Consider the following 72089-nt stretch of genomic DNA (forward strand, 5'->3'; position numbering starts at 1 on the left):
GTCGCGATTGAAGAGCACTAAAGAATTCCTCCGGTAACAGAAGGAAATCGAACCTACACCTCTACAAACGAGTGTCAAGCGGCAATATATCGTGCCTGCCGACTAAACTGCCACACATAGCATACAAAAAAGTACAAAATTTATAAACTACCGTCTGATTTAAAAATGTTAAAATTGGTTATAACTTCAATTTTTTTTTAATGCAATATTTAATGATATTCAACATATTCGTAAATACGCCAAGATTTAAAATTGGTTATGAGTTGATTTTTTCCCGAATACGATATTTAATGATATTCAATGTTTTACGTCAATATTCAACATATTCGTAAATACGAATTCAATCAATGTATTAAAATCTGTCACCAATTCAATAAATATTGAACAAATGAATTTTATTAAAGCAAACATTGAAACAAGCAGTACTATTTGAATTTACAAAGATTTAAAGAAATTATAATCTCACCTTAATTCTTATTTTCTTTGCAATATATTTCTTATCTTCCAATACACTTCAAATAGTTGTACTAAAATTGGTTAGAGTTACGGATCTTTATTACTTCTGACTCTAATACTTTAATTGTTTTTTTAGTTTCAGATCTTTAATTTTATTTTCATAACCTAATAACTTCAGTAAACTGAAAAATACCTGACATATTTTTAATGACTCCCAGAATGCATCAAAAAATTACGAGATTTGATCCACCTACCGGAAATTAAAATTTACTAAAAAACAATACACTGTTAAAATGGTAAAATACAAATAACATTAAAAGTGCGCTCAAATTACAAATACGCAATGATAGCTTTTATTAAAAGCACTCATTTTTTAGATTAATCTTAAAATATCCTCTATGTATTTCCAGGATACTGCCCTTATCCCGAGGAACTAGAATGTGATGGGAAAGTCGATATTCAATGCTACCTGGATCTCGACTGCCCAGGAGATGAGAGGTGTTGTGGAGATGGATGCGTAATGTCTTGCAAAGTTCCAGTAGTTAATCCTCCACCGCCTGTTCCCACCAAAAATTTTATTCTAGAGAGTCTAAAAAATGAAGATTACGAAGATTACCCGGTACAATGAAATAAGAAGCATTCAAAGCTAAATGCCTCTTTTCTTTTATTTAGAAATCGGGTTTTTTTTTTTGGTTTTTTTTAAGGAAACTTATTGATAAAGAATTTATTAAATATGATCTATAATTAGAAGAAAAATATATATTATAATATGGTTTTAAATTGGATCAAAGTGTATTTCCATGCTAATATTCTGGAATAATATATTCCACAGTATACAAATAACAATATTGTGAAAATAAGCATGTTAAATTGATATATTGACTATAACTCAATCGGCCTTCTGTAATTTATTTTTTACAGATGTAAAATACCGTTTGTTATATGTAATCCATTCTGCGCCTTCGCTGTAGCGAGGTGGATTGTGTTACTGCACATGCACCCCGTGTGGAAAAGGACTGGGTGGGATTTCGTCGCGTTCAGCAAGAACTCGCATTCAAATGGAAGGAACCTATGTAAACATTATGAACATCATGATCGTGTTTGTTGGTGTCGGCCTGGAACTGCAATGATTATTGCATATAATCCCTGAAGTTCAGGATTCTCATCTGTGAGACTTGCCTGTATTTTGAAGATAGTTACAAGTTTAATTTAATTTTATTATATATTTATATTTTTCACGAAATTGAAGCCTTATTTTATTTCTAAACCATCCATTTTCGAATGGTTCAGAAATAAAATAATAATAAAATCAATTTTTCACCATTTCTTATGAAGTATTGCATGCACGAACTACTTTTAAAAATTTTTATATGGCGGGTTGTTTCTCGGTGGTAAATTAGGGTTGCATTAGAACAAAAATTCTTAACTAGGGAGGTACGCCTCCATAGAGGGACTGGGTGGTTGGTCCACAAGAGATGTCTCCAATTGTTTTTTATTTTCTTGCTCACCCATTCATTTTCAAGTTGCTTGTAAAGCAGATTGTACTTTGAGCAGAAAAGGTCTTTTCAAAATTTAATTATTGACTAAAATGAGAAAACTTAACATAGCAGTAGCAGATCCATGAAACATACTCCGAGATATGCATGGAATGACACTAGAGAATAATATATCTCTTATATATATGGCATCACAGACCTAGCTTATATCTGCCATAGATACCAGAGAATAATAATATTATTATTTAACAGCTCCCAGGCGTTACCCATATCCGAATATGCGTTATGTTTGTAGAAGTGTGTGTTCACACAATGATTTGCACGTGGTGCGGCTGAAAAACTTGAACGGGAAGAACCTACTACCTGAGTAGTTAGCCGATTAAAGTTCCTCGATGACGCGAGGAACTTTAATGGGCTTTTTTGACTCCCTGGCTGAGTTAGTCGGTCTCAGGTGTAGATAATAAGGTTCCCCCCCAGAAACTGGGATTTTTCGTCCAGCAATCTACTGTTCACAAATTTAGAATGGAATAAATGGAGTTTCAAAGAAAGGAAGTCAAAAAGTTCTGGGTGTTTAGTAGGGTTTGGAGGATGATATACGCAACACATGAATTTGACAGAATGGGCTAAAAAAGATTGTAAGCCAGAGGAGATTGATATGAGGAAATTCCGGCTTAAGAAGTCTGACAAGGAATATCAAGTGGATATATGCACAATCCTCACCTTTAAAGGGAAAAGAATCGCAGAACGAAAAATTAAGGTGAATTGAGATGAGTGGTGGTTGAGATAACTGATAATTTAGATTCCATAAGAAAAAGTAAGTGTGGTAGGTTGGAGTTGGAAACAGACATCATTGAGATTGGAAGTATATTCCTAAAATGAAAGAGATTATATGAATTTGACTTTTCATTACGTATTCAGTAGTAAGGTAAGAGGGAGACTGTATGAAGTAATGAAATGTGTGGATATGGCACACACAGCAAAAATATACTCATGGCCTTGGGTGTATTTTTGATATAACATGGAAATAGATCTTGCATTTACTGTACACTGTTCGATCTCCCTCTGATCATTATCTGGCAAAGTAGAGGTAGGAACATTATACTACTGTACTAGATGATTCGAATGCGTACGAGAGAGCGAGCAATAGGTTGTCTGTGGACTATCTTAGTAGCCTGCTGCAAAACATAAATAATATTAGATGAACCCATCGTAATCTCAAAAAACATCAATCATACACAATGATAAAAGAGATGGGGGTTATTAGAATTTTGCTGTGCAGAATAAACACGAGTTTCAGCAATTGGTGACATCTACCAGCTGGTATTGCCTTGTGCAATAGAGGTCAGCCATTTCTCTGTGATATGAACGCCACACTTTTAGATATCTATGATCTTAGGGTTCAGTGCTGGGCCCCATTGTTGTTTCCTATATTTATTAATCATTGGTGAAGGCTCAAATTAATGTCTAAGTTTGCAGAACACAAAGGTTGGGAGGTTTAGCATTAGTAGAAGCATACAATGCAAGAAAGCAAGCTTATGCAGCATCATAAAAAAAAAAACCTCACACTTCACCCCTTCATTCGTTCCAACTGCCTGTCCAGCTCAGACTTAAATTTATTTAGGCTATCAACTTCCACAACAAAAGATAGAAGTCTGTTCCACTAATCAACCAAACGCTGGCTACTAATCAACCAACCGTAAACTTCCTCACATCCATTCTACAACTGTCTTTCCTCAATTTGAATCTACGCTCCCTCAGGTTCATAATCTCAGCAAGAGGAAGAATCCCATCAGCATTCAGCTTCCTCAACCCATTCAAGGCCATATACACCTCAATCAGATCACCTCGCAGGTGCCTACTCTCATGGCACAGCAATTTGCAGAACTTAAGCCTTTCTTGGTAAGAGTACCCCTCTGTTCCCCTCACTAATCTTTTTGCCCTTCTTTGTACTCGTTCTAGCAACTCTACATCCTTCCTAAAATGAGGCCTGCAGACCTGTACACAGTATTCTAGGTGTGGCCCGACCATTGCCTTGTATAACGGGATAATAACCTCCCTGTCCCTGCTAACAAAATTCCAATATATCATTGATAAGACTGCATGACCTGCCCTGGCAGCCCACCTGCACTGCTCAGCAAACTTCGTATTTCACTGCACAATTATCCCCAGGTCTTTTTCACTTTCCACTTCCGTGAGTGCAGTTCCACACAGTTGGTACGTTTATCTTCGGTTATTGCTACCCATATGCAGTACTTTGCATTTGTCAATGTTGCCACTTCTCAGCCCATTTGCCCAACTTACCTAGATCTAGTTGGAGTACAATATTGTCTTTACTGTCGTTTACAACCTTGCCAACCTTTGTTGGCAGGGTTGTTACACAAAACAACAATGGGCTCAGCACCGAACCCTGTGGAACTTCATTAATAACATTTGTCCACTAAGAGCAGCGTCCATTGATTACCACTCTCTGTCGTCTCCCACTCAACCATCTCTATCCATTGTAGCCACTTACCCTTAATGCCATACCTCTCAAATTTGTACAAGTCTTTCCTGAATCCAAGTATATATCAAAATTATTTTTCACATTCAGTTCCTTTGTGACTACATCATAGTATCCAATCAAATTGGTCAGACAAGACCTCCCTTTAACAAACCCATGCTGTGTCTTAACTATGATTGCATTTTTGTCTAGATGATCCTGCAATGCTTCTTTAACCAGACTCCATTATTATCCCCAGAGCAAAAGTTAAACTAACAGCTCTATAGTTACTTGTGTCACCTTTTGAGCCCCCATTGTGAATTGGTGATACATTTGCACACCTCCATTTCATGGGGACCGCCCCTGAGTCCAAGGAAGCTCTCATAATTATTGCTAAGGGTTTGTTTACTTCCTTTGCTGCCTCCTTTAATATAACTGGATAGATCCCATCCACCCCAGGTGCCTTTTTTTTATGTTTAACTTCAACAATTCTGTAAATTGCATGTTCTCTGGTCGATTTGCCTGTTTTGATGGACGAAAAACCCGTTACTGGGGATAAAACCTTGCTATCTACACCTGAGCCCGACTACCTCAGCGTACTACACTGACAGTGGTAGAGAATGAAAAGGAACCGGGGGTATTTTGTGCACACAGATATGAAGTTTTCTGAGCAATGCAGACAATCTGGAAGAGTAGCGCATGGTGTATTGTCAATGACACACGGGAATTTTTCTAGTTGGGATAAGATTATTAAAGCTGCTGGAACGAGTATAGAGAAGGGCAACAAGATTAGTGAATCGAACAAAGGGTTGCCCTTACGAAGAAAGGCTTGAAGTTTCGCAAATTACAGTATCTGGAGACTAGGTACCTGCAAGGTGACCCGAGGTGTATTCAAAGCCTTGAATGGTTTGCGCATGCGCAATGCTGATGGGATCTTTCCTCTTGCTCAGAATAATCGCCTGAGAGGATATAAATTCAAATTGAGAAAACACGGTTGTAGGATAGATGTGCGGAAGTTTGCTTTTAGCCAGTGGGTGGTTGATTGCTGGAATAAACTTCCACCTGTCGTTGTAGAAGCTGATAGCTTTATCAGATTCAAGACAGAACTATTCAGACATTTGGAGGCAGTGGATGGGTGAAATGAGAAGGGGGAATCTTTTTTTTGGCTGATGCTATATAAGCTTGCTTTCTCGCATCATGTACCTTTACTAATGCTAATTCCTCCGTGTATATTATCTGTAAACTGCATGTTCTGATGTCTTTATTTTTTTTGTGAGCTGGACGAAAACCGAATTTCCGGGAGGAAACCACGCTACCCTTTCCGGAGACCGATCAACGTAGCCACGTTGTGGGAAGAAGGGAGAGAGAGAGAGAAAAAAAAAAGCCCCATAAAATTCCTTTCGTCACCGACAGGGCTTGAACTCAGGGCTTTTTCACCCTGCATGGGGTAGCAGTTGGCAGGATTTCCAACTGTGCTACCGAGGACCACAATCCAAGGCTGCCAGTTTGTCTCATGGAGTTTTGTCAATTACATATAGGAACTTTGCTCACAGACATTAGGCGAGTATCCCATTTTTCAAGGCAATGGCTAGGGCTGCACCTTGAACACTGCATACAGGGATGGAGGCCTCAATTTAGGAAATATGTAGATCTGCTGGATGGGTGCAGAGTGTGAATGACATTGAAGGAAACGAAAGTGTAGTCTTACCAAGCAAGGCTTGTTTTACAAACTGCAGCATCTGGAGAGTAGCCACCCTGCAAGCTGTTAAATGGATTTGGAAAATAATGTGAATGGCAGAGGTTTGCCTTCAGCCAGTGGTGGTTGCATGTTGGAACAAACTTCCATCTGTTGTGAAAGTGGACAGTTTGAATAAATTCAAGAACCAGTCAAATTATTGGAGTGGGATGGACAGGTGATGTGGAAGTTTTTTTGGCTGATGCTTTATAAGCTTGCATCATATGCCACTACACATTCGTACACGTTTTTGTGAAAAGCACCAGATCCTCACCTGGGATTAACTCAGCCACATAAAATAAGTCCCTAAAAATTCTCGTTCGTCGTTAAAATTATTCGAATTGAAGCTTTTAGTGCTGCATGTGGGTTGATGATTATTAGGACTGTTCTACCTGTACAGAACTAGTTGGCAATGTCAGATTTTGGCTGTCTGTGGACCCTATCAAACGTTTAGATGGGCCCTAAAAATGCTGTGGGCCAAGCAACTGCATTCTTCCAGAAGCCACTACAGCCTTGAGAACTCTAGTGCAACCATTAAATGCACCTGTCAATATGCCTCGCCAGTGAATAGGGAACATGGAGAGGAATTGTTCTATCCTCTCAGTGAAGCACTCATCTCTACCCATATATTTTCATCATGAACAACTTTTTGGCATAAAATTTATAAAACGTCTTCCATTAGATGGTTTATTTTTTTTTAAAATCTCACATCAGATTAAGGGAAATTATAAAAAAGTAAAAAACTAAGATGTGATAAATCATTGACAGTTTCCAATCCAACTGAGATATTCCTGCATTCACTTTTCAGAGTAGGTCATGATTATGGCAGTTACTTCAAGGTTCACTGTAGAAGTCACTATTCTTGAAATGATATTGACAAGGGAATTAATAGGTAATAGACAGATGAAGGTTGGGTGGTTAAATGATGCAAGCCAAACTAAGCTTCTTTAGAAGTTGGTCTGGCTTCATGGTGACAGAAATGGCAGTTACATTTTAATATGCTGCCAAATGTAAGATTCAACATTTGGGAAATAAACCAAGGATAACTTCCAAACAAGTGTGGACAGTTTGGTTTTTGGTTTTTTTTTTTTAGGAGCATTAGCAACTAAGGCCATATTGCTCCGGGATATGCGGTGGTCATTCCCTGACCTTTCCGCATCCTCCGTATTTGGTGGTAGTGTGGACAGAGTTAAAGGGTGAACGTGAAGAGAAAGAGTTGGATGCAGTTATGCAGACATGGTTACCATGCAACTTAAGCAGGTAGTCAAATGGCACAGGCCACTTATATGCTTACTTTGTATCTATGGAAGAGGAGTTATTGCTCCACTTTACACTATCCTACAAAAATTTATAGGGCACCGAAAACATTAAAAATAACTAATGTCATGTTCGCTTACATTTGTAATGATTGTTTCAATGCATTACAGAACTTCCTATTAACTTCCAGTAGAAAGTTGGTGGTAACAGGTTCCACTCTCTCCCCCAACACAGTGAACCCCACTGTTGAAGAGGACTATCTTGGCCTTGTCATAATCCTGCATTCCAATTCATCCAAAAGATGTTCAGTAGGGTTGAGGTTTACCACTGCAATGCTATATTATTTTCTTCAGCTGCATTCAGCCATTTGTGATGGGCATTTTTGCACTGGAATGAGCCACTACAGTAGATACATTATACTGATGTATCCAGTCAGCAACCTTTAAGGGATGTCTGAAGCATCTATTGGAATGAAGTGGATCCTAGAGTTAAATCCCCTGTAGACATCCAAAGGGGAGGACATATCCCCCTCCTTAATTTGCGCATTTTTCTGTTAAAAAAGCAGTGGATTTCATGAAGTAATTGGTATTGCCTACAAAACACTAATCTAACCCCCACCCCACAAACAAAATATCTGGTTCAAACTATGGCAGCTTACAGTAAATCTAAATATTGTAATTTGTCAATATTTATATACAATATACACCGATGAGCCAAAACATTATGACCAGTGAGTTATGCAAATCAGAACTGCAGGTGAAAACGGCACGTGCACAAGTCGGAACAGTATAAAAAACACCTGATACTGAGCTCTGCTAATCAGTGTTACTCTTGTTCTTCAGATTGGAAAGGAAGCGGACTTAAGCGAGTTTGACAAGGGCCGAATTGTAATGGCCAGAGCATATCTGAAACTGCACGGCTGCTGGGGTGCTCATGGTCAGCTGTGGTTAGTACCTACTGACAGTGGTCTGAGGAGGGTAAACCCATGAATTGCTGGTGAGGTATTGGACAACCACGGCTGCTCGAGGTGAGCAAAGACTCTCCCGGATGGTACATGGCAACAGAAGGGCGACTGTGGCACAACTAGCTGGTAATTGGAATGCTGGTGACGGGAGTAATGTGTCACAACACACAGTACATCAAAGCCTGCCGAAAATGGTGCTGCCTAGCCACAGACCGCTTGAAGTGCCCATGCTAACCAGTTCACCGGCGACATAGCCTACAATGGGTATGCATCAAAACTGGACCTTGAGTGGTTGGAGGGTTGTCTGGTCCAATGAATCACGTTTGCTGTTGCTGTTTTTTGGTTTTTAGGAGCATTGGCAACTAAGGCTATATTGCTCTGGGATATGCGGTGGTCATTCCCTGACCTTTCCGCATCCTCCGTATTTGGTGGTGACAGGCTCGAACCCCAGTCTAATCAAGAAGCGTGTGCTACACACTACTGCTCCTTCCCACCTGGCTATGGAGGCGCCCTTTCCTGTTGCACAATGTGGACAGCCGGGTATGTGTGCATTGTTTACCTGGGGTAGTGATGGCGCCTGGATGCACTGTGGGACAAAAACAAGCTAGTGATGGGGGTGTCATGCTTTGGGCAATGTTCTGCTGGGATACCCTGGATCCAGTCATCCATGTCGGGCACTCTGATGTCTACACCTATCTAATCAGTGCTGACCAGGTACACCCTTTCATGGCAACGGTCTTCCCCTCTGGCAGTGTCTTCTTTCAGCCGGATAATGTGTCATGCCACAACCACTCGGATTGTTCAAAATTGATTTGCATAACATGAGGAAGACTTCTAGGTATCGCCCTGGCCTCCAAATTCTCCACACATCAACCCCACCGAGCACCTGTGGTTTGTGTTGGAACAGCAACTCCGATCTGCGGCATCTCAACCACAGACTTTACAGGAGTTAAAGGATCTGCTGATTACGTGTCGGTACCAGATACCACAAGACACTTTTAGAAATCTTGTAGTGTCCATGCCTCACTGGGTATGAGCTGTTTTGGCTAATCGGTATATGTATACCAGAAAGATTTTAAGAGTATAGTTTTGGTTTATATACAAAGTAACCAAGATGTCCCTCTAGTTTGCAATGGATACTGCAGACAAATGAATAAACATCTGACTTGTAATTTGTAGTAATCTCTCAAAGTTTTGCTGCTTACCTTAATTGTGCAAATCCTTGATGGCATGAAGACTAGCCAATAATCGATTTGCTTCCATATTTGTTGCACGATAGTAGTTTTTTTTTTTTTTTTTTTTTTTTTTTTTTTTGGTAGTTATTGGCGCATCGGCTTCTGTGGCCATAGTGCACCTCCCAAGGTTTTTTGCAGTACTTTGATCCAAGCCCGAGGCGGGATTCGAACCCGCAACCTTTGGGTTGCCAGGCAGGCGCTTTACCCACCCGGCTAGCCCGGTCGGCCACGATAGTAGTATATATCAGCACAATGGTATTTGTGATACAAGGGTCTTTAGGATAATCTTGGTGGCTAGTGTGACACACCATATTGTTAACACAAAGTTTGGAGAGTGGAATGGCCAAGAGATTGGCTCATCTCTACCAATCCATTTTCTCAGAAATTCGATGTCGAGATACTGAGCTCCAACTTTATGTAGCACTTATTTAGCACCTCAAATTCTGCAATTGCAACCACACGTTGCTCTACAAGAAGAAAGTACTCTCCTCACTGGGGGTCTAGCTTTTCTCCATATCCCAACAATAACTTTCCAGGCAGATGGACTGACAGAACTTGGTGATGCTGCTTTCCATATATAAACTCCCCTTAACTTAATTATATTAGTCAACAGAACTAATGACCTGAAGGTTAACTATGAATTCCATTGTGGCAATAGTTGCTGCTACATTTAAATGACCATAGCAGGAGATACGTTACTAGCCAAATACACTGTGCCATCCAGAAATGGTCCATCCAAGAGCAAACAGTGCCTGAGGTTCTATTGCTCCTCCTATTCCAATTTATAAAAAAATTGCTATAGAGAAAGGAAATATTTAGATTTTAAAAAATAATATTTAGCTGAAAAATTGACAAGAAACAAAACACACATTTCAAAAACCAAATATAATTTTTTTTTGAACCACTGACCTAGCCTGCTTACTAACAATTTCATTTTTAATTGAAAACACTGCCAGTGATCTGTCATTACAGGTAAGTTTTAATTAATTTCAATTTTGAGAAATTTCTTTCAGTATTGGCAACTATTATGTATAAGTTCAGTAAATACATAGTGCTATATATATTTGGGAAGGTATCATTCATATTTTATCATGGATGAACTGAAGAGCTTATCACAATACATCTTTCTCAGTAGGAAGAATAAAAAGATTTTAACTTTGTTTTGCTAAGCCCTGTGTTTGTCATGTCAAATACTAGCATTTGAAAATGTACAGCTTTCATACTGTCTACGGTAAAGGATGTCTATAATATATTAAGTGGTACTTGATTTCCCCATCAATTACTGCTTAATATATAACAATTTTTTACAAAAACTTGGTTTAAAGTGTAAATGTTCCCCAATCACTAAGCAGCTGTAGTAATTTACCCTGCTGCACCACCCTAAAGACATCCCTGGCACCACTGCAAGGTGCACCCACATTGAGGTGTACTAAGGTAAGCAATAAACTTTAAGAGATTTACTACAAATTGTAGTAAATCTATCAAAACAAGCCACATATCTATAGTTTCATTCATCCATTGAAATCTCTGGAGGAACTTTGTGCATGCCCTGTACAACAGATTAAAATGCAGAAAGCACCAAAAAATTATTTTACAGTCTTAAATAAAATCTATTAGCTTACAAAACCTGGTGGCAAGGAAGGTAGTAGTACTACTATCTTTCTTGCCACTAAGAAATTTAAGTCCTTTAAATATTTTTGTAACTACTAGAAATGACTTGGCCAAACCACAGTTTGACAACAACACGTTATTCATGATAAGTTTTCTGCAAGGCATTTTTATAGTCTTCTACAAGTCTTGGGGTTCACAGAAAAAAAAAAAAAAAAAAAAAAAAAAATTTTTCCCCTATTACTGTACTAGTCGTTAAGTGAAACAATATTGAAATGTTTCAAATTTAATAAATTGTTACAGTAGTTTGTTTTATTTTCAAGCAGTATAACTTTTGTTTAAAAAAACAAAAACAAAATAATAAATAAAACACTGAATGGAAAAATACCCACTTCTAAAAGATCCATAGACTGAATTTATGTTTTGTTATAACATATTTAAAAGAATCTGGCTTTTCTAAATATGAAAATTATTAACATATCCTGAGAGACTTAAATAAGAGTTCTGAGAATATATTTATCTTCATGCTCCTCTCTAGTTGATAAAAATTCAGAATTCATGTTGGGATTTTTTGAAATGAACACAATTGTATGATGCTTGAAGCTGATTTATATTCTTAGGAAGTTGGACAGATCTGCATTTTTATTATTATTATTTTTTTGCAGTTTTAAAAGAGGTAGCCTTTGATCCCCCCCCCCCCATTTTACATTTCACTCTGCACTATTTAATTTAGTAGTTTTTTTTGTTTGGTTTTTACATGAACTATACACTGCGTAAACCAAAATTACTATTTAAAAACTAGTTTTATATCTGCACATTATAATTCGCTATTGTTTGTCTTACTTTTTTAAATTAAAGGTTAGACAGACAGACAGACATTTTTAAAGTTTATGGCCACCTACTGTGTGAGTTGGTAATCACTGATATTCACTTCTCTTCTTAGACTTTCCAGAAGGTTAAATAATTGTTGGCACTTTTTTTTTTTTTTTTTACAGATTAAAGAAGTCTGACTAAATCAAGATGTTTCTTATCTAAATTTACCACTGTCTGGTTTTCTTCCTTTTTTTTTTTGGCTTTACAGCAGTAGGATGCATTCTTTTTCATCTTTGAATGGTATTAGTTTTGTGACTGACACTGCACTAAAAACAGTTTTAAAACAGCACAACAGCCACATGATATTAAATAGTATAACTTAATTTAATAAAATGCATGATATACCTAAATTTTTGGCAATACAGAATTTATAAAAAATCTTCAGATTAAACAGTTCAAGAAAGTGAATTTACTACAGCCTGTTCTTTCTTCGTTCCTTGCAAAATTGTTCAGTTACTTTCAAATCCCATCACTAATAGTCTTGATAACCACAAACAAATGTTTCTCGAACCATAACACAAAAAAAAAAAAAAAAAAAAAAAAAAAAAAAAAAAAAAATCATAGCCCTCATTTTTTTTTTTTTTTTAGAGAAATTGTTAAAAAAAAAAAAAAAAATTCCTCAAGATACAAAGTCAGACCAAAATATTTTACATGCAAAACATACATTTTATGAACAGGACCAACCTTTATGTCAGTATAGGTCAGATTTACAATTTTTCTTCCTCTTCTGCAATATCATAAGAATACAAATAAAATGAATCAAGAATAAGAGAAAAAAAAAAAAAAAAGCAATCCCCAAAATACAGTTCATCATACATGCTACTTACCCTTTCATTATCTTCTAATGTAAACCTTAAGTTTGAGATTAGAGGATACCAGTAATCAAAATTTATCTTGTCAACATGACAAATACTAACAATACAAGCCTATACATGTTTTACCAGAAAAACCACATGTCAAAATCATTCAACAAGTTCATTTTGGAGTGCAGCTCATACCATATTTCTGAAGAATATGCTATATGTTTGCAGCTAAATTCTTGATTCTAAATTGATGCATTCACTTTTTTTTTTTTAATCTTCCAAAGAATTAACTTATACAGTTTGCTTCAAAAACTTTTTATATTTATGCTTTTTTTTTTTCAGTGTATGTACAAATATCTTTGTTACTTTGAACATTTCTTAGAATACAAAGTTCAGTTCTGTATTCATTTTTAGATCATATAAATTTAGTGGCCACTTCTTGCAAAAGTTTTGATTCAGTTATGATAGTTTATATAATGTGGCTGAGTAAAAAATCTTAGCAAATTACAAACAAGCAAGTTAAGCTAAATAACACTTGGGTGTAAAAAAAAAAGAAAAAAAAAAAAGTGCTTTAGTATAAAAGTTTCAAAAACTAATTACACATAAAATAATTATACAAGCAAAGTGTAAAACAGTTTTGAAAGATCCCAAAAATGCATTACTTTTGCATTTTTATGCTTGGAGATGTGAAATCATGTAGATGTATGTAATTGGTGATGGATTCCAGTGCATGTGCTCTTAGCCATATACAATTTAACTTGGCACATCATGACCTAAGTCTCCAGTGTATCATTAAAAATCAAATCCAATCGCCAAAGTGATTATTATTTGTACTGTACATGACTAGACGTCATAATTTTTATAACGGAAAAACAAGCTTTCTGTGCACCTTGGAAAGTCTCAAAATTTGACATTTGACTTGAATTGCAACAAGGTTTTGGCACATGCAGTAAGAAAACAAATAGCTATGATAATGATGCATACACACTTTTCCAAGACTCCACAAACCAATACATGCATGAACTAATCATAAACTATGGATATCAATTCATGCTCTTTGCAGTTTTTGATTTAGAATGATGCACCTAAGATGAAAATCTCCACACACTAAGATGTGCAAGGCACCATGGCCTTTTGGTGGCTATGAAAAAGTTCCAAAACTAACTATATAAGTTGCATTTTGCTTGAGAGGTGAAAAATCTATAATGAGATGAAAAATAGGCTGCTTCTTAAGAAGGTATAATATTAAAATTATGTGATGTTGTCAAAACGGCTTGCTATCCCAAAAATGTAAAACATCTAGACTTACAGTTCACTTCCATTTATATAGATCTCTCAAGGACACTTGATTTGGCAGAATCCTATTATATACGTTAAACTGTTCTTAGATTTTAATGGATCTGGAATGCTTCTTGACTTAGATAGGTCATAAATGTTGTGTTATTCATCTTTAAGTGAGATGCATAGATTTTTTTCCCCCTTGGCTCTGCTTGTGTGTGTGTGTGTGTGTGTGTTGAGTGAGAGAGCATAAAGGATATAAAATTTCTGTGAATACTTATGACATGATATAAACTGTTTAAATGAGGGCTATGAGTGACTAATTTTCAACAAGGCCTTGAATATATTTTTTTTTTCATGGAATTCTTAATTTTAGTAAATCATTTGCTCTTTCTAATCATTGTAAGCAAAGAGTAAATTTTTACTCCTTTATACATGTACAACAAGAAGTTCAACTCTTACTTCTGAAATAGAAAGTGCAGAGAGGCTTACTTCTGATGAAATAAGGTCATGCTAATAGCGATTTTACAGAAAAGTAAAAAGTAGATTCCACAAAAAGTTTTTTGAAGACTAAATGAATTCCTGACAATCACTTTTCACTTAATATATCTTATTCATTTTGGATTATACAAATCCCTTGTGGGCTCTACATTCCAGATTGGTGTTTTTGAGCAAGTCTAGATTAGTTTCATTCTTTACCTCTTGCTTTTACTCAATCCAATTATAATAAGTGGAATAATGGTCACTGGTGTAGAGTTACTTTCATATTTTGAAAGAGAGAAAATAAGTTTTTTTTTTTATCTTAATTTGTAGATGAATTAAATAGGAAAGAAAAGTTCTCCTAAACTTGCACATCTGGACATCATTTTACTTTTTTCCAGCAAGAATATTTAGAAATCCTCTTCTATTCAGAGTTCTGCCACACTCAATTACATGCTGGAGATTAATCCTTTTACCTTCTATGCAGTTAAGCTAAAGCTTGGCTTTCTGCTCTCAAATCTGATTGGTGGATAAATTAGTATAATTTGTAAATACTGTTTCTATCTTCAGTTATAACACATCAAATATGTATATTTAATTGTTCTGAACATTTGCAAATTTATTTTGAAAAGAGGCCTTTTGACATTGCCGTTTCCTTGGAAGGTATCCTCATTAGTAAAGTTGAAACTGACAAAGACCTATGAGTTTTCTTTGACTCAATTTAAATTTTGCTCTTCATAATAATTCTCTTGACAAAATGCACAAAAACCATTTGGATTTTAAAACAATGTCTTTTACATGTCATCCCTCCTCAGTTAATTGCTGAACTTCACTGGACAATACTTTTAGCTGATTGTAAAACCAACCTATTCTACATGCTTCCCCAGTCTGGGAAGAAGTTGCCAAATCCAATTAAAAAAAACAACAGTTCCTCCTCAAATACTGGTTCTTCACACGTACAACATGTTATATTCCTCCTCAGTGAACTCTAATTCAAAAGTTGACTGTCCTGTATTCTGGAAGTAACTGGGAGGCAAATTCCCAGCAGATCATGTAAATTCAAGCCTGAACTAATTTCTCTACCCAATACACTTCATCGAATTGATGTGCATTTTCTGCCTTGCCTGTTCAGGTGTTAATTCTTTACACAGTGATCGTTTCTTTATTGCTTCTGATCAAATATTATTTCAAACTGACATGTAAAAAACATTGCCAAAATTTACTCTATGTAACCTAGTCAATAAACAGAATGATTTACACTATCTCCCAAAAGCAATCGTCAACTGGAAGATAGATTACTATATTACTCTTCTACATTTTTTTCTGTTTGATATTGACTCTTTCCTCTACAAATTGCTTGCAACAATATTTATCTTTAATCCAATTATGTTGTTGCTATAGTGGTTTGAATTTTATGTTGCTATATACAATATTATTGTATTTCCTTATTACTTTTTCTTTTTCTTTTATTGTTAATTTTAATGACATATGCCCTTCTTCCCTCTCAGCTGTTTTCAGGCATGTCATTTGTTACAAGTTATGGCATCCATACAGTTAAAATTGTGAAGAATTGCTGGGAATACCTGGTTTGTTTGTACTCCAACCCAATCTAACCTGTTCTAAAACTTACTTTTGTGGCTTGTATGTCACTGTACTCAGAATATTTGCAATAAATTGATTATCTGCCTGTATTAGAGCTTTGTTCTGTGAACCAAATTATTAAAATATAAAATACAGATGTAAAAATTAAATTTCAACACCACATTTACAACAATGAATAAGTATTTGTTGGCAAGAAATGTAATAAAGCATAAAACAAATTATAACATGCATTTACTTGCTGTATCATGCATGGTGTCAGTTTTATAAATAGTTCATATCATGTTCAGTTCATATCATGTTAATGCACAACAATGAACATGCATTAAAGACCATTTCAAAAACTATGCACTATATATTATATTCAAAAACTGTTGTTTTTTTTTTTTTTGAAGCTTAATATCAAGTGAGGGGGGAGAAGTGTCACATGAGTCTGGTAACTGGTATCTGTTGTAAGACAAGCACTTACTAGATTAATTCAAATCAAGTATAAAACTTGTGCGATTAAAACACACTTCACACACAAAAGTTCACAGCAAGACGTGTGCATGGAGGGGGGGGGGGAAGAAACAGATGTACAACATGTTAGTCATAACAAGACTTAACAAGCCAAAATTATTAAATTGAAATTAAACACTTCAATCATGTAAAATTATTGCTGTAATCAGAGCAAGCTTAACTTACAAGGAATTACTTTTAACTGTAGGTAAAGAAGTAAAAAGAAAATAAAATAACAAAAAATAAGAGATAAAGGGAACAACAGACAACTTCATTGGTAAGCATCTTACACCTCCTTCAGGTTCCCAAAGGGTTGCATTTCCAGTGAGCTGGTGAAAGGCACCCAAACATTTACCAATGCCACTATATGACCTAGGAAAGAGCAAACTAATGAAAGTATGAACCTAAATACTGTGGGCCTACTATCAATCATAAGAGAAAAAAAAAAAAGTAAGTTGACGCTGATCAGTGTCAAATCAACTAATCTCAATTGAACGCAAATATGCAAAATAAACCAAATCATACTAAAAGAATAGGAATGATAAAAGATTACTAATGACAGTATTTGCCATTTATTATTTGGTTACCATGTAGCTGTTTTTGGGTCCACTGAAATAAAGCTTTAAAATGGACATCTTTTCAACTTGAACACAATTAACCTGTGACTTCTGAAGAGCTATCAAAGATTCCCTCAAGCTGAAATAATTCTTTCAGGGAATACATAAATTAGTGAACAATGGGATGCATGCTGAAATGCTAGAGGTGACATTTAAAATTTTTTAAAAAAAAATTTAAACATGTTTTAATTGAGCATTCCCCCATAGTATTCCAACCATTTGCACACTGAGACTGCCATAATAGTAATGTATAATGGCATTAACTATAACCTTTGTAATAACTAAGACATGAAAATAAAGTGTTAAATTTGATGTCTTTCTGATGTTTGCAAGCCTAATTAGATCATACTGTACCAGTTCCTACAATATTATAAACTATATTTTTTTCATTCTTGATTTTATTGTGTATTATGTACAAGTGTCTTTAACAGGTTGATATACATGTGCAACTGAAAAACCCTACTTCCTTTGCCTGAGATTGGCTATCTAAAAATCAAGATTAAAGAGTCCTTTAAAAATTTCTCCAGTCTTCAATGGGATTCAAATCAAGACCTCTCCAAAACAAGTGGTAAACCCACTATACTGTCATGGAGAACTTTTAGTCTGTAAGAGCTACTACAGGCCTATATGTTTACAGTTATCAGTGAAGATTTGATATGAAAAATAAAATCTCTATTAAAAAGATACAGAGGACATGTTCTGAGAAATATGACACTAAGAATTACAAACAATAATAAAAACTGAGCTAACAAATTGAGAAAAGTTACACATTAAAAGATGGAATATGGTATTGCATCAGAATGTAATGCCCATTAAATTAATGTTCTGAAATGCATCAAGTGAAGGGCATTATTTGTGTTATGCAGGAGTAGGAATTGTTTAATAAAGAATCCTGAGGATTTCTATTATTAATTATTTATTAACTGCCTATGTTTTGGACATTCAACTAGGGCATTAATACTTCAGTCAGTCCCAGTTAGTAGGCTGTTCCCTAGATTCTTCTAGCCTTAGAAGGGAGCAAGGAGTCTCTCAAAAATTTTCAGGTGTTAATAATCCATCCCCTCTCCATCAAACCAGTTTTAGTATTAAGAACTAAAAAAAGTCTTAGTTCTTAATAATAAAAATCCTCACGATTCTCCACACAAGTCCCGTGTTTTCTTTTAAACCATTAAATTAATCTGTTTAACATTTTTCTTGTTGATTACCTTCGAACTTCGAGGTGTGGTAAGTTCATTTGTTTTAACATGTTACTAAAAAATCACCGTTCAGTCTGTGTACAGACAAAGAATTCTCACTCAGCCACATTACTTCAGTCTTTAGCACAAAACTAAGTTAGCTTCACAGCCAGCTTTCATTCACAAGTAATCTCTCTAATATATATATATATATATCCAATATATAAATACCTGATTTGCCAAATTTACCTAAAATACAAATTTACCTAATTTGTTACTAATGGTGTTGTGTAAAATTAGCTCTATGGATAACTGCAGTATAAAGTCAGACAAGCAATATTTAAACCAGCAAGACTAACAATGTTCCTTTATTTAATATACTAAAGAAAAAAAAAAAGTTTTCACAACAAATTCCAAAAATCATGATCCACATAAAGCATTAACTATTTGATGCATAACTGACAAGCAGCAGACATTTGGACGAGCGTTTACTTAGTGTGAAAAATCAGAACTGGCTCTTTTTACAGTAAGATGTCTGGAAAGACTATTTATGAGCACATGGAACTACTGAAAAGAGCACTTGTAAATTATGATATATGCAGTCACAAACTGTAAGTAATTCAACTTCACCAACAAGTACTTTTTGTATTCATACATCATCTGCAAATATGAATTAACTCTGCAATTAGAATAGACTAAGTGATAGGTGGACAAACTGAATATGTCTGTGGTTAATCAAATGATCATCACTCATCTCAAAAATAAAGTTCATTAATATGGAAAAAAGTCAATAATTGACTTAATTATTAAGTATAAGGACAACACATACCCAACCTGTGCTAATAAAATCTAATGAAAAAGGTAAAACATACAGAAAACAAATCAGACATTCTAAGATCAAGCAGACACACAATATTATTCTTGACTGTTTTCCATCTATTCCAGTTTAATTTCAGTGACTGATTCATGTCCTAAGGAATTCAATGATGTAATATGATGGTAGCTATAACTATTTCAATATGTGCATAAAATGTCAGGTGTTAACCACCAAAATTAGCACCTAGTTATTCATACAAGGGAGACAGAGCAGACGTTACTTAGCTTTTTCACAATGAAATGTAAAACCAATAAAATTTATTCTGAATGTAAACACTTATGAAATACTTACAATGATTGTATATATGTGATTACATTTCAAAATCTGTAACCTATTGTATGTTTTTTTTTTTTTTTTTTTAAATTTTGTTGGTGGTGAGGTAGGAGGCAAACAAAATTTATATTTTCCACAAATTCAATTCTGAGAAACAGCAAACCAGATTAGTAAGTGGACAATTCATACGTATTAGAAATGCTTGACAAAATTTGCTAATGGGATGCTGGTTTTGCATCAAATAAATGAATTGGTAATTATCAATAAGTAAATACTAACACATTTAGAAAAAAAAAAAAAAAAAAAACAATTATACCATTAATTAAATCATATGAATTAGAAAAAAAAAAATAGAATTAGGCCATTAAATCATATGGGGGTTAGAAAAAAGAAATCAGGACATTAATTAAATCACAAGAAGTACTAATCACAGGTGTAGTACAGTGAAGCTAAAAGAAAAGGATTTTGTACTTATTTGAGTTAAAAGGGATGTGAAGTTTTCTATACAAGAAATTATTGGCCATTTTTGTATAAAACAGAATTTAAATTACAACCCTTTTATACTGAAAATACAGCAATATGAAGGAACTATTATACAATCTTCTTTCTCTTTGTTTAAAGGATGTAGAAGTGACGATCTAAATTTCTATGAATGATACTCAATTTATGCATGCAGCTACCCTAGCATATTCCAATGTCATTCCTGTATTGGCTTCAAATGCATTTGAAGGGTATTCTTTCTCATCCTCTAGAAGGAAATAATTTTAAATTGTCTTAATTTATTAATAACACTTATGAGAGATCAAAAACATTTTCTGTGACATGCTCAGATATATAAGAAACAAAACTGACACCATATATAAAGTATCACTAAATGCTTGGTTTCGACCTACAGTGACTGAAATCTTAAAACATACACAAATGAGTTTCAGAGGAAGGCAAATTTAATTGGCCAGATGAAAATATGACAGCTAGTTCATTAAAATGGCAAGCTCATATTACATTATTATAATAATGATCCACTTCACAAGTCAGTCATCACTATTATGGGAAAATAAAAAAAGAAAGAAAAGAAAAAAAAAGCCACTGATAACTAAACACCAGTGATTACACCAATGATAATTTGTGAATAATGATACTCCTTTCAGGTAGAGGGGGGGACAAGAGAAAAAAAAATACTTAAAAATGTTAGAGTCAGGCTTTCTGCGTTTTAAATGAAACCTGCAAAGGTTTCCCAGCATATTCAAAGCCATTTAGAGTTTCCACTGCACACAACGCATCATCAAAACTAGACATGGTTACAAAACCATAGCCTTTACTTTGTCCAGTTCCTTGATCTCTTACAATATTAACCTTTTGTAATGCTCCATATTGAGAAAACAGCTGCCAAAGAGCATTTTCATCCGTGTCAGAACCAATGTTGTACACAAAAAGTGTGGGTCCATTTCCAGAAACGCTTAGTCCACCTCCATATGAATAAGCCCCAGTCATAGGGTTAAAGCGATTACGATTCTGCGGGTTTCCTTGTCGAAGTGGGCCCCCACCATAGCCCCCATGAAATGGTGGGGGAGGTGGAGGTGGTGTATAATAAGTAGGGGATGGCTGTCGCATCTTTTTTGAATTGTCTTCAGCAAACTTAATGGATAAAGGTTCGTTTGAACCAGGAAGGGTTTGACCATTATACTTCTCAATGGCTTGTTCTGCATTCTCTCTTAAATCAAATAGAATAAACCCAATACCTTTGCTTTGCCCAGTTTCATCCATTAAGACTCTACTCTGAATGATTCCCCCAAACTCTGCAAAAAGTGACTCAAGCTCATCTTGATTCATTGTTTTTGGCAATCCCTTGATGTACAAGTTGGCATTTTTGATGTTTTCGCTACTTGGTCGTGCATATGCAACTTTGATCTTCTTATTTTGCAGCTGAAATCCATTAAGAGTGCTAATAGCTCTGGCTGCATCATCAGTTGATACATAGTCAACAAAACCAAATCCATAACTATAACCAGTTGGCTTGTTTCTAACAATCTTGCAAGATCGGATAGGACCTATACTTAAGAAAATACTCTTAAACTCCCCATCTGTCAGTGACTGTGGAAGATAGTTAATGATGAGATTGGTTCTGGGTTCCAGACAATCATTCTCCATTCTTAATCTTCTGAAATTATAGGAAGCTTTTTCTATTATTCAGAAATTGCAGGTTCAACTATTTACTGTAAATAATTCTGTAAAAAATAAAAAAAAACTATGTATCAAACATGTAAATTAGGTACATCCAACTTAAATTACTCAAAAATTAAAACTTAAAACTGTTTAATGCATAATTTCAAACATTATGATTTATGAAATGCTGCATTAATAAAATAATCAACTTGCAAATAGATCTGTAACTTTAATTATAAGCAACTTGCACTTTGCAAAAAAAAATAACTTTGTGGTCACTGAGGTAGAACTGTTCTACCTTTTCTAGAAAACTCCTGATTCTTTTCTTATTCAAAAGCAAAAGGACCTCCTCAGACTACAGTGAAGTCTTCAGAATTTGAGGCCTATGCATTAAGGGTCCAAAGGAATCCTTTTTTTGAAGAATTAATAAGAAGAATTAATAAAAAAAAAAAAAAAGACAACTGCTTTGGGTGTACAAGGAGCCGTGGTCCTGTGCTATAAGTTCGAACAGTACAATGAATAAGGCATTTATAGTCAGTTGCCTCTCTTATAATTTGATTAAATGATTCCTTCTTTACCCCATGGAATATATATACTGTTAACTACAATGATGAACAAATAAAGTAAACAATCACAAAAAACCAAGATTTTTTTTAAATTCAGTGAGATATATAATAAATGAAAAATTTGTACAGATATGATTTATCATTACCAGTAAATGCATAACACAAGAAAAACTTTGGATCAGTAATAACAGGTGTGATGTTACATCACAGAATTCAATAGGATTTAAGTTAGACAACCTTGCTTGTTCCATTGTTCTGACCTTTTTTTATCCCAAAACACACATCTCTAAAATATATACATTATACTTCCCTCAGAAACCTGGGAATAAATTATAGAAAACCTATAATCCACTCACAGGTCCACCACTATTACAGGATTTCTGAACTAAATTCAAGCCAATTTAAAAAGATAAATAAATAATTAATTTTTTTGCAGTTTGTTCACCAAACCCTACAATCTTCAAAAGCACTAGTTGCAAAGTACACAAGATCATCCCAACAAGCTTTGGTGGGATGATCTTTTTTAATATACAGGAATTTTGTTAGCAGGGATAAGGAGGTGATTATCCTATTGTATAAGGCAATGGTCAGGCCACATCTTGAGTACTGCATACAAGTCTGGAGGCTTCATTTTAGGAAGGATATAGAGCTGCTGGTACAAGTACAGAAAAGGGCAACAAGACTGGTAAGGGGAACAAAGGAGTGCTCTTACCAAAAAAAAAAGGCTTCAGTTTTGCAAACTGCATTGTCTGGAGACTAGGCATTAGCATTAGTAGAGGTATATGATGCAAGAAAGCAAGCTTATGCAGCATCAACAAAAAAAAAAAACAAAAAAACCTCCCATTTCACCCCTCCATTCGTTTGAAATACCTGTCCAGCCGAGCCTTAAATTTACTTAGGCTATCAACTTCCACAAGGGATGGAAGTCTGTTCCACCAACCAACTATCCACTGGCTAAAGGCAAATTTCCACACATCTATCCTACATCTGTCTTTCCTCAATTTGAATTTATGCCCTTTCAGGTGATTATTCTGAGCAAGAGGAAGAATCCCATCAGCATTGAGCATGCTCAAACCATTCAAGACTTTATACACCTCTATCAGGTATATAAAGTTGTTGTGTAGAAAGCCCTCTCAGGTGTATAAAGTTCCAGTGCAAAGTACTGGATCCCAGAAGTGAGGCAAGTCCAAGTGAATAGAAAGAATGATGTTCTATTCACTTTTCTACTTACTTCCCTCCATACACAGTTTTGTCATATGACAATGTCTACTAAACACATGACCATTCATTCCTATTGCTTTTCCACTTCAGTACTTATGTATGTTTAGTGATTCTGCCGGAGTTGGGGGGGGGAGAAGGCTAAGATAATACTGTAAAATTCATGAAACTGTATGGAGAATACAAATGTTTATGGAATGTAGTATCAAAACAAACATACCCAAGATGTGGCTTTATTAAGAAACAAAGCAGAACCATCACATACAGATCTCAATATTCTTTTCCTAGCTCTCAGTTTTTCTACCCCTACTCATCATTTCAAGAATATCTAAAGATTCATTGCATCATAATGCACTTTTTAAAACAGAGAGTATCCATTTTCTCACACTCACTTGCTAATTAACACAAAATACACTGGCTGCATGAACACTCACTGGAATGACTACTTTATACAATTAAACTAGAAGTGTAATTTGCATTTTTACATTAAAAACGTTTTTTTTTTTAACTGTCTTCTTAAAAATGTGGCTAGTAGCTCACTCCAGCAACTTGCCTGTCTACTAAATCCATATAGTAGTAATGGCAAATGATGCAAGAAAGCAAGCTTATATAATATCAGCAAAAAAAAAAAAAAATCTATACAGTTCACCTATCTGTACCCTCCGAGAATTTGTCTATTTCTTCCTTCAATTTATTCAACCTATCCACTTCCACAACAGATGGAAGCCTGTTCCAACAATCAACAACCCACTGGCTGAAGGCAAACTTCTGCACATCTTTTTTTTTTTTTTTTTTTTTCCTATGAAAACCCCAAACACAAAAGGTATCAAAACCTATAGTACTTAGTACCGTGCACGGGTTGAAGGAGAAGTAGGGGGGGAGGGGGATGCCGCAATAATCCTTCCTCAACTTGAACTCAGCAAGTGGAAGAATGCCATTAATGTTCATCTTACACAATCCATTCAAGGCTTTAAACACATCAAACAAATCTCCCCACAAGTGCCTAGTCTTGATACACTGCAATTTTTCAGAACTGAAACCTTTCTAGGTAAGAGCACCCATTCCAGCAGATCTACATCCTTCCTAAAGTGAGGACCACAGACCTGTATGCAGTACTCAAGATGTGGACTGACACACAGCCTTATACAAAGGGATAATCACCTCTTTATCTCTGCTAGCAAAGTTTCTGTATATCATTGAAAAAACTGCATTAGCTGTCCTGGCAGCATGCCTGACTGCACAGTTACTCCCCCCCCCACCAGAGGTCTTTTTCATTCACCACTACCCTGAATGTAGTACCACACAGCTGATAAGTTACCGAGGTTATTGCTACCCATGTAACAGTTGAATTTTAACATTTGTCAATATTAAAATTAAACTGTCATTTCTTAGCCCATCAACCCAATTTCCCCAGATCTTGTTGCAGTAGCTCACCCTGATGACTGTAGTTAACCACCCTGCCAACCTTTATATCATCTGTAAACTTGGACATTAAGCCTGATATACCTTCATCAATATCAGTGATAAATATTGAAAACAACAATGGGCACAGCACTGAAACCTAAGGAACTCCATTAATAACATTAGTACATGAAGAGCAGCACCCACTGATAACTACTGTCTTCTTCCACTTAAACATACCTTTATCCATAGCAATAACTTCCCCTTAATGCCACATTGCTCCACTTTGTACAACAGTATTTTATGTGCAATAGTATCAAAAGCCTTCCTGAAATCCAAGTCTATGATGTCAAAATTATTTTTGCATATAGTTCCTTGGTCACTGCATCATAGTAGCCTATCAGATTGGTTAGACAAGACTGCCCCTTAACAAATCCATGCTGTGATTGCAGTATAATTGCATACCTATATAGATGGTTCTGCATTACTTCTTTAACTAGTGATTCCATTATTTTCCCAAGGAACAGACATTAAGCTAAAAGGTTGGTAATTTACTTATGTCACCTTTTGATCCCCCTTCATGAATTGGGGGATACATTTGCACATCTCCAGTTCACAGGGACCTCCCCTGAATCCAAGGATGCTCTCATAATTATGGATAAGGGTTTTCTTACCTCCTTTGCTGCCACTCTTAATATAATTGGATAGATTTCATCCAAGTGCCTTTTTTACACCCATCTTCAACAATTTCTCCCCCACTTTCCTTTCAATTATCACACAGTCATTTAACTCCTCGTTAGAATTTGATAAACTTCTGGCATTCCCTTCCCTAAAGAATTCCTCATGGGTGAATGTACAGCAGCAAACAAAAAAACTGCATCACTTGTGAATTTTGCAAATAATGTGTTTTGTGCTGCATCGTGGGTTGCAGAAATGTTCAAAATGCATTTCACAGATGGGATATATATCTCTGTGAATGAAATCCAATAAAAAGTCTCCACCTGATATACCCAATTGCCATAAATATCTTCCCAAAGGGTAAAATGCATAATTAACGGAAATATGAGAAATCGTGCAAATGGCAATCATGACAACCAAACATACATTTTATTGCATTTACGTGTACAAACTGAAATGACAAAGTTAACATAATAGTATTATGTACTGTAAATCAGCATAATAAGTCCTCAATATTTTGTTGTTCCTCCTCAAGCTGCAATTACAGCCTTGCAACGATCTGGCATAGGGTTAATCAAGTTTTGGATATAAGGTTGCCCAATTTCGTGGTACCACACCCATACAATGCTCTCCTGCAGCGGAATCTTACTTGTTGGCTTCTTCCGAGAAATTTTAGACAACATTATGTACCAGCAATTTTCAATAGGGTTCAAATGTGGTCTATTGCCGGGCCAGTCCAACCTGTAATGCCAGCATTTCTGAGGTGTGACTGCACCTTAAGGGAGAAAAACGAGGGAAAACATTGGTGTAAGTATGTTTTAAGCCTTGTGAGACAAGAAGACAAACATCATTAAATCTAAATAGCATAAAACTTACCAATTTTGCAGTGTGGCAAGGTGTTGAGTCCTGTTGAAAAATGCAGTTTTGGAAGTCTATGTGGTGATCCCTAATAACGGGTTTCAGACACTCCTTCAAGATAGTGTACGTTTCGGCATTCACTGTTCCGTTAATAAACTTAATTTGCCTCACCCCTTTGCTTGTTATACATCCCCAGACTATTTGACCGGTGTGGAACTTTACAGTGGGTGTTATGCAGTCAGGATAGTATTTCTCCAATTTTCGTCTTCTGACATATTGCGTCCCATCTTAGTCGTGCAGGTTGAATTTCGATTTGTCAGAAAAGATGGTATCCCATTGTTCTCTTGTTCATGAAACATGCATTTTAGCCCAAGCAAGTCATTCTTCCTCATTTGTTGGGTCAACAAAGACTGCTTCTTCTTGGGCCGATAGGCATGCAGACCACATTCCAAAAGCAGTCTTTGGATGGTTTGTGCACTTGTTTCAACACCAGAGGCCATCTCAAAGTCCAGTTTTAGATCAAGAGCACTAGCATGGTGATTGAAGGCATAGCTGTTTCAAATATCAATTTCACGCTTTAATTTCAGCACTTCGGATACTGCTGACTGGTGGCAGCCTATTTTATCAGTGATAGCACACGTAGAAAGCCCTCCCTGGGTCATAGCAACAGCTACACCTTTTTTTTTCTTGGTGTCAACTGAACATATGGAGCCATGTTTACACCTCTGCAAAACAGGATACTTAATGGTGTGTATACCCTTCCAATGCCACATTTATAGAAATGGCTATGCAATTACTGTCTGATGCAATACCTTTGCTTTGTGACAAACAAAATGACTGTAGATGCAAAATACCTATTCAATTTGTTTGCAACCCTAGCAGGGTCATCAACAGTTATTAACCCATAGATATCAAGTGGCCCATTGTGATTCAACTCCTTCCTTCTACTGTTAATATAAACATAGAAATCTTTGCTGTTTTTCTTTGCATTCTTTGTCAGAGACTTCTCATAATCTGCCTTACCTTGCCTAACCTCCTTTATGACTTGATTACACTAATTAATAACTACCACAGGCTTCTGTATCACCTGATAATTTATATATATATATCTCTTGCACTTTTCTTCTCAGCCATGGGTCTCAATAGTTCATCTGACATCCATTTAGGCCTAAGCCTTGAACAGTATTTCTTCATTGGTATGAAAAGCCTAGTAGCTCCTTTGATTGCTTCCCACATATCATCAGTTGGTCTAACCAAACAGAATTTAAAAACTGGCTGAGACCACTGTACAAAAACCACACCCTTTACCCTCAACAGTAGTCATGTCCTTAATTAAATTCCACATTAGTATACTACAATAGCTGTCACCCAGTGAGTCCTTTACCTGCAGATAACCAGATCAAGAGTACTGCTTCCTCTTTTTACATATCTAACATGCTGCTACTGTAGAAAACAGTCATCCAAGAAATCCACAAGTGTTGCTAGTGTGCAAGTGAAAAACCGACAAATTTCAGTCCACATCTGGAAAGTTAAAATCTCCCATTATGAGACTGATTTACTGGTCAACTCTATTTCTCTGTATAGCTGTTCGGTATACTCATCAATCATTAGGCCTATAACACACTCCTAATCTCAATTTTGTTTTCCTAGTGCTTATATCGCACCAGAGTGATTCAACGTTACACTCGTCAACCGTGTCAACTGTATGCACTGCCTCAGATTTAATATGCTTCTTAACTAAGAGCATAACCCCTCCTGCATAACTCCTGTCCTTCCTGTATACATTGTACTACCCATTTTCAAATTCAGCATCACTTATATCTGAGCGACACCATGTTTCCACTATTCCTACAATGTTTACATTTGATGACTTAATCATTACTTCAACTTCATCAAATTTATTTACAATGCACCTAGCATTAGTGTACATGCAAGTATACCCGTACATGTTCTTACTCTTAGTTACCTTAACAGTCCATGTATTTATTTGTTTCATGGTGACTCACAGCAGGACCTAAATTCCCAGACACCTCTTTTCTGACTGTCTGCATGTACCAATAGTAGCGGTGCAAGAATTAATCTCACCTCTGCCTGCAGCTCTAGTTGAGCTATTAGTCTGTGTATCCTCCCCAAGCTAGTATTTTTCCGACACACCTATAACTGCCTCGACAGCATCAGCAAATATTCTTGCCCCCTTTTCTATTCAAGTGTATCCTATCCCTGTAAAAAGTCTCTCCTGTTAACAAGCAGACCACACCAAGAAAAATTCTACCCCATTGAGCCTTGCACAATCTCTTCAGGGCCAAATGATTGATAAGGCTCTCAACATATACTCCCTCCTATCGTGTCTGGGCAGAAATGCAGACACTTTCAAATTCAATCCTAACTCGAGACTGTTTCCCAACATTGCCCTGTACTTGTTATGTAAGTCCCCATATCTCCTACTCTTAATATCATTAACGCAAACGTGTACAACAATATAACCTTTTGTGCCCTTAAAAGGTATCTGCACTAAAACACCATCAACTTTTGCTTGTGGCAGACATACCCTGGTCCTATGCAAAATACATTTTCCGTTTTTCTGACAATAGTCACCGACAATAACCATCTTCTGTGGGACCTGTGCATTCTGCCTTGGAAATTGCCACTGTGTTGTCTGATGCACAAGTCTGAACTCTGGCATTGTATGGGCAGCTGACAGCTTGATTGGCCCCATTTTAATTCCTTCAACAGCATCCACCCTATTCTTTAAACACCCACCAGAATGCTGATTCGGCATATAATTTCTTCACACTTGTGCACCTAGCACACACAAAGACATTCCTCTTGGCTGGATCATGTTCTGTTCCAGAAAGATCTACAAATTTTTCACAAGTTGTACATTTTGTTAGGCCATGATACGTTGGAGAATCTCCCCCTTTGGTTGTCCCCTGAGTCACAGCACTCCCACTACTTTGTGCCTGTTGCTTTACTGCTCTAGTGTGGGACATGATTTCTGTTTAAATGCCACTTAATTGATTAATGACAATGCTACACTAAGCTAATAGATTCCTAAATGTTACCTTTTCCTAATTGCTAATAGATTCCTAACTTGATATTATACCTCATGCTATCAAGTTCAAGATATATACTGTTATGACTGCAGTGTTAAATTTGTTATAGCCTTATAAAAAGTAAAATGTAAACAAGGCTTAATCTTGGATTTACATTGTTTCTTCTCTGACTATTAAATATTAACAGATCTATGCAGTGGTAAAATAAGACCCTGGGCTACCTTCTAATTAGCCTATTCCAATGTATGGCCTATCTGAGAATGTCTCACAGATATCTGGCATATCTGAGAGAATGTCTGTGACAACCTCAAGTAAAACCTCCTCCTGCTGACAGAACTATCAAGGCTTACACAAGGTGGATATTTGTGGTGAGCAAAGGGTGCAGTGCATTGTAGAGGCTTAACGGCAGGTCACTGTGACAGTTGACATCACAGTACAATATGGGGAATGCAACAATATCCTAAATGACACTGCACTGCACACTCAGATGTATGGGGTTCCATAGTAGACGACCCAAGAGATAGTCTCTCCTCAATGCTGATCATCATTGATGGTGAATGCTGTGGTATCAACAAGCTGGTTTGACACTGGAGGACTGGAAATGAGTGTGATGGTCGGAGTCCAAATACCTGGTGCAACTCGCCTTCATATGTGGCATCTGTTCGTGGACCCATCATGCACAGTACCCACTATCCTGGCTGGTGGCAGTGGCTGCTTAATATAAAGCATGTTTTGCAAGAACTAGGGATCCTTGGTGCATATGGACCAATGTTTCACTGGTGAGGTCTACAGGCAGCTCTTAGGAGATCATGTGCACCCATCCATGTTGCAGTTATTAACAAGACAACAATGGGATCTTCCAAGGCGATATTGCACTATGTCATTGGGTGGGCCTGCACTGTGCATGAGTGGTTTGAGTGGTCTGTGTTCCTCAAACACAGTGAAGATATCACCATTCTTGATTGGCCTTCTAAATTCGTATAACCTCAATCCAAATGAACACCTGTGGGATGTTTTGGAATGGAAAGAGAGACATATTGATACAACCATAATCTATTCCAACACTGTGGTAAGCCTTGCAGGCAGTATGGGCTGAAGATCCCCATATGTCTTCAGCAACAGCAGCTGTTATCCTTGCAAATGGTGACCCAACATGGTAATAGGTTGGTAGTCTTAATTCAGTGATCACCCAGTGTATATTCTAGTCAAGAGGACCTAATTTCAGTGAAGTCTGGTCAGTCTATGCAGCCAAATCCACTGCCTGCACCTTCGCAATGGTGGGACTGTTAGAACCCTGGATATAATCCCCATCTGCAAGTCCCGAAATATGACACCTAGCTTACTGGAAGTCTGGAGTGACAAGCGGGGGTTGAGGTGTGGTGCCCAAACCACACAGAGGAATGCTACCCCTTTGTGTTAGTACCAGGCAATACTACCACTTTGCTTATTGGAGGCTTGAAGTAGTGGAACCCATATTTAGTCTCCAGCACAAAGCTCTGGCAACCCCACGTCCCTTCCATCATGTAGTATGATTGATGCCATTTTAAGTTATGATGGACATCACATAGATCCAATCTAACTTACTCATCACTGTTCACAGGCCAGCCACTAGATAGTCCACCAGACTGAAACTATTGGTAACTCTAGTAGGCTTCCAAATCAGCTAGTGTATAATCTCGCTGCTTGTTAGTTTGTTATTTAGGAGTAGTAGCAACTAAGGCCATATTACTCTGGGAATATGCAGTGGTCATTCCCGACCTTTCCGCATCCTCTGTATTTGGTGGTGATGGGATTGAACCCCGGTCTAATCAAGAAGCGTGTGTTACGCACTGCTGCTCCTTCCCACTTGGCTACGGAGGTGGCATATAATCTCGCTGCATTGACTCTGCCAGATAGTAATTGGAGGTAGTCTGAGTAGTGTGTACATGGGAGGAGGGCATTGTCAAGTCCACATTGTTAGTGCTAGCAGAGGTATATGATGCACGAGAGAAAACTTATACATCAGCAAAAAAAAAAAAAAAAAAAAAAAAAACCCACTCCCCATTTCACCCATCCATTCACTTCACTTCTTCCTTAAATTTATTTAAGCTATCAACTTCCTCAACAACAGATAGAAGTTTGTTCCAGCAATCAACTACCCACTGGCTAAAGGCAAATTTCCACACATCTATTTGGCAACTGTCTTTCCTCAATTTGAGTTTATCTGAGCAAGAGGAAGAATCTCATCACCATTGAGCCAGCTCAATCCATTCAAGGCCTTATTGACCTCAATCAGATCACCTTACAGATACCTAGTCTCCAGAAAATGCAATTTGCTGACCTTAAGCCTTATTTTGTAAGAGCAGCCCTTTGTTCCCCTCACCAGCTTTATTATCCAGAGGAAGGACATACAGCTGCTGGAATGAGTACAGAGAAGGGCAATGAGACTGGTGAATGGAACAAAGGGTTGCTTTTATGAAGAAAGGCTTAAGTTCTGCAAATTGTAGAACTGGGGAGACGAGGCACCTAAGAGGTGATTTGATTGAGGCATATAAGGCCTTGAATGGTTTGAGCAAGCTCAATGCTGATGGGATTCTTCCTGTTCCCATGATTAATCGCCCAAGGGGACATAAATTCAAATTGAGGAAAACAGTTATAGAACAGATGTTCGGAAATTTGCCTTTAGCCAGCAGGTGGTTGATTGCTGGAAAAAACTTCCATTTGTTGTTGTGGAAGTTGACAACTTAAATCAATTCAAGGCAGGACTAGACAAACGTTTGGAGTGAACAGATGGGTGAAATGGGAAAGTTTTTTTTTTTTTTTTTTTTGATTGATTCTATATAAGCTTGCTTTCTTGAAACACATGCCTCTGCTAATGCACTACATCCTTCCTAAAATTATGCCTCCACACCTGTCCACAGTACTCAAGGTGTGGCCTGACCATTGCCTTATACAAGTGGATAATCACTTTATCACTGCTAGCAAAATTCCTATATATCACTGACAAGACCCCATGAGCTACTCTTGCAGCAAATCTGCACTGCTCAGAAAATTTCATATCTGACTACACAATTACCTCCAGGTATTTTTTATTCTCCACTACATTAGTGTAGTATGACACCCATATGCAGTACTTTGCATTTGTCAATGTTAAACTTCAGTTGCCGCCTCTCAGCCCATCTGCTCAACTTTTCTCGATCCTGTTGCAGTAGCATACCATCCTCGCTGTCATTGACAACCCTACCAACCTTCATATAGTCTGCAAACTTGGACATTAAGCCTGATATACTTTCAGCAATATCATTGATAAATACAGAAAACAATAATGGGCCCAACACAGACCCCTGGGGAACTCCACTAATAACATTCCATAGCCAGGTGGGTAGGAGCAGCAGTGCGTTAGACCAGGGTTCGAGCTCGTGACCACCAAATACGGAGGATAGAGAAAGGTCAGGGAATGACCATATCCCGCATATCCCGGGAGCAATATGGCCTTAGTTGCTAATGCTCCTAAAAACCAAAACAACAACTAATAACATTAATCCACTGATTACCACCTGGTCTTCTCCCACTCAACAATCCTTTTATCCATTGTAGCAAGTTGCACTTAATGCCATACTGCTCCAACTTGTACAATAGTCTTCCATGTGCAACAGTATCGAAAGCTTTCCTAAAATACAAGTAGATGATAATATCAAAATTATTTATTGCATCCAGTTCCTTTGTGTACAGAAATAATAACCAATCAAATTGGCCAGAGAAGAATTCCCCTTAACAAACACATGCCGTGTCTGAACTATAACTGAAGTCTTGTCTAGTGACTCCATTATTTTCCCCACAACAGAAGTTAAACTAACAGGTCTCTAATTCTGCGTGTCACCGTTTGATCCCCTTTGTGAACTGGGGATACATTTGCACATCTTCAGTCTGTGGAGACCTCCCTGAGTTTGTGGATGCCCTCATAATCATGACTAGGAGCCTGCCTATTTCCTTTGCTGCCTCCTTTAATATAACTGGATAAATCCCATCCACCCCAGGTGCCTTCCTTATGTTTAATTTCAACAATTTCTCCTCCACTTTGCTCCCAGTTATTGCAAAATCATTTAACTGCCTGTTACAGTTTGATAGGCTTCTGTCATTCACTCCCCTACAGAATTCCTCATGTCTGAATGTAGATGCAAAATACTCATTCAGTTACCTGAGCAGAATCATCAACAATCAAACCATCGATATCAAGTGGACCAATCTGATTCATCCCCTTCCTTCTAGAGTTTACACAAGTAAAGAAGTCTTTACTGTTTTTCTTTGCATCCTTTGCCAAAGATTTCTTGTAATCTGCCTCTGCTTGCCTAACGTCCTTTGTGACTTGATTACAGACTGTCTTATATCTACCATAAGCATCTGTGTCCCCTGATAATTTATAAGGGTCCCATGCATTTTTCTTCTCTGTCACAAATCTCATTAGTTCATTTGACACCCATTTAGGCCTAAACCTTGAACAGTATTTCTTAGTTGGTATGAAAAGCTTAGTAGCTTCCAAGATTAATTCCTTGAATGCTTCGCATTTAGAATTTGCTGTTGGTAACATCAGTTGGTCTCACTGTATAGAATTTAAAACATCTGAGAACACTGTAGTCACCTTTGCAAAAGCAAAAATCCTTCCATTTACCCCTTTGCATAAATCCCACATCAGTGCACTGTAATCACTGTCACCTAGTGGTTCCTTTATCTGCAGATTCTTGATGCATGAATAATCACTGCTGATAATCACATCAAGAGTATTACTCCCTCTCGAACATGCTGCTGTAGAAAACAATCATCCAATAAATCCACAAAAGTCTTGATATTGTGTGAGTGGCCAACCCACAAGTTCCAGCCTATATCTGGGAAGTTAAAATCCCCAATTATAAGACATTCTGATTTATTGGTCCACACTAATTCTCAGTACAATTACAGTTATTGTTATTTGGTTTTTAGGAGCATTAGCAACTAAGACCATATTGCTCCGGGGATATGCGGTGGTCATTTTCTGACCTTTCCGTATCCTCCGTATTTGGTGGGCATGGTCTTGAACCCCGGTCTAATTAAGAAGCGTGTGCTACGCACTGCTGCTCCTGCCCACATGGCTACGGAGGTGCCATTACAATTACAGAAGAATTATCAACAGTTACAGAAAATTGTTAGAAAATTGCATGAGCGGTATTAACTTCATTCCCAAATTTTAAAAAAATAATTTAAAAAAAAAAAAAAGGGCATCTGTCAACACCATGCAACTCATGAGAGGTTAAAAAAAACTTAAAAGATTTATACAAGTTTTTCTTTGCTGCAAGTATAAACACACTGATATATACTTCCGCTATCTGTCTTTATTTTCAGAAACAGTCCTAGCCAATGGATAGTAGCATTAGAGGATGGCTTAGTCATTGCTTGCTTTTATTCTGTATGCTCTAATTTTACTTTTTAGAGCAACCTTTTTTTCACCCACAATTTTAGTTAATCATTCTATTTCAATTTATTATATTGTAAATGTAGTTGTGCACCTTACAATGTCATTCTTGCACACTGTAGCAAAGATAGACTATCTTTGTAGTGGCACCTCTGTAGCCAGGTGGGCAGGAGCAGCAGTGCGTAGCACACGCTTCTTAATTAGACCGGGGTTCAAGCCCGTGACCACCAAATACGGAGGATGCAGAAAGGTCCGGGAATGACCACCGCATATGCCTGGAGCAATATGGCCTTAATTGCTAATGCTCCTAAAAACCAAATAACAACAACATATCTTTGTAGCAACATATTTTTATATCCTTTAGGATGACCTGAACAGGCTGGAAGAATGGTCTGAAAAGTGACGATGTTTTAATGCAGCAAAATGAAAGGTCTTACACTGGGGAACAGCAACCCCAAAATAAATTATACTTCGTAGGATTGAATTAAAAACAGTGGAGGAAGAAAGGGATCTAGGAGTTATAATACGGGCAGATATGAAGTTTTCTGAGCAGTGTAAACAGGCAACCAGGAAAGCCCATTGTGTCCTATGGTGACTTATTGAACATTATCCTATAGAGGTATGGAGGTCATAGTCCTACTTTATAAGGAAATTGTAAAACCACACATGTTCAAGTATGGAGACTTCATCTGAAAAAATAGAACTTCTTGAGAGAATCCAAAGATGGGCAGCTCGTATGGTAAGATCAGCAAAAGGGCAACCATATGAGGAAAGGCTCTGTGTAACGTGGGCTACAGAGCTTGGCAACCACACACTCCAGAGGTAACCTGATTGAGGTTTATAAGGTTCTGAGAGGGGTTAATAAAAAAAATAAATAAAAACCTACTTGAATGAAGGCAGAATTTTCACTCTTATGGAGAATTCCAGAACTCGGGAGCATAAATTCAAATTATAGGGAAGAGGTTTAGACTAGACTGTACGAAGTTTTCTTTTAGCCAGCGTCGTTGATTATCGGAACAGGTTGCCTCACAGGTAGTTGAGGCTGACAATTTGAACAAATTCAAGTCAACTGGATAGTTACCTGTGTGAGGAGTGAAGCAAATAATTTGTATTTTCTTATCTACTTGGGTTTATTTTTTTTCAGCCAGTGCAGCAAAACCATGTGGCTTTACACTATATAGCTATAATTCTACTTGACTTTTGTGTATTAATTTTCTTGTAGTTAATAACAAGTAAGGCTTAGCATTTTTATAGTAGCAAGAGACAAAAAATAAAGTAAACTACACAAAGAACTACTCTTTACCCTCAGATCTAATAGGAGTGCTGAAAACTTAGAAAGTAATCCACAGAATATGAAATAAGATAAGTTTAATATTTGTATTCCGGTATTCCCAGGTCATTATTCTTTGTCCAAGCTATCCATCTAGATCTACAAGATTAACATTACATGTTATGTTAATATACAAGACACTCTTAGAATTGTCTATGTATTGGCAATACATTGGCACTTCTCCAATCCAAAGGACTCCCCCCCCCCCCCCAATGTACAAAGATGCCATCATAATTAACCTCAATGGTTCAATACACTCCCTGGCAGTCTCCCTCAAAACTACCGAGTACATGCCATCAACTCTGGGAGCTTTACTTGTCTTTATGCAAGTTTTGCAAATAATCACCTGTAATTACGAAATCACTAATTTCATACGGCTCAGCCTCATGCACATAGGTAAAGACCAAAGCAAAGTACCTATTTAATTCATCAGCAACATCAGCTGGGATATCCAAGACTTTCCCACACCCAGTGCACAAAGGTCAGATCTGATTAGCTTTCTTCTTCATTGTATTCACATACATGTGAAGAGGGCATTGAGTGTCATAAGTGAACACAGTAAAATACAAGCTCTAAGGAATACAAGTTTTTGCCATTTTATTTACTTGATTGTCATATTATATCGTATTTTATAAATAGCTTTATAGATCTAGTTACACTTGTTGTTTTAATTTTATATAGAGATTTTGTAGGTTACTACTCAATAAACTTAAAACTGTTGTTTCGTTTGAATCTTGCCATCACTGTTATAGTACAGAGTGAATGGTAGGGAATTCAAATTTTTTACTTGTGGTAAATAGATAGCTCTAACATAAAACTAGATAGCATAGTATGTATTACTGCATTTAGAAACACATTAGATAGTGTAGTATCGATAAATGATTAATTAAATTGATTAATCTTATTAATTTTCACTGTATTCTATCATGCCCCAGAATAGAGCATCAAAGCAACAAGAACAAAGTGGCAGTAGTGCTGTGGCTTGGAGCAGAACCAATGGAAGGGGGGGGGGGTTCTCCAATGCTTCACAGCCTCAAAAAATGTGCGACTTGTGAAATGTTTGCAGAACTTTGGAACAGGACATGATCTAGCCAAGGAGGATGTCTTTGTGTTTGCTAGGTGCAGGGAGTGTCAAAAATTAGGCACCAACTCAACGTTCTGATGGGCACCTATACGAGTTTAAAGAGTTGGGTAGATACCCTTGAAAGTATTAAAGTGGGGATCCATCAAGCTCTCAGCTGCCCGACTCAACGCCAGAGCTCCCTCTTGGGCACCAGGCTACACAGCGGCAAAATGTGCTTGTCTCACAGGAGATAGTTATTGTCGGTGACTCCACTGCCAGGGAGACAGGTAATATATTGTGCAAAAGGATAGGTGGAATAGGACCAGGGTATGTCTGCCAGGGGCAAAAGTTAATGATGTTGTAGAGCAGATATCTTTTAAGGGCACAAAAGGTAATATTGTTGTAAATGTTGGCACTAATGACACTAAGAGTAGGAGAGCTGCAGACTTACTTAACAAGTACAGGTCAATGTTGAAAAAAAAAATTCGTGAGTTAGGGCTAAAATTGAGTGTCTGCAATTCTGCCCAGATAAGAGAGGTGGGAGTACACGTTGAGAGCCTTTTCAATCAATTCGGCCCTGGAGAGATTGTGCAAGGCTCATGGTGTAGAATTTTTCTCAGTGTGGTCTGTGCTTGTTAACAGGAAAGACTGCTTCTACAGGGATGGGTTACACTTAAATAGAAGAGGTGCAAGTGTTTGTTGATGCTACAGAGGCAGTGTTAGGAGGATCGGAAAACTGCTAGCCTGGGAGGGTTCACACAGAGTAAAAGATTAACATTAGCTGCAGGCAGAGGTGAAAATGATTCCTGTAATGTTTCTATTAGAATGGATGGTGGGGTACTGGGGTTTTCAGGGACTGGTGAGAGTCATCATGGAACAAATAAATACACGGGCTGTGTTAGGGTATCTAAGAGTTAAAACAGGTGCATGTTTACTTGAATGTACACCAATGCTAGGAGTATAGTAAATAAATTTAATGAATTTGAAGTGCTGGCCAAGACATCAAAGGCAGATACTGTTGGAAGATCACAGATGTGGTGTCACACAGATATAAGCATTGCAGATTTGGAATTTAGGGAGAAATGTACAGAAAGGATAGACAGGATAGGAAGGGTTATGCTGTTAGTTAAGAAACACAAAATCTAAGGAACTGCATCCAGTTGACATATATGGTCAGTGCAATGTTCGGAGTCAGTCTGGTGTGATAATAAGCACTGGAACAACAAAAATGAAAGTAGGGTGTGTTATAAGCCTAATTACTCCGATGACTACAATGAACAATTGTACAGAGAAACAGAAGAGTCAGTAAATCAGATTGTCTTATAATGGGGGATTTTAACTTCCCAGATGTTGACTGGAACTTGTGGTTGGGAACTCTCACACCAGCAAGACTGTGGATTTATTGAATGATTATTTCTACAGTAACACATTAGAGAGGCAACCAAAGAGAGTGATACTCCTGATCTGGTTATCAGCAGTGATTATTTGTGCATTAAGAATTTGCAGATAAAGGAACCACTACATGGGTAGTGATCGCAGCATACTGATGTGGGATTTACTTAAAGATATAACTACCATCAGGGGTAAAGGGAAGGGTTTCTGCTTTTGTAAAGGTGACTACACTGGTCTCAACTGATGATGTTACCAACAGCAAATCCTAAATGGGAAGCATTCAAGGAATTAATTGTGGAAGCAACTAGGTTTCTCATACCGATTAAGAAACACTGTTCAAGGTTTAGGCCCAAATGGATGCCAGATGAACTAATGAGACTTGTGGCAGAGAAGAAAAATGCATATAAATTATCAGGTGATGCAGAAGCCTATGGTAGATATAAGCTAGTGTGTAATTAAGTCACAAAGGAGGTTAGACAAGCAAAGGCAGATTACAAGAAATCTTTGGCAGAGGATGCTAAGAAAAACAGCAAGAACATCTTTAGTTATATAAACTCCACCTCATGGATCGGTCCATTTGATGTCAATGGTTCAACTATTGATGATCTTGCTCAGTTTGCTGACAATCTAAACAAGTATTTGGAATCAACAATCACAGATGAGGAGTTATTAAGAGAGGAGAATGCCAGAAGTTTATCAAACTGTAACAGGGTATGTCGAAGTTTGTAGATGGTACAAAGGTTAGCAGGGTTGCTAAGGACAGTAATGGCAGTGTGCTACTGTATCAGGATCTAGAAAATTGGGGCAGATGGGCTGAGAAGTGGCAACTGAAGTTTAACATTGAGAAATGCAAAGTACTGCATATGGGTAGAAGTAACCCCAGAGAAACGAACCAGCTGTGTGGTGCTACACTTAGGGTGGTAGGAAATGAAAAAGAACTGGGAGTAATTGTGCAGATAGATATGAAATTTTCTGAGCACTGCAGACGAGCTGCCAGAGTAGGTTATGAGGTATTGTCAATAATATACAGGAATTTTCTTGGTAGATAAAAGGAGGTAATTATCCCTTTGTATAAAGGCAATGGTCAGGCCATGCCTGAGTACTGCATACAGGTCTGGAGACCTCATTTTAGGAAGGATGTCGAGTTCTTGATCGGGTATAGTAAAGGGCAACAAGATTGGTGAGGGAAACAAAGGGGTGGTCTTTCCAAAAAAGACCAAAGTTCTGCAAATTGCAGCACCTGTGAGATGATCTGATTGAGGTACATAAGGCCTTGAATGGGTTGAGCAGGCTCAATTCTGATGATATTCTTCCTCTTGATCAAATTACAAACCTGAGGTGCATAAATTTAAATTGAGGAAAGACAGTTATAGAATAGATGTGTGGAAATTTGCCTTTAGCCAGAGGGTGGTTAATTGCTGGAATAGAACTTCCACCTGTCGTTGTGGAAGTTTATAGATTAAATAAATTCAAGGAGGAACTGGACAAACATTTAGAGAGAATGGATGTGCAGAACGTGTTTTTTTTTTTTTTTTTTTTTGGCTATATAAGCTTGCTTTCTTGCATCACATGTCTCTACTACTACTACATCAAAAAATTCATTGTCCCCATTCTTTGCTTTCTTAGCCAATACTTTCTCATATGCAGCCTCTGCCTCCCTGACTTATTTGAGGTAGTAAAAAAAAGTAAAGTAAAGTGCAGCCATTATCAACCCACTGCAGGGTGGAAGCCTCCTCAACAATTCATGCTGAGGGAAATGGACCATAATCTGCCACGCTGGTCCAGTGCGGGTTGGCAGATCGACCGTATTCAGCAGGCAGGGGCTTGAACCCCGGTCTACTCAAAGAGCGTGTGCTACTGCACTCCCGCTCCTGCCCACTCGGCTACGGAGGCCGTCCTTTTTTGAGGTAGTATTACAGATCAACATGTACCCATTGTAGGCCTCGGTACTTTTCATCGCTCTGTAATTACCCCATGCTATCCTTTTCTGCTCATCTCCGCAGTTATCCATTTGAGCATACTCCTCCTGCAATATTTTCTTGGTATGTATGCATTCATGGCTTCTGTGATGTTTGCTTTAAAATTATTCCATGATTCAAATGTATTCACCCTTCCTCGGCACTCCGCTCAATTCATACATACCATGTAGTGCTTTAAACTATCAAAGTCCCCTCTTCTGAAGTTAAAACCCATGCTTTCACCTACTGCAACATCTTTCTTCTTCCAAATGAAGATTGCATGATCACTTCCTGACAGTGGTTCCTATACTTTAAGCCCAATGATGTCACCTTATTTGTTAATAATGATAAAGTCGAGAATATTTTCATCCCTAGTACGTTCTTTAATATCTTGGATTTCTCTGTTGTATCAACAATTATCCTCTATGTAAGTTTTTTTTATATAATTTAATTTTGTTCCTACACTCTTTTCTATAGCTGCCCTCACTCTCTCCATCCATGTGCTTCTAGGTCTTCCTTTCATTTTCGTTCTAGTGGGTGTCCATTCCTTTGCTTTTTTAGGTAATCTCTCTGTCTTCCCCCATTCTCATAACATGTCCATACCATTCTAATCTTTTTTTGTTCTATTTTGTTGATGTTTTTTTGAGCATCCATTGCTTTTCTTATGTCTTCATTCCTAACTCTTTCTAGTTTAGGTCTTCGGGCTGATCTCCAAAAATCCATCTCGACAGCTAACAATTTCTTCCTTTCCCTTATAGTCCAAATTTCAGATCCATATAGTAAGATACTCTGAAAAATTGCATTATATAGTAATCGTTTGGTTTTTGGGAGTATGTTATTGCTCCATAATATTGGATTCAACATTTCCAAGACCTTTCTTCCCTCATTAATTCTTCTAATCTCATCTTCAGAAGAACCATCCATCTGCACAACAGCTCCTAGATATTTAAAATGCTTCACATTCTTTATCTCTGCTCCATTTACACTCAAAATGTCCCCTGTTGAATTCATATATTCCATCTTATTAAAATTTATTGTCAAACCCCATTCTCTACATTGTTCCAATAGCTTTCTGCATATATAGTCAGCATCCTCTGCATCCTGCACAATCAGTACCTGGTCATCTGAGAACAAAAGGTCTGAAAGGTAGATGTCCTGAGCCACACATAATCACACTGGTCTGCATCTTTGGGATCAAGCCTCCAGAGTCACTTCCAGGTACAATTGAATAACATGGAGGATAAACAGTGCCCTTGTAACAAGCCTTTTGATGTTTTGAATTTCCTTGATATTTCTGACACAATTTTAATGCAGCAAGTGTTATTTTTGTATATTTTTCTAATTACGTCAATCAGTGGTTGTCGTATTGATATTTTTTCCATGGCACTCCACATCTTTCTTGGGACACTGTCATAAGTCTTTTCCAATTCAATAAACACTAATCCTATATTCTGTCCAGTAGCTTGGCATTTTTCCAGAATCTCCTTGTGCTTTCTCTAACATGCTGGTACAAATAATAATCTAGTTTATTTAAAAAAGTTTTACCCCATAGTGAGTTACCCTCCCACTTATTCCAAACAATCTGGGACAGATTAAAGTCACCCACAATAAGACATTCATGCTTGCTTGCCCATTCTCTAGTCACATTCACGAAGACTCGTTACATTCTTCTCCCTCATTTGAAACATTGCTACCCTCAGAATATTTAACCCCGGGGGCTCACATCTGGTGAGTATGGGCTTGGCACACCCAGGGTCCTGAGCTGGATATCATCATTCTTCTCTTTCTTGGTGATTCCCTTCTACTTTTGACTCTCTCTCTCTCTCTCTCTCTCTCTCACTCTCTCACTTTCAGGGTTACTCGGGAACTTTTTTTTTTTTTTTTCCTGGTGCAGCATAAGCCTCAGGCTTCCTTGCATCATATGGATATTAATAATAATAATAATAATAATAATAATAATATCGGCTGTTGCAGCAACTAACAAGAATTCTTGAGCTGAGTGCAAGCAATACTTTGACCCTATTATCAAATAAAGGCAGATCTAAATTATCCCTCTCTCTAACTAGCACTTTCCCTGAATCCCCTGCCAGAATCACTGAGAGTACCCTCAATGATACTGGCAAAAAATCCTTGCACCACCTTTGTTCAAATGAATACCATCTCTACAAAATAGATTCCTTCTACCTACAAATGTGGACCATGCTGATAAAAAATTCTCCCCATAGAGCTTTGCAGATTCCCTCAAGTTTTGAGTTAATCCACAAGGCTTTCACAGCATATAATCCCTCCTATTGGGGTGTCTAGTCAGAATTACAGACATGTACACATTCTGACCTAACTTGCAATGAGGAATTTTTTTTTTTTTTTTTTTTTTTTATGAAAACCCCAAACACGAAAGGTATCAAAACCTATAGTACTTAGTACCGTGCATGGGTTGAAGGAGAAGTATGGGGGAAGGGGGATGCCGGAAACTTTGCTCTAGAGACTAAACATGGGTTTCATTTGAATAGTTTCAAAACTAGTCACAACAATGCCTTCAGTTTTCACTGAATAAATGGATTCACCTACTGTGTGATATTATTCATTTGAAAATGAAATTATTTACTTTAGGTCGACTCATGGACAAACAATTATTCCTAAGCCCAAGCTCTGTCAGTAGTGACAATGTAGTTCAATGGCAGAAAAACATTTTCAGGCTATTTTTGATACCTGCATTGAAATAGTATTCTCACTTCTGTACTTGAAAGTAGTCATTTTACTTTACTTGGAAGTTTGTAATCTGTAATCAACTTGTAATATTTGTGAACCAAATAGAACACAAAATGCCGTGTAGATTGTTAGAAAGGTAAAATTAAGGTTCCAGTCTAATGTTCCAGTTTATTTAATCAGTAAATACCTTTCCTGATGAGACAGTTTTTATTTATATCTTGCACTTGTAACAAGTTGTTCAATTGTTCTGTCAAAAGTATCATGGAATAGTTAAATAATAATAATAAAAAAAAAAAAAAAAAAAAAACACAAGTGAAACTTTTATTCAATACACTGATTCCACTATTTTCATTGTGCTTATAATATCCTGATTTACAATGTAATTCATTTGTAAACATGATTTCATATTTAAAAATTACTCTTAAGTTCTGGTTATATCATAAACTTGACACTTTTTGAATGTGTCATATTGAAAACAAGGACATTCGAAAATGGTTTTGATAATGTATAAAAAATTAAGCCGAATAAAAATTGCACAGTAAATTAATCTCTCGTTTTGCCATTTTTTTTGTCACTGCATTCTTCAGTGTCCAGGGACACCACTAGGATGGATAGGAAATAACTCCCGGAGCAACTGAGTACAAATACTAAGCATCTTATTTTATACACAGCAGAATCTCATAATATACAGTAGAATTAATCAGTCCAAACTAGATTTTAAACTGGCTAAGAGTATAGAAATGGAAACCTAGCGGTAGGAGGGCAAGAGGAAGACCACGGAAAAGATGGATAGATAATGTAGAAGAGGACTTAAAGATCATGAGAATAAGAAGTTGGAGAAGTTTGACTTCTAGGAGGGATTAATGGTGGAACATTGTTGAGAAAGCCCTGGGTTATAATGCCAGAAGAAGAATGAGAGTAGAAAACTTGCTGCTTGTTCTAAATGCTATTGGCCATAACTTGTCCATCTATACTCACACCTATGGTAAAACCTGATGGTTCTACTGGCTCCTCAGCTAAGATAAAACAGACTTGCCAGCATCCTACTTTTCTTCTAACTCTTGTATTGATAATCTTAGTAAACTACCTCCTTCCATTCCCAATACACTCTACTTAATGCCTCCTGTGGCCTTCCATCAAAAGGAAGTTAGAAGAATTTTGAAGATTATCAATACAAGAGTTAGAAGAAAAGTAGGATGCCAGCATCCTACTTTTCTTCTAACTCTTGTATTGATAATCTTGGTAAACTACCTCCTTCCATTCCCAATACACTCTACTTAATGCCTCCTGTGGCCTTCCATCAAAAGGAAGTTAGAAGAATTTTGAACAATTTTGACACCAAAAAAGCTCCAAATCCTGATGGTATTTCTCCACCTGTTCTCAAAACTTGTGCTCCTGAGATGTTTCCTTTACACACTTTTTTATTCCACCTGTGTATTACCTTCTGTTTGGAAATTTGCTCATATCCAGCCAGTTCCTAAAAAAGGCAACAAATCCTTCCCATCCAATTATCACCCCAATGCACTTGCCCTACTCTTTCCAATGTAATGGAAAATCCATTAATTGTTAACTCCTAAACTATCTTGAAGCTATCCATCTGATTAATGATTGCCAATATGGAATCTGTCAGTGTTGATCCACTGGTGATACACTTGCTTATGTTACCCAGTCTACAGAAAAATTCAACGGATAAGTTTGGCAAAACTCAAGCAGTTGCTCTTAACATTCTAAGGCTTCTGAATGTGCATGGAATAAAAGTCTTGTAAAGAAACTTTTATCCAATAGATTTCCACCTGTTTTTTGCTACTGGATATAGTTTTCTCTCTGACTGCTTGCTGTGGGTGATAGTCCTCTGTCTTCCAACTTTTCCATCAATGCTGGTATTCTCCAAGGTTCAGTTCTTTCTCCCACTCTTTTCTTCTTATATATTAATCACCTTCCACTAAATGGAAATCCTACTCATAGTATTGCTGATACCAGTACATACATTCCACCTTCCAGTTTGAGAAACCTTGCCATACAAAAACAGCTTCAAGTTCTTGAATATCCATGAAAAATTTCTTAAATGCAGGTCTACAGGTAATTCTCCGATAGGGCAAAGATAACTTCGTTAAATTTCAATCCTTCTAACACAGTCCCATCAAAATGGATTCTTCTACTCCTATACTATCTTTGATGACACTCAGATTTCTAGACAAGATAACATATCTCTAAGGATTACCCTAACTTCTAATCTCCCTTGGCATAAGCACATCACACATACTGCTTCCTCTGCATCTAAAAAACTGGGTGTTCCCTCTTTCAGCATCACTTTTCTTCTAAATAATTACTCACTCTGTACAAATCTCCAATCTGGTCTACCATGGAATATTGTTCCCACAGCTGAGGGCAGTGCCCCAAACCTCTCTTGGGCTTGTAGACTATTCAAAAGAGGGCAGACAGGCTAATTAATGACCCATCTCTTACAAAATCTCTCCATTCTCTGTCTCATAAACATCTGTTTCTACTGCATGCCTTTTCTGCAGAAAGTTTCATGGGCACTGCTCTCTTCAACTTCTGTTTTCTGGAACAATCTTCCTTCACATTATTTCTGGAAAATTACAATCTACCAAAATTCAAGTCTACAGTCAAGAAGTATCTTCTTTTGCCTTCTCAACTTTCAAACCCACACATTTACTATAGATTCTATCTTTCATGTTTGGTGTTTTCATTAAAAAAAAAATATATCACTCACCAATCTGGGCAAAAGGGGTGGAGGGATACTCTGGCAATAATAATACTCAAAGGTCTTGTTATATTGTCATTCCATAATACCATTCTTTTTGCTCTTGGAGTGTATAAATATTTTTCTAATTCTTTATCAGAATTAGCAAATTTAAAGTTAAGGCAACTTCTACCACTGTGTAATTTAAGTTTTTCTTTCTTTCTTCTTTTTGATCACTTCCTGCTTCACCTACAGATTTTCCCCCTTGAAAAAATATCGCTAATTTATCTTCTAGCCACTTTCTTACATCCCCAAAATTAATATTCTTTTGACCACTGTTGTTCAACACACTTCTTTATCATTGATTTCATCTAAATAAATAAGCAGATTTTCATATTAATTTTTTTCCACACACACTACATCCAACTCTTATTTTGGTTGTAAACAGCACATTTTACACATAATTTTTAATATTGGCCAAGACTTTTCTCTTTCTGCCAGAACTGTCAAAAAAGTAAAATATAATAAAATGCAAAAAAAAAAAAAAAAAAAACAACTTTTCCTCAATGTTTCCTTTCAATAAAATGTTTATAACTGAGTATGACTCTCAATCCATAAATTGTATGAGGACTGTGGGACAAGCAAGGGCACTTCATACTTCATTATGGCTTGAAAAAAATTTTATCAGGATGTGCAGGGGCACTTTCTGACAATAAAAACAATGTTCACATTTCCACGTAACTTTTTTTTCTTTCTAAATGATTTTACTTCTTTTACAGAATTTTCAGTGTGAACTCATTCTGCAGAGTGGCTATTTTTGTCCTATATTTCTTAATTTTTCTGCACCTAGTTAGCACACAAAAAAGGCTATATATAACCTGTTAATAACTACAAGAAAATCAAATTAGGCGCTTCCGTAGCCGGGAGCAGCAGTGCCTAGCACACGCTTCTTGATTAGACCAGGGTTTGAGCCCGTGACCACCAATACGGAGGATGTGGAAAGGTCAGGGAATGACAACTGCATATCCCTGGAGCAATATGGCCTTAGTTGCTAATGCTCCTAAAAACCAAATAACAAAATAAAAAAAATAAATTTGTACATATGAGTGAACGTAGGTAAATGAAGCCCATGGTAAGGTCATCTTTGTTATGTGGGACAGAACAATGGACATTAAGAAAATGAGGAGATAAAGTTAATGAAAACATAATAGCTGAGATGAAAATCCAGAGATGGCTGGTGGTGATTTCACTGAGAATAAAAGATGAGAGGAAATTAAAAAGGAGTTAAGTGTTGATAGCACATTAATCAAGATGCCTTAAATGGCAGTTGAGTGAGTACAGTATTCCACCACTGCTTTAGACATGTCGGGGTATGGGTCCTGTTTATGAATGAAGGAGGTTCCAAAAGCTTCTTCAACTGAAGCCAAGTTAGCCAATCTCAGCTGGTGGTTGAAGAGCTCCCCTACGAGGTATTCCAAGGGCTTTTAGCCAACACACCATGCAAATCAATCTGAGAACATGTACAGCCACAGGAGAGGTAACATTATGGCAGGCAGCATGGAGAAAAGAAGGATGAAACTCAATAAGAAGAGTATTTGGATTGAAGATGGAAAGGAGTACAGGTATGTGGCAGAGGTCCCAGATGGGGATATAGTGCCTCATGATAAAAATCACATGGACTTTTTCTTACTACTAAACAAATGTTTAAAGTGCAATGATTCTCTGACACTCTGCTGCTTTAGCCTCTCCCCCTTCAAAAATTCCTGGGCCCACCACTGGATGTAAGCCATGTAAAAGATGGAGGGATGGTGATGAGTATGGAAGGGGGAGATTTTAGAGACGAGGATGCAGAGGACCAAAGGAGATGGAAAGGCATGACTGACGAGGCCTACTCTTCAGATGGACATTTAAGATATTTAAGTAAATGATAATATGTATTATAAATATGATATTAATTTCAAATTCAAATTATTATTTTAATAGCACTACAGCTTGTTGCTCATATATCTTATTCTGTCCATAAAAATGGGTGTTTATGGGCAAACTATAACCTCAATTAGAGAAGACTCTAGCAATTACTCTACTCTAGTCATTAAAAGGAATACAAAGACCACTCCAAATGAATGACAGATTGTAGAATACAGTAATTTGGTAGTTTGCTAGTATATTAATTTATAAGTAATCTCTAATGTTGTCAGTGTAATACAATTTAAAGGCGATAATATTATTAGAATGAAAAACAAAAAGGCCTTTTTGTCTGTTTTACCATAAACAAATTAGAATAGTATCATACCAGAATGAAACACATTATATGGAAACTAGTTAATATTTATACATTAAATCCAATTACCTGCTTATACACTGATTAGCACTTCACCTTTGATGAACACATCAGTATGTAAATAAAAAGTAATTGAACAGTATCATGCTAATTACTTTTTTACATATTAATGGGTGTTGGTCACAGAAATGACCATCAAAGTGTAAAGCAGGTAACTGGATTATGTATAAATAGTGGATTTAATATATAAATATTATAATTATTTTACTATCCACAAGTTCTCATATAGTAGGTTACTATCTTGTATTGACTGTTATCACTATATTGTAGAATTAGCTGTTACTACTCTGATTTGTATAAGATAAAGCTGTCTTTAAAGTAATTTTTTTTCATTATAATATATACACACAATATATTACTGCTTTCTGCATCTTGATCAAGCAGACATGCAATCTGTTTTGCTAATATGTCCAAAGTTTTCATATACTGTTAGCTTATATTAACTACATCATATAATTAATATAATCTATACAATTAGTAATATATTGTTTTGCCTTGTCATATACATTTATGCGAGTTTTGTTTCCTTTAATAAAATTATTGTTCATATGTCCTATGAGTCACATTTCTTAACTACAAGTCACATAAAAGAAAAATATTTGCAACCCATGTATAAAATTCGTTACATGCCTTTCAAGAGGGAAAATGGGAAACCGGCTTCTTTCCTCTAATTCTCATACGGCAGTTTACATCCACAAGAAATAAATGTCAATATACTATCTACAACTTATTGAAACATACTATAATTACAGGATATTCTCAAGGTACAGTAATTACACAATATTTTAACAAAAGGTAAAAAAATTAAGGCTTGGATAATGTTTTTAAGCCTAGTCAAAAGTCAAACATATTTAATATCGTAAACATTTATAAAGTATAAGTGATATCTCAACACCAAATCACTGCACAATACACAAACATTTAACTACACTGACTAATATTTACAATTAATAAAATAAACTACTTACATTACAGTTATCTTTAACAACATGCGTTGCACATTATATGACAGAGTTTTCACTACTTATATTTCTGGATGGGCTATAATGCTGCAGATTTCACTGCGCCACCTATAGGCATACGCTGTTTTGAAGTATGGAAGACGGGGAGAGCATTGACTTACACTTAAAAATGTGAAAATGATTCTAACTCATTCAAATACTTATATACTGAAAATGTTTAGGTCGTTTAATTTGAATATGCAAAAAAAAAAAATTTAATAAAGTTATTTCATGAAGATCTTATTTACACTAGTAAAGGCTGCATTTTATGCTAACACCAGCAGTTAGTAATTTAAAAGTAGCTGAACGAATTTTGGGCAAAACACATGCTCTAAGAGCTATGAAATATTATTTGTACTTTTGCGGTGTACAAATTGAGACAATGTCCTACCCGTAGCACACGGCCCTAAATTATTTGAGATTTTAGAATTTTGCACCAAAAAGCACTTTATATATTGCGATATAATTCTGATAACTGCGTAAAAAGGTCGTTCTAACTGTGAGTACTTTCCCACCAATGAGGCACCAAAAAGAGCAGTTCTTGTTATAGTTATAATTGGGTTTTAGAAGCAATGGCAACTAAGGCCATATTGCTCTGTATATACTGTCTGTAAATTGTGTGTGTTCTGTGGTCGATTTTCTGTTTTCTGGATGAAAAACCCGAGTTTACGGGAGAAAAAACCATGCTACAATTGCTGAGGACGACTAACTTAACCACGTTGTAAAAAGGCCTATAAAAATTCCTCCTGGCATCAACTGGACGTGAACTCAGCTCTATTCCACCCGGTGTCGGGAGGACGGTGGTTCTACCAATTGTGCTACCCATGAGGACAAAAAGAGGGGAAACAGTTGTTTCGGGAACACCATATATTTGAAAAATATTGCATTATACATCTACATTGTAGAAAAATTTATTAGTATTAGTAGTATTACTACCCACATGATAAAAGGAAGCCCAAAGCTTTTGTGATACCAGCAAAAAATTGTTATTGCTTATAAAATTATTATTTTAATGCACCAGAGCGTGTCACTCACATTTGTTTTAGTGCATTTTTCTGTAAAACTGTGTGTTCACAATAATTTGTATGATGTGCAGATTGGAAATAACTGATGAAAGAACGGCATTTACTCCACTCTAGGTTGTCTTAAGTTTTAGTGTCTCAGTTGTCTAAGTGCACACTCAAAATGAAGAGAATGAAAAAAAAAAAAAAAATGTTATATTAGGGCACCTGATGAAAACCTCATATGGAACCGTAAGTAAAATTCGAGTTCCTGCAAACGGATAAGTATTTTGAATATTTTTACCGTATTCTTTTTTAATCAGCATATTAAATTGTGTTTTACACTTATATCAAATAGGCTTAGCAGCGTTCGTTAGCTTATTTTTAAATTTAACTCGTGATTTTTGTAAGTTATGACTCACTGCTCGTAGCGCTATTGTATCGATATTTTGCGCGAATATCGCAGAATGTAACCAGTAGTACAGAAGAACATTAGGGTTTTAATCATGATAAATAAGTAATCTGAAGGTTTTAATTATTTGTTGGGCATATATCTTTTGTATTTTGCTAAAGATATAATTAATTTAACATTGTGATCTTTACTGGTATAGCGTAACTTGATAGCGTATATCTCGAACTTGATAACGTAAAGTGTAACGTAAGAACTAGATAGCGTAAGGTATAACGTAAGAACTAGATAGCGTAATACCTATCACTGCATTAACTTTGCGTAGTATTGTCAGTTAAATTTATTAACCTTATTAATTTACACTGTTAATCAATTAAGTAGTACTTAAACGGAAATCGTGCCCCAGACTAGAGCAGCAAAGCAACAAGCACAAAGTAGGAGTGCAGCATCCCAGCCTAAAAAAATGTGCACTTGTGAAATGATTATATGTACCTGTATATATATAATTGTGGTTGAGTGGCTCCCAGACTAACGTCCATCTCCACCTGTGATACTATCTTATTTACAAACTATGTAAAAAAAAATTTTTTGTTTATACGCCGGCACGACAACCAAGTCAGTAGAATTTACAATAAATCATCAATACAAATATTTATCGTATTTAGTAGTCACAGGCTTGAACCGCGGTCCACTGAAGAAAGTGCTATGCACTCTCGCTCCTGACCACTCGATTACATCAAGCCTAATTGTATGTGTTATGCTTGTGCAGCAACTGTGCGTGTTGTATGTGTTGGTTCAGACCCCATAGCCACCAGGGCGCAGTCAACACCTGGGCAACTGCTGCCTGGTAGCCGGCCCTACCCACGAGGAGGCAGACCTTAATTCAACTAATTGTGTATGTGAAAACACTAATTCTGCACCCACCTGAGGTAGTTCAATACAGGTGGGCGTCAACACCCCCCATTTGGGCTGCCCAGACTCAAGTGCCAGCAAAAAAAATAAATAAATAAAAAAAAATAAATAATAATAAATAAAAATAAAAAATAGTAAAATAAAATAAAAATAAAAAATAGTAAAATAAAATAAAAATAAAAAATAGTAAAATAAAATAAAAATAAAAAATAGTAAAATGAAATAAAAATTTTATTTTATTATCATCATTTTATTTTATTAGCATCTATCTGAAGAGTCAGATAGATGCCCTCGAAGGTATTAAAGTGGAGGACCCGTCAAGCGCTCAGCTGCCCAACTCAGTGTCAGAGCTTACTCTTGTGCATCAGGCAACATAGCGGCAATCTTCAGGGCAGAATGCGCTGATCCCACAAGAGCTAGTTATTCGGTGATTCTGTTGTCAGGGAGACGGATAATATATTGTGTAAAAAGGATAGGTGGAATACGACCAGGGAAAGTCTGCCAGGGGCAAAAGTTGATGACGTTGTAGAGCAGAGATCATCTTTTAAGGGCCGAAAGGTGATATTGTTGTACATGTTGGCACTAATGACATTAAGAGTAGAAGATCGGCTGACTTATTTAACAAATACATGTCAATGTTGAAAAAAGTCGTGAGTTAGGGTTAAAATTTAAAGTTTCTTCAATTCTGCCCAGACAAGATAGGAGTGAGTATATGATGAGAGCTTTGTCAATCAATTCGGCCCTGCAGAGATTGTGCAAGGATCATGGGGTAAAAAAAATTCCAGGTTCCTCTGTGCTTGTTAACAGGAGAGCTTGCTTCTATGGGGATGAGTTACACTTAAATAGAAAGGGTACAAAAATATTTGCTGATGATATCTCAGCAGTGTTAAGTGGGTCGGAAACTGCTAGACTGGGGGGGGGGGAGATACACGGACTAAAAGATTAACAGTAGCTGCTGGCAGAGGTGAAACTGATTCTTGCACTGCTTCTTTTGGAACAAGCAGCAGTCTGGAAAACAAGGTGCAGGGGATTTCAAGTACTGCTAGTACACCAATGGTAGCAATTTAGTAAATAAATTTGATGAACTTGAGGTGCTGGTAAAGACATCAAAGGAGGATATTTTTGGGACATCAGAGACGTGGTTGCACACAGATATATGGAATGTAGAATTGGAATTTGGGGAGTACAATGTGTACAGAAAGGATAGACTGGATAGGAAGGGAGGAGGGGTTCTGCTGTTAGTTAGAAATACATAAAATCTAAATTAGTGCATCCAGGTGATATAGATGAACAATGCAATGTACAGTCGGTTTTGAGACATAAGCACTGGAAAAGCGAAATGAGAGTATGAGTGTGTTATAGACCTAATGACTCTGATGAATACAACCGACCACTGTACAGACAAATAGATTGGGCCAGTAAATCAGATTATCTTATAATGGGGGATTTTAACTTCTCAGGTATTGACTGGAACTTGTGGGTTGGTTATTCGCACGTTAACAAGGCTTTTATAGATTTATTGGATGATTGTTTTCTACAGCAGCATATTCGAGAAGCAATCAGAGGGAGTAATATTCTTATTCTGATTATCAGCAGTGATTCTTCATGCATTAAGAATCTTCAGATAAAGGAACCGCTAGGTGGCAGTGATCACAGTGTACTGATATGGGATTTACTCAAAGATGTAACTACCAGCAGGGGTAAAGGGAAATGTTGTTGCTTTCATAAAAGTGACTACAGTGGTCTCAGGCAGTTTTTCTATACTGTGGAACCAACTAATGATGTTACCAACAGCAAATTCTAAACGGGAAGCATTCAAGGAATTAATCTTGGAAGCTTCTTTTTAATACCAACTAAGAAATACAGTTCAAGGTTTAAGCATAAATGGATGTCAAATGAACTGATGAGACACATGGCAAATAAGAAAAATGCATGGGATACATATCAATCATCAGGTGACACAGATCGTTATGGTAGATATAAGCTATTCTGTAATCAAGTCACAAAGCAGGTTAACCAAGTAAATGAAGATTACGAGAAATCTTTGGCAAAGAATGCTAAGAAAATCAGCAAGGATATCGTTAGCTATATAAACTCTAGAAGAAGGGGATGAATCAGATTGGTCCACTTGATATCGATGGTTCGATCGTTGACGATCCTGCTGAGGTAGCTGACAAACTGAACAAGTATTTTGCATCTACTTTCACACACCAGGAAGACTTTAGGGAAGTGGAGGCCAGAAACTCTAGGCGGGAGCTAAGTGATTTTGTAATAACTGAGCGCAAGGTGGAGAGTAATTGTTGAAGTTGAACATGAGGAAGGGTCCCGAGGTGGATGGGATCTATCCGGTTATATTAAAGGAGGCAGCAAAGGAAGTAAGCAAACCCTTAGCCATAATTATGAAAGCTTCCTTGGATCAGGAGACTTCCCCATGGAATGGAGATGTGAAAATGTGTCCCCCCTTCACAAAGAGGGTTCAAAGGGTGGCATAGGTAACTATAGACCTGTTCGTTTAACTTGTGTTCCAGGGAAAATAATTGCGGCACTGATTAAAAAGCACTGCATGGTCATCCCGACAACACTGCAGTTATAGTTCAGACATAGCATGGATTTGTTAAGGAGAAGTCTTGTCCGACAAATTTGTTTGAATACTATGATATGGTCACAAAGGAACTGGATGCAAAAAATAATTTTGTTATCATATACTTTGATTTTATAAAAGCATTTTGATACTCTTGCACATGAAAGACTACTGTACAAGTTGGAGCAGTATGGAATTAAGGGTAAGTTGCTGCTATGGATAAAGGGGTGGTTGAGTGTGAGAAGACAAAAAGTGATTATTAATGGACACTGCTCTTCGTAGACTAACGTTGTTAGTGGGGTTCCACAGGTTCATTGCTGGCCCCATTGTTGTTTTCTGTATTTATTAATGATATTGATGAAGGTATATCAGTAATGACTATTTACACAATATAAATATATTCTATATTGTGTAAATAGTCATGTTGTTTTAATATATTTATCTGCAGCTGTACTTGGACTAACTCTACAATTGTGTGCTTTTTATTTATTTGTATTTATTCATTTATAAATAAATGAATAAACTGTGCCTGTCATGTGTCAAGATTTGTCCAATAAATAACGTGCAATCACAGCGATCCTGTGGTCGCCAACTGTGGTCGGAAACAGCTCGTTAATCAGAGAAGCCAATGGAGGATGACAAGATCTGTGCAATTGAAAGGCTCTAGTCAGTTGCTTCTCCATACCATGTCACGGACGAATCCTGGTTTCTGTTGTTTCAAGCTGATGGAAGGACCAGAATGAGTCCATGACACGCATCCCATCAGGTTCAACAATGCAGGCTAGTGGAGGCAATGTGGAGAGTATTTTTGTGGTGCATATTTGGGCCCTTGACATCAATGGAGTAATATTTGGATGCCACAAGTTATCTGGAGATTATTTCTGACTAGGCGCATCCATCCCTAGCTGCAGTGTATCCGAATGAGTTCCTATGAAAAGATAATGCGCCATGTCACATGACTAGAATTGTATAGAACTGTTCTACGACCATGACAGGAACTCAGCCAACTATGGTGACCTCTCCAGTCAGCAGATCTCAATCCAACTGAGCATCTGTAGGATGGGATGAAACGAGCTATTCGCAGCAGAGACCTACAACCATCCAATTTGCAACAGCTGTGGGAAGCATTTCAGTCAAAATGGAAGAGCATTCCTGTGGCACACTTTCACCACCTTGTTAAGTCCATTACAAGACCAATCCACTCTGATATGAGGGCTAAGGGAGAGCTATTCTCCAAGGCTGGTCTACTTATAATATGCCCACTCAGTGCGTATTTGACAATTACCATCGTTAGACGGTATCATGTTTATTATTATTTTTCTTTAATAGCTTTTGTTTTACACCACAAAAAGATACATTTTTTTTATCCCCTTGACATTCCCGAATTTGTTAGGAAAAATGTTCACTTTATATCATTAACTGAATTCTATTTTAGTGATTGGCAAATGAAAACAAAAGCAGTAAAAATAACATATCACATGAACTTTGAATCAGTTCGGGTTTCTAAAGTTGTGGAATGCTGTTGAAGTTATTTTTTATCATCTAATTACTGAAACAAAGGACAATGTTCGGATATTTCATGGATGGATAATGAATTCAGCTGCAGAAGAATCTAGCTAATTTGATATTCAATAATTTATAGTATGATTATCACAAAAAAATAAACTTTCTCAAATTCTAAGGACACTAGATAGCTACATTTGTATAAATAATTTGAAGTCCAGTTTATTCATACCGTAAGCATTTTTAGAATCTACCAGAAGAAGTAAACTTGCCTCTTATACAAATGCTAATCCGGGATTCCTGATGCTCTTGCTAAAACTTACAACTAGCTCAAACCTCTACTGAGCAGCACTTCAACTTCCTTTTTATCGTAATGATTGTTTTAGAGTTTTAAGCACGTCAGCAACTCAGGCTACATTGCGTCGTATATAATATGTCTGTAAATTGCATGTATTCTGTGGTCGATTTGCTGTTTTTCTGGACAAAAAACCCGAGATTCGGGAGAAAAACCATTCTGCCGTCTCCTGACGCCGACTAACTCAGCCACGTTGTGAAAAAAGGCCCATAAAAGATCCTCGCGTCATTGAATGGATCCGAATTCAGGTATTTTCGACCAAGTGTGGGAAGGATGATTATTATGCTAATTGTGCTACCGGTAAGGGCTTTTCATTATGGGTAGCACAGTGGGTAGAATCGCCGTCCTCCCCATACTGGGTGGAAAAGACCTGGGTTCGAATCCCGTCAGTGATGCGAAGAATTTTTATGGGCCTTTTTCACAACGTGGCTAAGTTAGTCGGCTTCAGGCGATGGTAGTATGGTTTTTCTACCCCGGTAACTCCAGTTTTTCGTCCAGCAAGCAGAAAATCGACCTCAGAACACATGCAATTTACAGACAGTATACACGGAGCAATATGGCCTTAATTGCTGATGCAACTAAAACCCTACTGCTAGTGATTTTCATTGTGAAAGAAGTAAAAGAAGTTTTGCATCTGCAAAAGGATAAAAGAGAATAGAAGAATCCAAATTAATCACTAAATGTTCAGAAGCGAATGGAATTTGTCAATGGTTTTCTTAGAATCAGGAATGCTGAGAAGTACATTTATATACACTTTATACTTTCTGGCGATTTTCGAGAAAATAGTGAATATATCCTACTTTTCTTTTCATTAATTACCATTTGGTGTTTTACTTACGGTATATTTTCTGCATTTTTTGGTATACTGCCCCTCCCTTTTCAGTCCTGCTTATGTGCTCTTCTTTACAGTTTTCCTCACACTGGTAATCACCGTCCTTCCAACTCACATGGAGTGGAAAAAGAGGCCGGGTTCGAATCCCGTCAATGCCACAAGGAGATTTTGTGATATTTTTTTTTTTTTTTTTTGCTTTTCTGCGTTCAGTTAGTCGATTTCAGGAGAGAATGGCAAGATTGTTTCTCTCTGAAAACGGGTTTTTTGTACAACAAAACAGAAAATCCGAGTTAACTGTTAATCCTTTTCCATGTTTGACGGTTAGCATAACATAGTCAAGATGATGGGCTTCCTCTGGCATTTGCCAAATGTAAATTCTCCCTGATGTTGAAAAAAAGTGTAAATGATGATTCGTCAAAATATCACGTTTTCAATCATCAAGTGTCCAGTTTTGTGCTCCTTAGGCTACTGTATCTTTTTTCTGGCATTACCATCCGTGATGAGTGGCTTGGCAATAGCTGCTCTACCATAAGTTTCAGCTCTATGGAGTTCTCGCAGAACAGTTTGGCTAGAAACTGGGTTATTTGAGACCCACATTAAGTCCTGCAGTTATTTTCGAAACAGTAGTTTTATGTTTTCGGAACAACACTCCTTTTCAATGTCCAGTGATCTGTTTCAGTCAATTTCGATTTTCTACCACAATTCTTCCTATCAGATTTTGTTTTTCCATACTTGGTGAACGCAGACATCATATTCGATACAGTTCGCCTGCGCGGGCAGCACAGTGGTACCGTCACCGTCCTCCTCACAATGGGTGGAAAAGACCCAGGTTCGAATCCTGTCGATGACGCGAAAAACTTTTATGGGCTTTTTCACTCCGTGGCTGTGTTAGTTGGTCTCAGGCGTAGATAGCAAGGAAAGCCCCCCCCCCCCAGAAAACCTGGGGTTTTTTGTCCAGCAAAACAGGTAAATCGATCAGAGAACACACGCAATTTACAGACACAATACACAACAGGGGTAGTTGAATTAACTTCCCAGGTATGGTGCTAAGAAACATCAGCCTCTATTAACGTTTGTTAGAGGGGGATGCTCAATGCCGGATTTAGGTAGCCTGGAGCCCTGGGGTACATAAATATGAAATTATAGTAAGGAGTGAAACAACAGGTGGTGAGAGTTGCGATGAATGAGGCATTAAGTCCATGGGATATTATATTAAGCTGATAGAACAGATACTGCACTTTGATCATAGCCAGAAGGCCGAGAAGAGATCAAGCATTTGTACTGGCCATCTTACAGTACTAGCCTTCACTAAACTGTTCAGCATCTTCAGAGTCCTCAATGAGTACTCAGTTCCCCAAAATCCACTGAACAAACTGATTGACTGAATACAATAGAGATGCAAAACTTATCTGGAGATTTCAGGATGCTGCACACTATATTATCAGAAAGCATACTTCATCGCATCAGTGTGTTTTACTACTGATTAAACAATTCATGTTTTGATTCAATAAAATTAGCCTTTTGTTGCCAAGCTAAGTCAATCCGAGGTTGTCCTGAATCGTTTTTAGTAGTATAGGTTTGCTCATGTTTAATATGTGGTTCATAACACAGAATGATTAGCATTAGCATTAGCATTAGTAGAGGCATTTGATGCAAGAAAGCAAGCTTATGCAGCATCAGCCAAAAAAAAAAAAAAAAAAAAACCCACTTCCACTTCACCCCTCTGTTCGTTCAAAATACCTGTCAAGCTGAGCCTTAAACTTATTTAGGCTATCAACCTCCACCACAAGGGATGGAAGTCTGTTCCACCAACCAACCACCCGCTGGCTAAAGGCAAATTTCCGCACGTCTATCCTACATCTGTCTTTCCTCAATTTGAATTTATGCCCTCTCAGGTGATTTTTCTGAGCTAGAGGAAGAATCCCATCAGCATTGAGCATGCTTAAACCATTCAAGGCTTTATACACCTCTATCAGATCACCTCGCTGGTGCCTAGTCTCCAGACACTGTAATTTGCAAAACTTAAGCCTTTCTTCGTAAGAGCACCCCTTTGTTCCATTCACTAATCTTGTTCCCTTCTCTGTACTCGTTCCAGCAGCTCTACATCCTTCTTGAAATGAGGCCTCCAGACCTGTATACAGTACTCTAGGTGTGGCCTGACCATTGCCTTATACAATGGAATAATCACCTCCTTATCCCTGCTGGAAAAATTCCTGTATATCATTGACAATACTCCATGAGCTACGCTTGCAGCCCGTCTGCACTGCTCAGAGAACTTCATATCTGCCTGCACAACCACCCCCAAGTCCCTTTCATTCTCTACCACTGTCAGTGTAGTACCACAGAGTTGATACGTTGCTCTGGGGTTGCTGTTTCCCATGTGTAGTACTTTACATTTGTCAATGTTAAACTTTATTTGCCACCTCTCAGCCCATCTGCTCAACCTTTCCAGATCCTGTTGCAGCAGCATAGTGTCAGTAGTGTCCTTGACAACCCTGCCAACCTTTGTATCGTCTGCAAACTTGGACATTAAGCTTGATATACCATCATCAATATCATTTATGAATACAGAAAACAATAATGGACCCAACACTGAGCCCTGAGGGACTCCACTAATAACATTAGTCCACGATGAGCAGTGTCCATTGATTACCACTCTCTGTCTTCTCCCGCTCAACCACACCTTTATCCATAGCAGCAATTTGCCTCCAATGTCACACTGCGACAATTTGTGTAGCAGTCTTCCATGTGCAACAGTATCAAAAGCCTTTCTAAGATCCAAGTATATAATATCAAAGTTCTTCCCTGCATCCAGTTCTTTTGTGACTGCATCACAGTATCCAATCAAGTTGGTCAGGCAAGACTTCCCCTTAACAAAACCATGCTGTGTCTGAGCTATAACTGAAGTCTTGTCTAAATGATCCTGCAGTGCTTCTTTAACCAGTGCCTCCATTAATTTTCCTGGAACAGAAGTTAAGCTCACAGGTCTATAATTACTTGTGTCAGCCTTTGATCCTCCTTTGTGAATTGGGGTCACATTTGCACATTTCCAGTCTATGGGTACCTCCCCTGAGTCCAAGGAAGCTCTCATAATTATGGCTAAGGGTTTGCTTACTTCCTTTGCTGCCTCCTTTAATATAACTGGATAGATCCCATCCACCCCGGGTGCCTTTCTTGTGTTTATCTTCAACAGTTTCTCCTCCACTTTACTCCCAGTTATTTCAAGATTCTGTAGCTTACTGCTAGAGTTGAATACACCTCTGGCATTCCCCTTGCTGAATAACTCCTCATGTGTGAATGTCGATGCAAAATATTCATTTAGTTTGTTAGCTACCTGAGCAGGATCATCAACAGTTGACCCATCAATATCAAGTGGACCAATCTGATTCATCCCCTTCCTTCTAGAGTTTACATAAGTAAAGAACTCTTTGCTGTTTTTCTTTGCATCCCTTGCCAAAGATTTCTCGTAATCTGCCTTCGCCTGCCTAACCTCCTTTGTAACTTGGTTGCATTTCAACTTGTATCTATCATAGGCTTCTGTGTCATGTGTTAATTTGTAAGTATCCCATGCATTTTTCTTCTCTGCCATATGCCTCATTAGTTCATCTGACATCCATTTTGGCCTAAACCTTGAACAATATTTCTTAGTTGGTATGTAAAGCCTAGTAGCTTCCAAGATAAGTTCTTTGAATGCTTCCCATTTTGAATTTGCTGTTGGTAACATCATCAGTTGGTCCCACTGTATAGAATTTAAATACTGTCTCAGTCCATCGTAGTCGCCTTTACGGAAGCAATAACCCTTCCCTTTACCCCTAATGGTAGTTACCTCTTTGAGTACATCCCACTTCAGCACACTGTGATCACTGCCACCTAGTGGTTCATTTATCAGCAGATTCTTAATGCATGAAGAATCACTGCTGATAATCAAATCAAGAGTATTACTCCCTCTAGTTGCCTCCCGAACATGCTGATGTAGAAAACAATCATCCAATAAATCCACAAAAGCCCTGCTAGTGCGTGAGTAACCAGCCCCCAAATTCCAGTCAATATCTTGGGAAATTAAAATCTCCCACTATAAGACTCTCTGATTTACTGGCCCACTCTATTTCCCTGTACAGTTCCTTATTATACTCATCAGAGTCATTAGGCCTATAGCACACTCCTACTCTCAATTTTGATCTCCCAATGCTTATGTCACACCAAACTGACTCAACACTGCACTGTCCAGCGATGTCGACTGGCTTCACTTCCTTGGTTTTTATGTGTTTCTAACTAATAGCATAACCCCTCCCCCCCTTCCTATCCTGTCTATCCTTTCTGTAGACGTTGTACTCCACAAATTGCAGTTCTGCATCCCTTATATCTGTGTGACACCACGTCTCTGATATCCCAACAATATCTGCCTTTGATGTTTTGAGCAATACCTCAAATTCATCAAATTTATTTACTAAACTCCTAGCATCGGTGTACACGCAAGTATACCTGCACCTGTTTCTATTCTTAGCTACCCTAACACAACCCATGTGTTTACTTGTACCGCAATGGCTCCCAGCAGTCTCTGAAATACCATGCATGCGTTATGCATCTTGTTTTTCAGGCTTCTGCTCATTCTAATAGAAGCAGTGCAAGAATCTCTTTCACCTCTGCCAGTGGCTACTGTCAATCTATTGGTCTTTGTCTCCCCCCAAGCTAGCAGTTTTCCGACCCACCTAACACTGCCTCGATAGCATCAGCAAATATTCTTGCACCCTTTCTATTTAAGTGTATCCCATCCCTGTAGAAGCAATCTCTCCTGTTAACAAGTACAGTCCAGGCTGAAAAAAATTCTACCCCTTGAGCCTTGCACAATCTTTCCAGGGCCGAATTGATCGACAAGGCTCTCATCATATACTCCCTCCTATCGTGTCTGGGCAGAATTGGAGACACTTTCAAATTCAACCCTAATTCTCGGCTTTTGTTCAGCAGTGACCTGTACTTGTTAAGTAATTCTGCCGGTCTCCTACTCTTAATATTATTAGTGCCAACGTGTACAACTATATCACCTTTTATGCCCTTAAAAGATGATATTCGCTCTACAACGTCATCAACCTTTGCCCCTGGCAGACATACCCTGGTCCTGTTCCACCTATCTTTTTTACAAAGCATGTTCCCCGTTTCCCTGAGAATAGAGTCACCAACAACTACTAGTTCCTTCGGGACCAGCGCATTCTGCCTTGGGGGTTGCCTCTGTGTCACGCAATGCCCAAGTGAAAGCTCTGGCATTGATGTGGGCAGCTGAGAGCTTGATGGGCCCCTCAATTTAGTTTCTTCGAGGGCATCCACCCTGTCCTTCAAGCTCTCATATAGGCCCACAAGAACGCCGAGTTGTTGCCTGATATCGATACACTCGTTGCATCGCGCACACACAAAGACATCCCCCATGGCAGTATCATGTCCCGTTCCCGATTGCAGAGCAATCGGGTACGGGACATGATCATTTAATTGATCATTTACACATGAATGATCATTTAATTCTTGGAATGGCAGGGCCAACTTACCACCACTAAAGGTTTGCGACGTTTCAGCAGATGGCAGGAAAATAATTACTCAAGAATACGCTGACATATTTGCAAGTGGTTAAGTTACATGCTGTTAATGTGAATCGTTTTACACGCTGCATATCAGAAGATTCGAAGATTGAGCAACGTTTGAGTATTTGGCTACAGTTCGACGCAGTATGAGTGCTACAGAGATTTTTGGAGGAAAGTATTTGAAGAAAATTGCAATTTTCAAGAAGTACAGATGCATTAAAGAGAGTCGAGAATTTGTGACCAAAATGACCACTCTCTAAAACTTGTCAAGAAATGGCTTCCGGAACTACTTCTACGAGTGGATTCCTTGATGACGAAAGTTTATACACTTCGAAGGATATTGTTCCAAAAAGCAGAAAGCACTGACTGGCCTCAACAACAAAGATTAAAATGAAAGTAGGTCTATTCCGCAAATTAAATGGTCAACTGTTTATATGCAATGACATGGTAGAAAACACGAAGAAAGATTGTTTTAGTCATGTAATTTTATTATTTCATTTAATCAAATGCTACAGGATAAAATTCCAAATACAGATCACATTTTTTTACAAAATACGGATTAGGACTCAACAATAGTTTTGCATTAAAAGTACACAATTTCATTATTCTATAAAAAAACAAAAACTCAAACATTACTGAAGAGCCATTTTTCATTAGCAGAGCAATTTCTTTAATTTTGTTTCATAATTTAATTAATAAAATACGAAGTCAAAAATTAGTAGGCGGAAAGATTTCGCTCAGTGGTCTTCCGTGGTACATGTTGTATGAACAGAAGTATGGTAGTTTAGCCCCTATAGCTAGGATATTGGACAAGGCTATTATACCTGGCATGTCTTCGTAGATCCCATTAAATACAAGTGCAGCTATATACAGTAGTGCACAGTAGTGAGCTATGCTGAAGGAAGCATGCAGAAAAACTCCCCAAATCACGGTCCAAAACAATCTTAATGCTCCTTCAGCTACACGGTCTGATGTATAATCGACAGAGATTATATATTTTCCCAATTGGAAATAGTTACTGGAAAACAGAAAAGAAATAATTATTAGTAATTTTAATAAATAAAATTTTATATACTGTATAGTCGAAATTATGAAATCCAGGCAACTTTGAGGTTGTCCGGGTTTCATAATTTCGAATTTGCCCGATTTCGGTTGGTTATATGAGGAGTGGTCAAAAGGTTCAAAGAACAGCTTATATAAAATGTATTAATAAATTATAGAACAGATTATTTTGAATGCTTAATGTCTTATAAATCAACGTGAAAAAATTGTATGTCAATGTCTTATGCAGTTTCTAAAATTTAATTTTTATGCCTGTAGGTGGAAGAAGAATGAATATCCAACAAATTGAGCAACGTTCAGTAATTAAATTTTTGACCAAAGAGGATAGAAATGTTTAAGAAATCCATGAAAGAATGACTAGAGTTTGGGAAGTATCGCCCAGTTATGCTACTGTTGCAAGAGGGCAGGAGTTGCTTGAGGATCATCCAAGGTCTGATAGGCCATCTGAAGCAACCAATTCTGAATAATTGCCATCGTTGAAAAAAAAAAAAAACTTAGAAAACAGAAGACTTAGTGCTTGAACTGGAAAAATTACTTATCATTTCCCATGGAATCATTTCAACAATAATACACGAGCATTTGGAAATGTCCAAAGTTTTGTGCAAGATGGGTTCCCAGAAACTTTTCCATTCGTGACAAAGATCAGAGGGAGGGGGGGTGGAGGAATCATCAAAAGACAATTAAAATCAATTCTTGCTAGTCCAGATAGATTTTTATCCCGTTTGGTGACTGGTGATGAAACTTGATTATATTTTTATTATCCTGAATCCAAATTAGAAAGCATGTAATAGAAGCACAAACGATCTGCAACCCCCGAAACGTTTCAAACCCATTAGCTGGAAAACCGTTAGTCTCAATTTTCTGGCAGAAAAAAAAGCATCGTTTTTAATCGATTAACTTTCATATAAAACCTTATGCTACAGTTAAAAGCGGCAATTCTTGAAAAAAAAAAAAAAAAAAAAAAGATGGGGAAAATTGGACCATCAAGCTTTGCTTCTCCATGGCAATGCACCGGGGCATAAAAATCCGGTTTACACCGGCTCGCTTCATAATTGTTCATATCCACATTCATCTTCATGAACGTGGATATGAACAATTAAACTATCCCCACCCTACAATCCAGATCTGATCCCGAATATTCCACGAAAATGAAACCTGAAGTTCAGAAATCTCAAGTTTCATCTTTGTGAAATTCATTTTAAAGGTGATGAAAAGCTATCAGCAGCTGTGAAAGTCTTTTTGATGCCCAACCGAATAGTTTTTTTTGAGGGATTAAACTTTTTGCAGATTAAAAACATTATTATTGAACTTCGGGACGAAACACTGAAAAATAGGGGGGGGGACATACAATTTTACACCTGTCTTTTATACTGCCTTCGCAACACTCTTTGACTACCCTTCGTATTTCCTGACTGACACAATACTTCACAGTCGAATTATTGTCAGTAAATATTAGTATACATAGCAGATGAACAAAAATTTATTTTTTATTTATTATATATCATGGGATCAAATGATGCTGATAAATTGAAATGAATAAATTAAATATAGTAGTAAGGTTTTTAGGAACATCAGCGACTAAGGCCATATTGTTCCTTATATACTGTTTGTAAATTGCGTGTGTTTTGTGGTCGATTTTCTGTTTGCTGGACAAAAAACTTTCCAGGAGGAAAAACCACGCTACCTCGCCTGAGATCGACTAACTCAGTCACATTGTGAAAAACCCATAAAATTCCTCACGTCATCGACGGGGCTGGAAATCAGGTTCTTCCTCGCGGTGTGGGGTGGACGGAGACTTTGCCAACTGTGCAGCCACAGGGGCAATAAATAAAATAAATAATTATTAATTAATAATGTGGGAGATACATGAAGAGAAAATTAGAAACATTCGATGGTATTCAATTGGTAAAGTTGGTAGGTTCCATCCTTAACGGTCCTAGTGCCTTAACTAAAGCAAACAAAAAAGGTATTGATCTGGTGTGTCATTACCATAGCGTACATCTCAGCAAGTTCGAATCAACCCATGCACCCGAATACAGCAAAATTCTTATGTTCTCTGATCTTATAATTTAAGTAATCTTACACGATTTAATTTAAGTGACCATCTCGGAGTATAAACTTCATTTAATTTATCAGAGACTGGTTGAGTAGGCTGAAAACGCTAAGAGGTAAACCCTTTCATCGTTTTATTGGCATTTGAATTGTGATGGTGTATGAGCTCCAGAGTTACCAGTTTCGCGATTTGTTTTAATAGTTCAACTTTCTTAATGTGGAATTGATTCTCTGCACCTGCCGAAGATGAAACAAGTCACTCCGGCAGGTGCAGGAGTCGATTTTTATTTCTTAAATTAAATGTTTTTTTCTTTTTTCTAGGATTAATAGAGTGAAAAGTAAATAAGTTTTTTCTTGTTATCAATCAATGACTATTAAGTAATAATATATGCACATGCCCTTGTGGGTAGCACAGTTGATAGAATCGTCGTCCTCCCTACACCGGTGGAAAAGACCTGAGTTCGAGTCTCGTTGAGGTACTCCCATTTCTCAAGAGAGGGTAGCATAGTTTTTTCTCCCGAAAACTCGGGTTTTTCGTACAGCAAAGAGAAAATCGACCACAGAACACATGCAATTTACAGAGAGTATATACGGAGCTATATGGCCTTAGTCGCTGATGCTCCTAACACCCTACCTACAACAACACTAAGACAGTAGGTGCTACGGCAGTCTTACCTGCTTTTACTATTTCTGCTTCTCTATGAACAGAGTTCAGCAATTTCTCTGCAGAACTTTTTTGCCAACTAGCTAGCTCTTAATCACCCAGAGTAAGCGCTAGTATATCATCTATACCGATTCTTTAAGCTCTATCAGCTCAATGCAGAATGAAACAGAATTACCATCCCCTGTTGAAACAAATCACATCTAAGCTGATCCAGTTGCAAGACAAACAATGCACAGTGGTATTCTGCTGGAGCCCAGCTCATTGTGGATATTCGGAAATGAAAACAGATCAGTCAATAAAACAACCAATAAATGTATTTGATATGAAGATTCCTGTGCAAGACTACAAAACCATTATTAAAAAACCCTACTACCCCAATGGAAATATATATATATATATATATATATATATATATATATATGGCAAGAACATAGCAACAATAGAGACACCTGGACCTCCAGCACCAGGAAAGCACAAAAAAAAAAAAAAAAAAAAAAAAGAAAAAGAAAAAAGAAGAAGGAGTGGTTCGTGCAAAGTCTTGCAAAGAGCACACATTGGACATGTCTCATCTTTACCTTCTCAAAAGTGAAGGCTCTTCACTGCCATATTGTTCTCTCAGTAAAACATATTTTACTTGACTGCTCCTATTATCAGCAGGACAGGCTAGTTCACAGAAGTTTACAGGAGCCTATAACAACGACTTCACCTTCACGTAATGTCACAGCTAATGTAGAAAGAAAATGAATATAAAACACCATTATGCCTGGCATTTGTGGATTATGAAAAGGCATTTGACTCCATACAGCATAAGGCAATGTTTCGGACACTGGAAAGACAACTCATAGATATCCCTTATATTATGATTTTGAAGAAAATTTATGAGAACGCTACCTCCTTTATTAGACTAGACAAAGACAGTAGCAAATTTAAAATTGAGAAAGGAGTCAACAAGGAGGCACAATATCTCCGAAGCTGTTTACTGCTGCCCTTGAGGAAGCTTTCAGAAGATTAGACTGGTCGCAGAAAGGAGACAATGTGAATGGAGAATACCTAAACCATTTACGATTTGCAGATGACATTGTGGTCATAAGCCACGATCTCAAAGAATCAGAGAATCTTAATCAGTTAGAGGATCAAAGAATCTTATTCAGTTATGCACAGTTAGTAAGGATTTTGGACTAAAGATTAATATGGCTAAAACAAATGTAATGATGAACAAGTATGCCACAGAAAGGGATATATAATATAATCATTGAAGGAGCAGTAATTGAAAAGTTGGATTCATATACTTATCTGGGACAAGTCATTAGCTGTAATAATGATAAATGGCTGGAAGTCAAGAGAAGAATAAATTTTGGATGGAGAGCATTCAGGAAATGTAGTCACATACTGAGGAGCAATATCCCAATTTGTCTGAAACGTGAAATAATGAACCAATGTACAAATTTGTATAGTCCCCACCGTGACTTGTGGAAGCGAAAATTGGGCATTCGCCAAAAGAATGGAACAGAAGCTGAGAACTACAGAGCGAAGAATGGAACGAATTATATTGGGAATCAGACTGTTAGATAAGAAGAAAAACACATGGAAACTCTTATCAAAACTAAAGAACTAAAATGATCTTGGGCAGGACACATAGCTCGAAGACATGATGACAGATGGACTAAGAAAATAACAGAATAGTACCCAAGAGGAGCTAGAAGAAAATCTAGACGACAACGACGGAGATGGATAGATGAAATTCACGAGTTTGTGTGTAGTAAATGGACGGCCATTGCACAAAACAGAAGGAACTGGAAAGTTACTGGAGAGGCCTTCATCCTGCAGTGGATTGAAAATGGCTGATGATACCTCTCCTCGTGGGAAGCCCAGTTTGTATAATCCCATACTACGAATCCTATCAATGACTTTGAGCAAGGACAGTTGTCCAATAGATATGCGGGAATTTGCTTTTAACCAGCGAGTGGTTGGTGATTGCTGGAACAAACTTCCGTCTGTCGTTGAGAAAGTTGATAGCTTAAATAAATTCAAAGAAAAAGTGGACATAAAATGGAAAAAGCACACTGAGAGGAATTTTTCTCCTTTATAAAAAAAATAAGGATGCTCTATCACTTCTAAAAACTTGCAAACTTAAAACTACAAGTATTATATTAATTCGAAAAGCAGAATATGGCCGTTGTAGCCCTTATGCCAAAACCTTCAATAACAACAACAACAACTAGCCTCAGAACGTAATATTCACTCAACATTTTGAAATATTGTATTTTTGTAATACCACGATCTGACGTATTTGCTACTACTTATTGTATTCTATTAAATCATAGAAGACCCATGAAATAGTGTGGCATTTAAATTTTAATTAACAATCCAGGATGAAATAAGTATAGTATAAAAATTTGAATGAATATTATCTTGTGAAGTATGTGTAGAGAAATGAAAACAATTACCTATACATATTATTACTTAATTAATTAGCAATTAATAGTATAACAAGTTAATAAATTATTTGTTTAACTTTCATTAATTAAAAAAAAAAGGAAAGTCCATTAATTAAAGGAAAAATTCATGCATGGAAAGCAACGCACTGTGCATATTGTAATTTGAAATGGGCAAAGCAATCATACAATGCAATATAATCAAGTTACAGATGGGATGTACCAATTCCACGGTGCTAATCTAAAGAGCCCAACCCAATTAGAACCCACACATGATTATTTTTTATCATCTCGTCAATGGTAATAATAATAAAAAAAGCTTTTACATTTTTAAATGATAACGCTATCCGATTGTACTGTTATGTCATAATTTTGAAATCAGAAAGTGATTGTGTGGGCTCCACACGTTTAGGCATTAATTTGAGAGGAGTATTTAGGAGGGACTAATGTCATATTGCTCCGTTTATATTGTCTGTAAATTGTGTATGTTCTGAGGTGATTTTCTGTTTGCTGGACGAAAAACCATGCCTCTCCCCTGGAACCGACTAACTCAGCCATGTAGTGAAAAGGCCCTTAAAAAAGGCCCATAACTTGGAGTATAAAGTTGTTGTTGTTATAGGAATAGAGTTTTAAGAGCATCAGGGACTAAGGCCATATTGCTCCGTGTATATTGTCTGTAAATTGCGTGTGTTCTGAAATGATTCTCTGTTTGCTGGATGAAAAGTCCATTCATTTCTAATGTTGTCTCGAAAATTAAAAAATGGTTTTTAACATTCGATGTTACTCACACCACGTTTAAAAAAATTTTCAACATTGTGGCGTGCTGGACTAGAGGTAAAAGGAAGACCCTTCCTCCTGTTCTGTATATTCTCAATATAATAGTTCAGTAATGATATCCATGATTAATTATAACAGTTCATTATTTTAAAGTAATATACGTACGTGGTGCTTTGGGTGTTTAATACCACAAGCGATCCGTCCATTTCGATGGAATCAACTCTGGTCACTGTATTATACTAAATAGAGTCACTTATGGGACACTCTCCCGAAGGACTGTACTGCCAATGCCTTGATTGGCAGAAGCTGGATTACAGCTCCTCCAACAAGGCCTAAAGCATACGTAACAATGAAGGATATCAATGAAATTGTTTCTGATTCCATTGTCACTGCTGATGACTTTTCCGTTTAAACTGATGTTTTTCCAAAAAATTAATAAATAGACAGATTTAATTTATTTTTCAATTTTTTATTTGTAAATTTAATCTTTGTTTCATAAACTTAATTTTGATAAAAGGTACTTTTTGTGATATTTCGTAAATTTAATAATGGTCGTTACCACAGATTAGTCTGTGGTAACAACCATTGTTAAATTTACTCTGTGGGTTGTTAGAAGATCCACATTGAATACTTGACTTAGACGGAAATAATTGTAAGCATTTTACGTGTGAATAACGAGTTCAATGCTTGTAGCGTGTATTCAAAGGTCCATCTAGTTGTCAATCATAGCTCAATTGACGATACTTTTCTTTGTTCCCAATGTTCTTTTCTTTGTTCCAATTCTTTTCTTCGTTCCCAAAGAGTACACCTATGTTAAATTAAAATTCGGTGCATTACAAGAATTTCAATTACTGAAGAAACGGGTGCTTACCTTAGAGATAATTGCAACTGGGAGCGTCAGGGACTCAAGATGCTAACTCTGATTGAAGATTTAGTTTTATTGGGAGACTGTTTTTAGGGGAACGGGTAACATATTTTGTAATAAGGTTAGGGGGACCGAACCCAAGTGTGTCTGCCAGGTGCAACGATTAATGATGCCACTGATAGATTGATTTTAAAGGGGGTAAAGAGAGAGTATTATTTTTCATGTGAGGACTAATGATATTAAATTCACTCGAACGGATGATTTGTTGAATAAATATAGACCATGCTAAATAAATGTCTCTAGTTAGGCCAGAATGTGTATGAATCTGCAATTCTGCCCAGGCAACAGATGGGACTATGTGGAAAGTCTTGTGGATTAACTCAAGACTTAAGAGACTATGCAAGGATTTTGTTGGTAAATTTTTATCATTGTATCCTCTGTAATGGTAGGTAGAATAAAGCTATTTTGTAGGCACGGGATACATTTAAAAAGGTTTTTCCAGTATCACTGAGGATACCTTAAGGGTTCAGGAAAATTTCTAGTTGTGAGGGGGGCATAGGTGAAAGAGACACGTATATATCTGATGATGTGGGTCAAAGTAACGCTTGTACACATCTCAGGAATTCTTTATTACCGCAACAACTGATATTGGCAAGGTGTTCTGAGGCTAGGGACATTCATTTCAAATAAGGGAGAAGTAAATGCTAGGGAACTGGCTTAAATAACTTCAAGGGAGTGTCAAGGTAGTAATCTATACAAGAACACTTAGCCTTGACTGTGTATACAATAGTGTCAGAACTATTGTTTACATTGAGTGAATTTGAACTCTTGGTTAGAACAGATAACGCTGACAAACGGGCCCAACAGAAACGTCATGCCCCTCGAACATAGGGGGCGATAAGTTGCGTGAAAATATATTTAGGAAGGACAGAAGGGGTGTTTGAGCTATGCTTCTTATCAGAAGCATGCAAATGCTGAGCTCGACAAAAGCTTTCTCAGATTCAAAAGTTATGCACACTTGTATAGAATCTGTATGGTGTGTTTTAGGGAAAATCATGGGAGCAATGATCAAACATGCAGTACAGGATGATTCTGATACAAATGGAATTCTAAAGGGAGCAGCACGGTTTTGTAATGGAAAAAAAATTTTTTTCGTGTTTAATTAACCTGGTGAGCTGTTTTCAGAGAGTGCTGCATATAATTTCGAAATTTCTTACTAGGATTTCGGCAATGCATTTGATTCTTTCCCACATGAGAGGTTTTCTGCATAAGCTGGAACATGCAGTAATCACAGGGAAAATCTTTAAATGGATTGCATGATGCCTTCTTGGGAGGAGATAGAGATTTATGATTAATGGCTATTTTTAGATTGGGCTAATATAAGATATAGGGTTCCCCAAGGAACCATGCCTTTTAGGACGTACTAGGACCACTGTTTTTTTTTTTTTTTTTCTTTAATGGCATCAACGAAGGGATACAGTGAGTGATGTCAAAATGCGCAGACGATG

At 37.1% G+C, this 72089-nt stretch overlaps 2 pseudogenes across 2 annotated transcripts; both read right to left on the bottom strand.

Annotated features, from left to right (window-relative positions):
• Positions 1-20081: 20081 nt before the first annotated feature.
• Positions 20082-49596, bottom strand: LOC150090141 (ELAV-like protein 1 pseudogene; annotated as a pseudogene). 2 transcript variants are annotated; one of them, XR_016546695.1, is made up of 2 exons: positions 49531-49593; positions 20082-20451 (listed from the first exon to the last, which is right to left on the bottom strand). The product of XR_016546695.1 is annotated as an ELAV-like protein 1 pseudogene, transcript variant X2 (transcript). The 2 variants fall into 2 exon arrangements; XR_016546694.1 differs by lacking the exon at positions 20082-20451 and adding an exon at positions 20561-21928 and having other exon boundaries at positions 49531-49596.
• Positions 49597-58325: 8729 nt separating this feature from the next.
• LOC150090142 (U2 spliceosomal RNA) lies at positions 58326-58425 on the bottom strand (annotated as a pseudogene).
• Between the last annotated feature and the right edge of the window lie 13664 nt (positions 58426-72089).

This window comes from Mastigoproctus giganteus, chromosome 2, assembly GCF_048544385.1.
Source record: "Mastigoproctus giganteus isolate SK-2022 chromosome 2, ASM4854438v1, whole genome shotgun sequence".
Classification (NCBI taxonomy): Eukaryota; Metazoa; Arthropoda; class Arachnida; order Uropygi; family Thelyphonidae; genus Mastigoproctus; species Mastigoproctus giganteus.